The following is a 70,828-nucleotide window of genomic DNA, read 5'->3' on the forward strand; positions in this document are numbered from 1 at the left end:
TGTTTTCACACCATTAAGACCAATCCACATCCTCTTCACTGGGAGAGGGGGGCTCCGCTGGATATCAGTGACGCCTCACTGACCACATCAATCAATCATTCTCCCTCTGACTACCTCTATCCCACTCCCCTTTGTCTCTCTCTGTATGTCTCTGTCTCCATATTTCTGTGTCTCGCCTACACGACTTTAATATCTGTCTCATCCCCCTTTCCCACACAGAACATGGGAACTACTTTTAAAAACAAATAACGTTTGTGGGGTAATTAATCCAATGGGCCTGTTTTTTGACTGATGAATTGTACTCACCAGTAAACAGATGTTGCATTCCTAATCATCCTAAACAGCTGATTGATATTTTTATTCTATTTGTTATCTCCCACACAAAATGAATGTCTGTAGATGTTACTGCATCCATCTCAATATGACTCTTAACTTGCCACGTGTCAACTTTAAGTATCCATATATCCTACAGTCTTCGACAAAACTCTAGACTTGGTTTCATAATGGGGTCAACGACAAAAAGTCTGAGAGAGAACTGAGGGTACAATAGAGATCAGTTGAACTTGTGCTCTCTCTATGGGGTTTTTGTTTCTGTATTGCCCTCATGGGAGGTCATGTTCTGTGACACAAAAAATGCAGTTCCACGTATATCTGTCAATGTACTGTGTTAATAATATCAGCTTTTTCTGTACTTCTGTGTAATCGTATACTTGGTTTCAAGCTAAATTACAGTGGATGCTCACGTAAGTCAAGGATTACAGACAATAGTCTCTTTTTCTGCTGCTCTTAAATACAATGAAGAGATTAAAAGCAAAAATGATATGATGCCATTATGGACTTTATTATAGACAAATTCTGCTGACTAATTTCTCAGTGCTTGAGTCGTCAATTATCTAAAAGGTATTAAATGCACATAAATGAGTCACACATTTGAATTGGCTGATATCTTCCTCCATTTTGATGAACATAGGCAGTGTATTTCATTTTGAATCAGTACCACTATGCTTTCGAAAGTTCTTTATCAGCATTAATAAATAGTCCCAAAGTTTCTTCTATTATAGATAACACTTGATTCATTAATTCATTTGGGACTGGCCAATTAACCTGAAGTGCATATTTTTGTAGATGGGAGGAAGCCGGAGAACCAGAGAGAATCCACGCAGACACACGGAGAACATGCACACTCTGCACAGAGTGGGACGCGAACCGGGAACTGCCTTGCTGTGTGAAAATGAATGATATGATTTTTAATCAGAAAAAATGTTTAGGGGCAGGTATGTGTTGGTATTTTGATAATACCAATGCATACATAAGAAAAGTTGTCTGATGCCCATCTCTTGTTTTGAACCTACCAGTCAATCAATCTGCAGATCAATATTGAGCTGCCAGCTATGGCTCAGCACGAAATTGGTTGAGCGTAAATGATGCCCTGGCTGCCCAGGTTCCCTGCCAAGGGATATTTAGTGTTCCACAGTGCACATTCTAACACCGCTTGTCACGATGTTTGGCCAACCTGTCTTTTCATCTTTTCTTTATCTTCCTCATCTCTGCACTTGCTGCATCCGTGTCCTTTTTTTGGCGCCTTCTTCAACAGTTCTTGTCAATCTTTCTGTTCTGGTTGTGGGACATTTCTTTTATCTACCACTTTACTTTCTTTCTCCATTCTCCATGTCGGTGCTTGTCCTTGTCTTCCTTCCTCTCCTCCCCTTTGCTCCCCATCAGTCCCCATCAGGAGGAACCTAATAGGAAATCAAAGTTTCTGCTGGTAGAATGGAGTGAGGCTTTGCATTACCATCCCCTGGGTCCTCCCTGCTGAAAGAGGAGTGCAGAAAAGACTTTACTGGCACGGCAGAGGGGAAGGTTAATGCAGCAGATAGTCTTTCCCCCTTGCTCTCTCAGTGTCTCTGTGTCCATTATTTTCCTTAAAGACGCATGCGTTATCTATGTTTTTAGATTTTTTTCCCATCTTGCACCTATGCACACTTACCGCTCATGCACTGTTCTTGCTTTTCTAAGAACAACCAGGTGAACTCAGCAGCCCCGGTCGAATGATGTTTAAAAGGTCATATTTATAGTTTATCACACTGTCCTCTGGGATTTTATGTGTAGGGTTGTGGAATGAGGCTCAATACTCAAAGCTCTGTGGAATCAGTTAGGTGTGTGTGTGTGTGTGTGTGTGTGTGTGTGTGTGTGTGTGTGTGTGTGTGTGTGTGTGTGTGTGTGTGTGTGCGTGCGTGCGTGCGTGCGTGCGTGCATGTCACCTTTAGCATGCAACCTTTCAAAGCACTGCCCATGTGTAGCAATTGACTTCATGGCCCCCAGAAGCTCAGGTACTTCTACCTCTTCAGCCAAGTCAAGATGCAATTACAATGGTTGTCTCTGTGTGTTATAGCATATAAAATGATTTTTTTAATTTAAATGATATGATAATTTAATATAAGCTATTGCATGTTAAAATAAGCAGGTTATTCGGAATGGTCAGATGCAATAACGGTACAATACTCCTGCTTTTCCTCCTTGTCTCCCTGGTTTATTTTCATATTTATCCTGTAACTATTTCATGGCATAATTCTACAGCAAAAACCCCGTGCTTGGAATTGATATCCTTTCAAATCAACTGACCGCTACCTGCACTTATGCAGGTAGGTACCAATAACCATGTTTCAATGAACCTGCAGAAAATGAATGCTCTGTAAGAACAGAATTAGTAGTGTTTAAGCTGTCAAGCCTATCCAAGCCTGAGCAGAACAGCTCCTGCCATGTTAAGTTGCTTAAACACATAGGTGGAAACAATTCAACAGTGGGAACACTTTTGGGTGCCATGGAACTCTAGAAAAGAGGACCGGGGAGACAGCAGTCTGGAACAAGGTGATGCACCAGTGTCAGTGACAGAAAAGCATATGAAAAGAGGAAGGCTGTGTGTGTACCAAGACAGATGATGAAGGATGTCATCCAATGTTCTCCAAAAACAAATTCCTACCACCAAAAGTTTCTTTCTGTTACCTCTTCACCCCTGCATTCCCCTCACACCTACACACCACCCACCTGCCCTCTGTACTCCCCACAGAAGAGTTCAGATTCTTGGAAGGTGTTGGGTGTCTACAGTGTCACAACTAAACAAAACCATTTGAAAACAAAGTGGGCCGGTGAATGTGCCTGCGCAATCCGACCCCTCTCCCTTTGTGGACATGGAGAAAAATGGCCTCTCAGAATCAAGGGGATGGAGGGCGGGCAGGGGGAGGCAAACCATTTCAATCCACAGGTTATCCCCCTATTCACCCACCCAGACCTGCTTTTACCACCACCTCCTCTCCACCCCACACACACCCACACTTTTAAGTGCACCCTTCAAAGGTGAACATGCTATCTGAGACAGAGCTGTCTGTGTTTCAGCCTCCAAGAACAAGATACTCCTTAGTTCATTTTAGCTCAAGGAAGTACTGCATCCCTGGGATGCGCTTCAACAAAAATGTGTGCATCCCAACATGATGTTTTTGCATCCCAAACATAGTATCAGAATAGACGGCAGAAAACCTATACGCAAGAATTGAATTTTGCCAATAGTACAATATAAAAACTAAAGAAAACTGTTCATTTTAACAATTTTATTAATCACGGCATCATAACTGTTTCAGTAAAAAGGAAAAAACAAGAAAATTACATATTATTTTTATCAAAATGTGACAGTCTAGTGGTCATTCTTTAAAAAAACGTTTAAGAAATAAAGAAAGACGCAGTACAGTTTTTTTTTTCTCTTTTGCTTTTCACTCAATAGTTTTCTTTGCCTTTAATTCAATTTAATTTAATTCTCCTGTGGACACTGCACCAGGCTGACAGAGCCTTCTCCACACACATTTTTTGTAAGCTGCATTTTGTCTTGGGTGCTGACATTTAGCCATGCCTCACCCATGGAAAAAATTGCATCCACTATGGTAGAAATGTTTTGATTTTTGCTGGTTTTTGCTTGGCTTCTTCTGCATCTTCTTCCGTACTGTCCCCAGTAATATCTGTCTCTTTCTTTTCATTAAGTTTTGTTTTTTATTCAGGAAACAACTCATTGTCGCTTGGGTTTTCTCCAACTTTTGCATCATTTTCAGAAGCATGGTGATAATGTGAGACTAACTTGTCGCTCTCTCACTGTAGCCTGTAAAATGAGCAGACGTCAAGTTGCCGTTTGGTCAGTTTTATTCATTCATTCATTGTCATAATTGCTTCATCCGCTTACCCCTGCTTGTCTTAGGGGGTGAGGCGGCGGAAACTCCGGGCACGACACCAATGCACTGTGGAGCCACACAGACACAGACAAACATGCACTCACACAATCACTCCTACTGGTAATTTGGGACCGGTCAATCAACCGATGCGCATTTTTCTGGAGCGTTGGGGTCGTAACAGGAGGTTGGAGGAAGCCGGAGAACCCGGAGAGAACCTATGCAGACACAGGGAGAACATGCAAACTCCGCGGAGAGTGGCAAGCAAACCGCCTTGCTGTGCAACGACAGCGCTACCCACTGTGCCACCGTGCTGCCCCTGGTCGATTTTAATAAGGCTGAATCAAGCAGATGATGAAAACACAATGGCAATTTCCGGGTTTGAAATTTAAGTGGAGAAATTGATAAACACCATACCATACAATACCGCACCATACCATACAATACCATGCAATGGGACACAATGCAATGTGATATCAAACAATATCATATGATATCAAATGATAAGATACAATATGATACAAAACAATATCAAACAGTATGACAAGATTTTTTTATCAAATGATAACATTACAGTACAACCCAATAGTAAACAATACAATACAATACGATATGATGACATACGGTGAACATAAATCTCTGTGATGTCCCATCCTAGAGCTAGATTTCCTGACTACTGCATGATGTATTTGTTTGTCAATAAACTGTTTTAGCAGAGAACACACACTGTGTGGATTTGATTTGACAGGACAAGGTTATCAGGCATCAGATTTAATATCATTTTATATTGAAGATTCTATTTTTAAATGAGTAGTTAATTTTTTTTTCTTTATTTTGAATGAAACACAAAGAAGGACACAGGTCATTAGCCTTGCCTACACTGCTGTTTATGGGAAAGTAATGCCCTCTGATTTTTGTGTGTGCGTGCGTGTGTGTGTGTGTGTGTGTGTGTGTGTGTGTGTGTGTGTGTGTGTGTGTGTGTGTGTGTGTGTGTGTGTGTGTCAGTGTGAGGGACTGTCTGTCAATCACAGTTAAAGTTAATTATTTCGTCGCCCCGCTGAGTGTGAGTGTGTGTCAGGAACTCTGACCTAGGGTTGGGTCACAAACACACACACACATTCTTCCCCCCAGAGAGTGGAGACGTCCACCCATGTCCATCTAATGATGGTCCATTGGCCACCTGACTAACCAGTGATCAAGACGAGGTAAGTGTACACTATTTGTGTGCTCTATTGGCAGTATGTGCATATACAATATTTCCATAGAGCAAAATAATGGTGAAAAAACTGACAATATCTGATTATGTTTTATTTCTAGATATATCTGCGATATCATCAAAGTAAATATTTACACTTTTCAATGTATTTTTTCAGCACCAGTTATGATAAAAATAATTTAGATATCCTCAGTAACGTATTTACTAACTGACAAACAGTGTGTGTGTGTGTGTGTGTGTGTGTGTGTGTGTGTGTGTGTGTGTGTGTGTGTGTGTGTGTGTGTGTGTGTGTGTGTGTGTGTGTGTGTGTGTGTGTGTGTGTGTGTGTGTGTTTCATGACATTGTGTGACGAGCGGAGATGAAGAGCGGCAAGACCCCTGGGAGTCCAAGTAATCCTGCAGGCAGTACAATGGACATCTCTAGCTTTGGATCATTCTGACCATTGGAAGTAATGCAGCGTAACACACTGCCATGTTATAGTGACTGGTTATGTCAGTGTGTGTTTAACTCATCTCAGTCTGTTTTTCTGTCTAACTTATAGAATCAACAGCCATAAGAAGCTTTGATAAAACATTCCTTATTTTTCCAGCAACAGTCTTCTGTAGCTTGTACATTGATCTATATTGATGTATCACTCTCATAATAGAATCATAAACTAAACAATGCCTTTGTCCAAGTAAACACTTGGAAATATCTTCTGGGTTTAAGTGCCATATCTATGTATCAGGTATGTTTTGTTTATTGTAAATAACAGTACAGCAGATATGCTTTATTCAATGTCCTGCTAGGCTGTGAATTAAGCACATTATGATTTATTTATTTATTTTTTGATTTAGGTTTTTTTTGTAATTCAGAACTGGTCCTGAAAGATGTTTTGCTTGTCCCAAACCAAACAATGGCATGTGCCAGTATATGCTTTGGACATTCATCGGCATGTGGTAATACCACCAGAGGTCTCGCCTCAAACAGTGAAATGTGCCATCAAGCACCATGGCACCTCATCATTTGCCAGCTGAAGCTGGAGGCCCTTGGGTGTCTGGCTGTCTTGGGGTTTGTTGCCATGTCTGACTCTCCCAGGGGCTTTGGCCCGAGTTGCTCTCCCCGAGGTGCTCTAGCTCAGTCGGGGTCGGTTTGTCTGGCTCTCTCAGGGAACATGGATTTCGCTGCACTGGGACTGCGACTCTGGTTTTGGCTATTTCAAGGGCTTTGACTCACCATTGCCAGTCTTGGCTACGGTTGCCCTGGGTCTCTGACTCTGTATCTCTTGGGGGCTCCATCACATGCTCCAGCAATGACTACAGCATGACATCCGCTTTGGCAGTGGTGTGAGCACTGGCTCCAGCACAGGCTCCAGAAACAAGTCCTTCATGAGCAAGAGGACGAACACCAGCACTGGCCATATTATAGAGAACATAGGTTCAAATTAAGACAATTTTCTAAAAGACTTTTATGCTATGGAAATGCTTCATTTCTTCTTCTTTTTTCCCCAAAGGGGTCTTGTCTTAATGCTACTTAAAAATGTTGTGCCCTATATCTTTTCTCAGAGTACAAAAGTCAATTGTCTTGACCCCTATAATGCAGTGGCACGGTCTCTGCCTTCTGAAAACCATATATTCTACACTGACCTCCTGAATTAATTTTCAGTCAGCACCAAACCAGCAGGAATGAACAAACCTTACCAATATGATCCAATAGACCTTGCTTCTGTGAATAAACAATAATAGAAAGCTCATATTTTAATCGCATTCGAACCAAAACTCCTGCACTTTATTTTTCCCACGGGAGAGACGTAAAACCTTGTACAATAACCAGCACCTACATGTGTCTAGCTCTATACACTCCACCACACACTGTGAGCTAAATTGATGGAGAGTAACCCAAGAATGAAAATTAAAACACTGCCACCTTGTTTCTGAAGATGAAAGACGCAGATTAAAAGAAAACTGAGCGGGGCATTATTAGATGAGTGGCCGACATAATCACATCTGCGCAGATTTGCCTCTGTGCTGTAAATGTGATTGTGGGCAATAACATGTCGATTAAGGTACCAGGACTGAACTATTGGAGGCTTTGTGTGAGTCTGCAGAGGAGGTGATTAGATTAGTGAGGGCCGGAGTGGGAAGCTTGAGGGACAGAGAGTGAATACTGATCGGAAGGTCGAGTGTAACTACTGAAAAACCTCATGGAACATCTGGTTTGGAGTATCTCTCATATCTTTTTGAAGACATCAGATGGCATGAAGTAAACAATGTGAACTTATACTTTTGTTTTGTTATGTTTAATGAACTGTTGACAGGCTCACTAATGTTATACTTAGTTTTTATCCCATTGTTTTTAGTACCTGTAGAGAAGAAAGAAGGAAAAATCGTACAAAATATACAGTATAATCATCTTTTTCTTCTCCTTTTATCTTTTCCCTTCAGGGGTCGCCACAGCGAATCAATTTCCTCCATCTAACCCTGTCTTCTGCATCCTCTTCTCTCACACCAACTACCTTCATGTCCTCTTTCACTACATCCATAAACCTCCTCTTTGGTCTTCCTCTAGGCCTCCTGCCTGGCAGTTCAAAACTCAGCAGCCTTCTACCAATATATTCACTATCTTTCCTCTGGACATTTCCAAACCATGTCAGTCTGGTCTGCAAAATATAATAATAATAATAATAATAATAAAATAAAATTAAAATTAAAATTAAAATTAAAATTAAAATTAAAATTAAAATTAAAATTAAAATTAAAATTAAAATTAAAATTAAAATTAAAATTAATAATAATAATAATAATAATAATCTAATAAAATATTGTAATAACTTACTTTATATATGTAGTACTTTCTGATATTGTAGATAGTGAAAATGACATTTCTTAATATGATTTCTTGACTACAACTTTTTTGTGGTTGAAAACAAAAGCCCTTCACTGTCAACATCATTATTGCTTGAGAGTTGATATTTGTGTCGCTTTTCAAGTCTCGACTTCTCAGTTTCCCATCTCCGTCTGTCTACCTGAAATATCCAAGAAAAGGCCTTTGATTTAGGCCAGACAAACTATCTTATCAGTCAGCAGGCCGATTGGTGCAAATGAAAACATGACCCTTCTCATGTGGGGTCTCTAACAAGGAATTCTGGGTACACTGATTGGGGTTGATAAAAGCTGAAGGAAGAGGATACAGCACAGTCACACAGAGACTGACTTCCAAGTACACTGATCAGCAATGATAAAGCCATGGGAAGATAAGTGGGAGCAGTGGAGTGGCAAACAAGCACCATTAGGGTTATTGTATTCATAGAGATGAAGAAATAGAGACAGAGAAAGCAGGGTAGGCAGGTAAGTGCCTAACAAGACCCATTAGTACTATTGAGATTTTAGTGATGGTTGGCAGACAGGCTGACTGACTGACTAACTTGTTGACTGAAGCAGAGGGAGCCAAAAGGAAGTGGAAGAAAATAAAGAAAGACTTGATCAACTGATTTAATTAAGCTTTGGATCACTTAAGGAGGAAACTCAACTTTTTTTTTTGTATAGATACAAAAGTGGAAAGCAGAACATTTGAGGGAACAATCATTTTTTTCAGTCCATCATATATACCAGTCCAAGGCCGGTATTTATATATGACAAGATCTAAGATATAGCACAATTATGAAGAATTAAGAAGCTGGGAAGAGGAATTAGACAGATAGATGTAGGTGTTGATGAAGAGAAAGAGAGAGGTCAGTAGAGGAAAGCATTTGGGGATACAGTGCAGCTGGTTGTCTAACCTTTTATATCTGTAAATATATCTATATCTATATATCTATATTTGAAGCATTATAATCTCTTATTAGAGCTTGGTAGTCAGGTCTCCCTGTGAGAGGAGGTCAGAAGTTGGATGAAGAAAGTTTCGGAAAGAGAATATGATTACTGCATGTCCAGTGGAAAAAAATATGAAGGGGAGAAAGAAGAAAGAAGAGGGGGGTGAAGGTAAAACATGTCGGGGTGGGTGCACACTATAAATGGCCCCTCCTCTTTACCTCACGCTTGGCTGCTCCAGGATGGAGAGAGAAGGAGAGTGAGAAAAATAGGAGATGGGGGAAGAATAAAGGGTCACACAAGACACTGGGGGCTTTGTAGGCAATTATCAGGGAACTGAAGGTAAAGTAGTAGATGCAGGAAGGAATGGTAGTGAATAGAGAGAGATGTAGATGTGTGTTTCTTTGTGTGCATTTTCAAGAGAGATGTGTAGGATGAGAAATTAAATAATAAAGGTATAAAGCAGGTAGTAATAAGACAAGAGACAGGACTGGGAAAAGCAACAAGGGGCAAAAGAGAATGGCATGCACAATAAGCAAGGGCACAGTACCCTGTAGATCACTTTACCAATCTGAATGCAGCTCTAGGGCAGACTGGAGAACAGAGAAATAGAGGGAAGGAAGGAGCAAAGGGACACCAACAAAGAGCGAGAAGGTCAAGGAATGGTATATGATATGGAAAGGAGCAAAAGCGGAAGGTTAAGGCTGGAAAGACCTTGAGAAGATTGTGTTACACAGAAGGAAAAGTCCAGTGTCATGTCCATCTCAGGGAATGTTTCATAGAGAGAGGGATGTTGCTGTGAGGGATCAGAATTAGTGGAGAAAATAAAATGTCTCTTTTTTTTGTTTTCATCCACTTTCTATCTCCGTCTCTCTGCCTTCATTCCCCGCTTTGTCACACACAGACACACAAACACACTCAGTCAGCGGCAGCTCGCAGATGCCCCGTGGTGCGCCCACTGAGAGGGGTCATGTCAGACATCAACTCCCGTCGTGTCAGCTCTTTTTCTCCCACAATTCAACACAGCTGAGGCTGTCACCATGCTACCATCCCTTCCCCCTCACGAAGGCCCAGACACTGGCCCCCAACATTCACAGAGACATGCACATATTTATGATTTACACAAATTTTGCATGGACCCATTGGCTTGACTTACAAAATACACATAATTACATATATGAGTATCCGAGAGGAGCCAGATTCCTACCTGGTGTCGACCAACAGGATTGGTGATCCTGTGCCGACATTTTCATCTCAGTCATCTCAACCATCATATCACTTTGCAGAACAAAGAAATAAATACACACAGTCTAACAAAGAGACATTCATAGTTGGGTCTCAGCTAATTCACCAGAGGAAATCTTGTATAGTTTTTATGATCTGTTCCTGTCTAGACTCTTGCCTCTTTGCTTTTGAAATCATGCCTTTGTAGATGGGTTTCCCCAAGTCATAGACCAATAGTGTACAGAACATATAATGCAATTATTAGATTGGAAGTGAATTCCTAAAAATGATTCCCTTCCATGAGGAGTAAGTTCCTTAAACTGTGTGTGGTAATCTCATTGTGAAAGTAAGTGTCAGTAGATTAGGGACAGATTAGTGGTTGAAGTAAATATGTTGCTTATTGCATCAAATACGTGATAATTGTGTCAGAACGTTTTTGGCATCAGACAGTCTTTAATCCTTGGACTCTAAATTCTTTCAAATTGAAGGAAATCTGTCCTGAACAGCAAAATACTCCTTGGTTTTCAAACAGGGGCGGTGGTGGTGGTGGCTGATGACTGGTGAAGCTGATGAATCAAGAAGATGGTGAATCTTGAATTATATGTGATGATTTAATGCTTCAATGTAGGATGTATCACAACCTATTGTTGCTAATGTTAATCAAGAAATTGTTAGTTTGGGATTGTTTCAGAGTTCGGAGAGTTCAACGTAATAAACATCAATTTATAGATTAATTTTTAAATAATCAAATGAGGTGGATTCCAGTTACATATCTATTTCAAACACCTGCAATTTTGCTTAGAATATCTGAAAGCCAGAGCTGTTCCAATACCCAGTACCGATACTCACAGGCATTTTAAGCTTTCAACTGAAATCTGTTTTAATTAAGGCTTTGTTAATTCATGAATGAGGTAGGTGTAAAATTAAGGTTTTGATTCATTCTAGGTTTTTCTATGCAGAGCTACCATATACTTTAACATTTCATGTTAGGAATTTAATCTAGATAGGGTAAAGTAAAATAATGAATGTTATGGGTCACGATATTGCAATGACAAAGATATAATTGACATTATGTCATTCAACAATTGTGGACAGGAGGACAAAACAAAGGCAAGCAGTGCCGACAGCGTCTGTAAGGCAGCCTGGAGATCAGTTATTGTCCCCCTGTCTTCTGGCATGTCTCCTAATGTTTAATTAAAATGCTATTATAATGTGACAGACACAACGAGATCAGCTATAGCCACTGATTCCCACTACCATAGAAAACAATTTTAAAAAACAAATGAAGAGAAAATGCACACTTTTAATTTTTAGCATGACCACAAATTAATTTAGGTCTGTATAACATATGTGGCCCATAGTCATTCCTTTCACAAAATGTTGTGAATATTGGTTGAATGTTTTGTTAATTATTATTATGGAAAATACTGAAAAACACCCCAAATCGCTGAGACAAATAAAGGGGGAAAATCCTGCTTCCACTATTTTATTAGATGGGTTCTTTCCTACTCATGTTCTGACCCAACACCACATTTCATGTAAAAATGCCATGTTGCTTCTCCATAATCCATGACTTTGTAAAATTTGGTGACTTCAAGAATTAAGGAGGCATGAACAAAATTTAAGATGTCATTTTCATGATATAGATAAAATAAACTTTCTTTGCTAAAGGCTTTATGAACAGGAGGACAATGTAGAGGAATGCAGCATTAACACTGACAAAGGTCCGTTTGACTGATGTGCTGTAAGGCAGCCAGGATTATAAGTCATTGTCTCGCTGTGATTGGTGGGTTGTCTCGGCTGCTCCCCCAGCATCACCTCCAGCAACATGGGAATTCTCCCCTGCTGCTGAGAGAGAGAGAGAGAGAGAGAGAGAGAGAGAGAGAGAGAGAGAGAGAGAGAGAGAGAGGAGGAGAGAGAGAGAGAGAGAGAGAGAGAGAGAGAGAGAGAGAGAGAGAGAGAGAGAGAGGAGGAGAGAGAGAGAGAGAGAGAGAGAGAGAGAGAGAGAGAGAGGAGGAGAGGTGGGGGGGGAGTGAGGTTACATGAGTGATGACTAAACAAAACAAATACGAAATAAGTCAAATGAGTTTGTTGTGTGACAGCAGATATTAAGGAGTTTCAGTGATATCGGCATGGAAATTGCAAATTATGGATGAATCCAGAAGTGGTAGCATATCACTGTATATCCCACAAAGACTTTCTGTTCATATTATAAGAGGAAAATTTTGTTTTAGTTGAGCTTCGAGATTGATAGATTTTCCCTATAAAGCTTATAAAGAATTGACGTTGTAAAGGTTGTAGAACAGATGGAAATGTTGGTTAAATCTTGATATTGTTGTTGAATAATGTGATCTTAATATTGTTGTGCAGAAACTGCAAGAACACTAGCTAGGTCAACTTCTTGTTTTGACCATTGACAAAACTTGCTGTTCCTTCGAAGAATGTCAATGTGGCCAATGTGGGTCACACTGGAGCTCCTAAAGGTCACTAAAAACATACTCTCACCAGCTCATTCCATTTAATCAGACATCAGTTTTACACAGTTTAGTTGGGTTTTGACTTTTGTAACAGGTTCATCACACAGCATCTCCACGAATCATCCCCTCTCAAGTCCAACATGCACACGCTACAAAGATAGAAAAATAAAAGGGCATGGAAAGATTTTATGAAGATTCTTGCACCTTGAGAAGATATGAATGTAATACATTACATAGATTGAAACACAGCTGTGAAATGTAAACAAATTGATTGATGACGTTGCCATAGTGATGAACATTCTTTGTAGTGAGTAAAGAAAGCCCGAGAAATGACTATGGATGAAGAAATGGTTGCGAAGACCATCATGAGCCTTCTATTCTTCATCAACAACTTTTTCACAAAAAATGTTACCCTCCAGAATCTCTCTCACATAGTGATCTTGGTGGTCAGTAGTGAAAGTGTTAATGTATTTGTCCAGATTTGAAATGAAGTGAAATCAAGCATGACTGAAAATTATGAGGAAAAGCTGATTATCCCCAATCAGACTGGGAGATGTGAGACTGACAGCTGTATCAAGTAGTGTTCCAGAATAGAATCCATCCTTTGATCCATCCATCCATCCATCCATCCATCCATCCATCCATCCATCCATCCATCCATCCATCCATCCATCCATTCATCCATCCATCCATCAATCCATCCATCCAGCCAGCCAGCCAGCCATCCAGCCAGTCAATCCTGTCAAGTCAGACTTGATCGCAAAAAAAAAAAAAAATCTTATCAAACACACTAAAAGTCTTTCTTGTGATGCAAATTTCATATAACATGAATGAAGACAAGTGCAGTTAGATTTGTCAAGCAGTGTGTTTAGTGCTCCACCACTATATAGCAATCTACCGGCTAATACCTTCCAATTTTCCTACATGTAGCTTGAGATGACGAGTGTGCATCTCTGTGTATTCTTGGGAGTGGGTTGGGGGGGGGGTGGTAACATCCCAGACGTGTTACCACGGTGACAAGGTGCTCCCTGCCGCCGTCGGGTCTCGGCCAAGTTGGGCGCCATGGTGACTGGGTGGTGACAGACTTTGTGAGGAGTCTGCTGGAACACAGTGGTTGAGTCAACCTTAAAATCAAGCAGGAACACACAATTATACATGCATATTTGCATATGATTTTACACATTTGATACTCACTGAAAGTACAATATTTGTACATATTGATGTCTGCACATGTACATCGTGTCAATTAAAGTGAATGTTTGTTTTTGAAAGCAGCGGAATGTCATGCCACCCACGTCCACTTTGCAGTATGAATGGTTTTATTGTGTGTTCACCTTGAACTAAAACATCAGTTAAAGCAATCTGCAAAGCTGTGTGTGTGTGTGTGTGTGTGTGTGTCTGTGCACGCGTGCGTGCGTGTGTGCACGTGTGTGTTTGTGTGTGTGTGTGTGTGCATGTGTGTGTGTGTGTGTGTGTGTCTGTGTGTGTGTGTTAATGACTTGCCCAGTGATTTCTATTTCTGTGTTGCTGGTTTGTACGCACAAAGCAGACAACAGAAAAATACTGCCTTCACAAAAATGAGTGATAAACAAATCCAAATCATATAGAAGCACATGCCAAATGCACACGTGCAAACACACACTTACACACACACATACACAAACCTTAACCAGGAGAACAGGAGAAGGCAAGGAGCCACAGTTGCAGCATCCCACAGTGAGGGGTCACGACCCCTATCAGACTCTGTGTCAGTCTGACTATTGTGCCCTGCATAGAGCACAAACACACACACACAAATACACACATGCATGAACTTATATGGTCTCCATAACGATGGTGAAGGCGGCAGTAAGGCGGCAGAATGACGCTGTGGCTTTTCGATGAGAGGGCCCTGTCTGATCATCATAATGTACGGGCTGTGTGTAAACCAGAGCTACTGGTCTGAGTGTATTCATGGTTTACATGTCTGTGACAAGTGGGGCTAGGACGACATAGGGAGCTAATGCACGTGGTGGGATATAGATGACTCATTACATTTGCTTTTGTTGAATCAAGTAAGTAGAGATCGTTTTTGCCTATTAAACATAGATCACATGTAAAACAATCACTGTCTTTTTGGTAGATCGACAGACAGACAGACAGACAGACAGACAGACAGACAGACAGACAGACAGACAGACAGACAGACAGACAGACAGACAGACAGACAGACAGACAGACAGACAGACAGACAGACAGACAGACAGACCAACCGAGGCGACCGACCGACCGACCGACCAACCGAAGCAACCGACCGACATTTATTGGTCCCACAGTGGGGTAATTCGCTATAACTTGAATGAAAGAATGAATGAATGAATGAATGAATGAATGAATGAATGAATGAACCTTATTTTGACGAGTAAATTCACTTCAGATATGACATGTAAAATAGTTGAGTGGTGTATGTTGTCACAAAAGCATCATCCCAGAAACCATTACTGTAATACCTACAGATAAAAATTTCACTAAAGCACAGTTCCATCAAATCTATGAGTATCTGCTGCCCCCTTGTGTTAAAGTCAAAGTTGTAGTATTATGCAACCCTTACTTGGGAATCCCTGGTGCAACATAAAATAAATGAGATTCGTCTTCCTATCTCCAATAACCAGCAGGGACAAGTAATTCTGTGGCCATTTTAAAGCATTTCTCCCAAGACCTGGGAGAAACTGACATTTAAATCTGTAGCTTGGCAGGACACCCCAAACTGAGAAAATTGGATGTAACAGCAGCGTCTGAAAACGAAGCACACAGAAGATTACACACACAGTGCCCCGGAAGGGAAAAATATGTATATGGATATAAAGTGAAGGTGTTGAATAAAGTGCAGTTATTTTCTTTGTCTTTTTTAATTTATTAGTAGAGTGGAAAGTCCTTATATAAAAACCATCTATGTATAGCTAAGACTCAGGTGTAGCTCTGGGTTTATCAGGATAAGTTCTGCTAGCTTCTGTTTATAGCACATTCAAAAGGTCACACTTCTTAAAGCTGCGTGACCTTTTGAATGTTGTGTAACAGCATAAAATGTTAATTGACTTTAAAACTGAGCCTTTCCACATGATGGGAAAATTCAAATAATCAAGTTCAGTGCCTCAAGTGAAAAGATGTAGCTCCTGTCTTGAGTGGTGATGCAGTAATTGTTTCTGCTTCCGGGGGATCAATACAGATAATTACTTCATCGACACTATCTGTGTCCCATCTGCTATTAATCCCAATGACAATTTTAATGACCTTGTCCACACGTGGCAGAAGTAGGGAAAGGCAGCTCCCCTTCTTGTCTGCCTCGATAGCATTGCATTTGGTCATATGTAGTAAAATGGAGCAGATAATTGGGCAGAGGATTTGATAGATGGAGTGTCAGAGGGTCCACAGCTAACAAAAGTGTCACTGCTGATGTAGTAATAAACCAGATGCAGCTGAATTGGTCGGTTCTAAATTGCGTGTAGGTGTGAGTGTGTGCGTGACTGGTTGTTTGTCTTTCGTGTGGTTCTACAGTGCACAGGTGTCACGCCCGGAGGGTCCCTCACCTCTCGCCCATAAATCAGCTGGGATTGGCTCCAGCAACCCCTGTGAACCGGAACAAGTGAATAAAGCAAATAAGAAGATGAAATATTGCACTACAAGTATGGAAAAAAAATGCTTGTAAGTGATTGGTTGAACGTGTAAGACGTGCAAAAGCCTCAAATGTAAACCCCATAACTACAAAACCACTCACACTGACACTTATCGGTTTTTGGTATCAAACTGTGAAGGACAGTGACATCCATATGTAATACAGGTATTTCTAAAATAAGGGAAGGTCTTCTTTTCCTTTCGGCTTTTCCCTTCAGGGGTTGCCACAGCGAATAAGTTGCCTCCATCTAACCCTGTCCTTTGCATCCTCTTCTCTCACACCAACTACCATCGTATCCTCTTTCACTACATCCATAAACCTCCTCTTTGGTCTTCCTCTAGGTCTCCTGCCTGGCAGTTCAAAACTCAGCATCCTTCTACCAGTATATTCACTATCTCCCTGGACATGTCCAAACCATCTCAGTTTGGCCTCTCTGATATACTCATTCCTGATCCTATCCTTCCTGGTCACTCCCAAAGAGAACTTCAGCATCTTCATCTCTGCTACCTCCAGCTCTGTCTCCTGTCTTTTCCTCAGTGACACTGTCTCTAGACCAAACAACATCTCTGGTCTCACCACAGTTTTGTACACCTTTCATTTCATTTTAGCTGAAACTCTTCTATCACACATCACACCTGACACTTTCCTCCACCCATTCCATCCTGCCTGTACACGCTTCTTCACCTCTTTTCCAGACTCTCCATTGCTCTGGACTGTTGACCCTAAGTACTTAAAATCCTCCACCTTCTTGATCTCTTCTCCCTGTAACCTCACTCTTCCACTTGGGTCCCTCTCATTCACACACATGTACTCTGTCTTACTGCGGCTAACCTTCATTCCTCTCCTTTCCCAGACTTACTACCACCTCTCTCACTTCTCCTCCACCTGTTCCCTGCTCTCACTGCAGATCACAATGTTATCTGCACACATCATAGCCCATGGAGATTCCTGTCTAACCTCGTCTGTCAGCCTGTCCATCACCATAGCGAACAAGAAGGGGCTCAGAGCTGATCCCTGATACAGTTCCACCTTCACCTTGAACTCCTCTGTCACACCTACAGCACACCTCACCACTGTCTTACAGTCCTCATACATGTCCTGCACCATTCTAACATACTTCTCTGTCACTCCAGACTTCCTCATACAATACCACAGTTCCTCTCTGGGCACCCTGTCATAAGCTTTGTCCAGATCTACAAAAACACAATGCAGCTCCCTCTGGCCTTCTCTGTACTTCTCTATCAACATCCTCAAAGCAAATACTGCATCTTTAGTACACTTTTTTGGCATGAAACCATACTGCTGCTCACAAATGTTCACTTCTGCCCTTAGTCTAGCTTTCACTACTCTCTCCCATAACTTCATTGTGTGGCTCATCAGCTTTATTCCTTTGTAGTTACCACAACTCTGCATATCTCCCTTGTTCTTAAAAATGGGCACCAGCACACTTCTCCCCCATTCCTCAGGCATCTTCTCACTATCTAAGATCCTGTTGAACAACCCAGTCAGAAACTCTACCGCCACCTCTCCTAGACACTTCCAAACCTCTACAGGTATATCATCAGGACCGACTGCCTTTCCACTCTTCATCCTCTTCAATGCCCTCCTCACTTCATCATGACTAAACTTTGCTACTTCCTGGTCCACAACAGTCACCTCTTCTAGTCTTTGTTTGCTCTCATTTTCCACGTTCATCAACTCTTCAAAGTACTCTTTCCATCGTCCCATCAAACTACTGGAAACTACTGGTTTGAGGAGTGCACCTTTCCTTTCAGAAAAACAAAGATCTGTAGTAAGTGGTGGATTCCATACTTCCATGTCTTAACAATAATGGGTTCCATGAGCTAATGACTCTTGGAAACCTTCCTTACACATAAGCTTGCCTTACATCACCAGACTGTGTTATGCCTTTTGGTGCAGTCAAGATAATTCTCCGCAGTACTTCCGCTATTGGAATTGACAATTTCCCACCTCGCCACATCAAACACCAGCATGAAAAACCATTTTAAGAAAATTGAAGTCAGGTATCGAAGGAGAAATACCAGTGATTACTGTAACCAATATAGCATTTTTAAAGGTTGAAAATAAAATAAAATCTGAAACGGAACAAAGATACAGGGAACCATCTTGACTCATGTCTGGCTTTACTTCCGCCCATTCCTCAAATCAATGAACGTCACCGACGTAGCATCCTCTAATCCTCCAGGGCCGAGGGGAGTTCGCGGGAAACCGGCGGCAGCCACGGTACATTATGCAGACTGGACTCTAGACCGTTGTCGTTAACACGAAACCAGTGTTTTATTAATCGACTAGCTTTGAACAAATTACTGTTGAAATGAAGTAGTGACCCGGATTCAAATTACCGACATTCTTGGACTTCTACACAGGCTGCTACGCTAACACCCGGCGTTTGTTAGCTTGCTGCGTCCTTTACATTGCTGAACAGGAAGACCGAGCTTCATGTGACAGGATAGAGAGAAAGCTGCTGGTTTATAAGAGACAAAGAGGTGCCGCCATCAGCATCGAAACACACTGCTAAAATGAGTATGTTCAACCTGGATCGCTTTCGTTTTGAGAAGAAGACAGCTGCGACTGCAGAGAAAGATTGGGGTTGCGGTTCGAAGAGTCCTGAGTCTGAGAAGGAGAACAAGCCAGGTAAGAAGTAAATGGTGAAGCTACTTTACAGTAACAACATGTCATTCTTCTTTATTATTGGAAATGTAACATGAACGACTGCACGAAACTACATTCCACAGCAGCAGACCAGAACCACCTCCTCTGATGTTTGGGTGAAGTCCTTTCAACCCAAACCTTTCATCCTCCTACAGACAGTGCAGAATGACCCTAGCTTTAACAGTGATCGAGCCTTTAAAGCAGTTATAATGCATATAAAATAATTACATGATTGCGTATATCTGAGCAAACATCACAATTAGGTTGAATATATCTTTGCCATGAACATAGATTAATTATATGACTGAGTAAATATATTTTCAGTGTCTTACTCTGAAGTAGGAGTTAAAGATGAGCAAGTGAATTGTGGTAGAGACATCCCACGTTTTATATTCTTACTTCTTGGGTATAACCTACAGTATATGTGTCTTTATTCTGATAGGTACTTGACTTAACCTCCATCATCACCTTATCGCTCAAATTTATTTGTTTTTGAAATAGATCCACCAGAAAAGTCAATCTGTTTAGTCTCCAGCAGAGAGAAGCACATCTTCGACCTTTGTTTACTTGGAAACAAACAAACCATTTTTGGCAAAGCTGCGCCAACCAACCAGAAAGTTGTTTTGCCTTCCATCCAAGACGGAAAATGGTTTTTCAGTGAGCCATAAAAAAAAAAAAAATAGCTGCAGACTTTACAAATGGACATAGTGAGATGGAGGGACAGATGTGTTACCACTATAACAACTGTTGACTTGTCTTAACGCTTCTGCTTTGCAGGTAAGACGAAGCCTGTTCCACCAAAGTCCAAAGCCCGAGGAGTGGTTTTTGAGGATGTCATTACTATTGACTTGGAAGAAGAAGAGCATCTTTCTGAACCAAAGACCCCAATATCTTTAATAAGTAAATCAAAGTAAGTGTAAATTAAAAAGATTTCCACATTTATACATCAATTGCTTCCCTTCAATCTCCATTGACTTCAGAGTTACTTAAAATGACATGCTCAAATTCAAATGGCTCTGTCTGACCTGACTATATTCATGAACAAGAAATGACCAGCATGAAATTGCCCTGATGGATGGAACACCAATTCATTTTTTATACTTATCTATTGTACAGTAACGGTTTTCTAGTGGTTTTACGATTCCAATATTTCTGGTGGACAGACCTACAGGCGAGTAAACGTATTGGTTTTTCCATGTTTGTTTTTTTTTGTTTGGGTTTTTTTTTTTTAAACCAACATAATCAAGAACAGAAATGACTTAAGCCAAGGTATACCTGTATTTTATTTTGTTTATATGTTGTTTTTGTGTCCCGTAATTGTTTCTGGTAAGTGTTAGGAAATAGTACTGTCATATTTAGAGTAGTAAAAGAATTAAATATCCTCTAATGGGTATTATAGATTGAAATTTAATACTTATGAACAATTCAGCTTACAAACAACCTCTCTGTCTGTGTTATCATTCCTGTGTTATCTTTCAAGGTATGGACAGCGTGATGTTTTGGGAACCCATCAGTGAACTTACATTTTAAAACCTAATGAAAAACAATGACCATCTCACTGTTTTTGTTTCACAGGACTCAGGTGAAGAAACCGTCCACGAAAGTGGATTCATGCTACAGCGATGACGAGGATAAGGAATTGGAAGAGAGAGGAAGCAGATTATTGGAGATATTTCCTCAGTTGTCAAAGACAGAACTACTTGAGGTGAGTCAAGCTGGACTAGAGGATTTGCATCTTTCCGTCACAAAGAACATCAACCAGCTGCTACATAAGATCACAGGATCCTATCCCAGACGACTGGTGGTGTGAGGCAGGGTACACACTAGGTGCGACGCCAGTGCCCTGCGGAGCCACATGTAGACAAACACGTACACACTCATACCTGCAGGCAATTTGTTATCATCCATTAACCTGAAGTGTTTGGAGGTGGGAGGAAGCCGGAGAACCCAGAGAGAACCCACGCAGACATGGAGAGAACAAGCAAACTCCTCACAGAGCGGGATTCGAACCCGGAACCGCCTTGCTGTGCGGCGACAGCGATACCCACCACGCCACCATGCCGCCCTGGATTAGATCATTTCATTGCTTATTCAAAGCACCTTGTTCTGTTACATCTGCAGGTCACTGGGAAAACAAGCACATTTGATGGGGCCGTGGCTGCATGTCTACTAATGTTTGGTGATAATAAAAGTAAGTGGTTACTGAAGCACTTCATGATTTTCCATGTTCAATCCCACTTGGGCAGGAGGAGTCCAACTACCTCACAGTCATTGTTACATCAAGGAGGATTTTTTAAATATATATTCAAGTCATTGAACATTGATCTGTTCTCTTTGAGGGCCACTAAATAAACTCAGTACCTGATGCAAAACGTCAAAGCAGAAACTGTTGTTCAGGTGGAGATATGCAGCAACCAATTCCAAATTTGGGAAAATACTGCAGTAAAGCCACATCATAGTGATTTACCCATAAACAATTAGGTATATATGCACAGTTTGTGTCTTTCCTCAATTGTAGACTTTTGAGAATTATTGGCTGATTTATCTCCTCAGGCCCAGATGAAAACAGGAAGAGAAAGCAGGATGGATCCGGCAGTTCTCAAAACAGTGAAGGGATTCAGCCCAGAAAGAAGAGAAAGTCTTCAGCGGTAAGGTTACAGGAGCTGCCTTTCTGTTTTAAAGGAGATGCATGTAACCATTGAACAAAACTGTAAACCTTCCTAGAGCACCACACTCTTTAAGGAGTAGAAAGAAATGCTTGATTGTATACATTGTTTAAGTTCTAACTTTACTACAAATCGTGTGGTGATGAATCAAACCATGTAAAACAGCAGATTAAAAAAAAAAAACTCAGAACAAAAAAAAAGGTGAGGTTTATATCACCTTGGTCCTGTAGGGTGAGGAGACAATCTGATTTCTAATGGACGACCAAGTTTCCACAATAGACATTTCGGTCACCAAACAATTTAAAACGTAAAAATTCCTGACCATCAAAATACTGTACATTCAAAACAGTTTAATGTTAACATGTAATATAAAGAACTAATGCTAAAAATACTGGATATCATTGTTAAAGTCATAACCCATCATTTTTAATTTTAGATTCATACAGTTAACAGATAATATTGTCTAGTATACAACCATTTACAACAATATAAGATCAGTTTTGGAATAAAATCCTGAACAGTTAAGCCCTTATTGTTTTATAATGCAAGTCATGTTTTTTGAAATGGGTCCAAACATCAATGAATCTGTACATCGTAGGCTACCATTAATTTTAAAGGCAGTGTGTGTGATTAAGTCGTGAAAAGAGTGACATCCTTCCTAATGAGGGAACCTTTGAATGCATTTTTGTGCTATTTTTTTCCTGACTCCAGTTGTGAGTTGTGTTGTGCTGTCTTCAGAAATGAGCGGTTTGGAAACTGTTCTTGTTATCTAAGACAGAAATGAGTTTGAAATTCAGTTATACATGAGAAAAACACTACTGATCATTTGTAGAATAGACAAACAGCACGTTCTATCTCCTTTTGATATTCTACGATAAAGGTACCAATTAGTGTTTTCATTTGGACACTTGGAAAATGTAAACATGTAAAAATAATGGTTTTCACAAAATCTTTGAAGCTGTTTGCGTGAAGATCACATGTCACATGTCAATAATACTAAGAATCAAATGGATTTTTGCATTCCTTTCACTGCCACAGGTCATTCTCTCTTACTTTTTAACTTACCTTGTGTCATTGGTTCCTAAAGGTTTCTGATGAAGATGATGACGATGAATGCAACGCACCAAGCTGGGAGAAACAGGAAACTATGGTCCAAAGACTACAGAAAAAGTTTCCTGACCAGGACAAGGAGGTTCAAATCTAAATTTTAAGGATGAAATGCTGAACTGACTTTCAGTGAATGTGGCGTATTTATATAACAGTATATATAGAATGTCTGCCTCATCTTTTCAGATAAAGATTGTCAGCTATGCTCTTGTGTGTATCGTTAGGAGCTGCGGATGGTGCTGCAGGAACACAACTGGAATGTGCAGGATGCTCTGCAGGTTCTGCAGATGTTCTCAGATGCTGGTATGAACACTGCAGGCACCTTTTCACTGGCTTTCTGCACGATTCCTTTTCATTTAAACACGTTCTTCCAGTTATGATTTGGACTCGACTGGCTTTCCTTCTGTTTTCAGATAATGCCAGCCTCAGTTCAGATGAGACGGAAGAAAAGAAATCCAGTAAATTGAAAGATAAAAGTTCAAGCAGGAGCCACGACCAAACAAACCACGACGATAATGTCAGACATGTTAGTGAAACAGAGGACAGCATGGATGATACAGATGTCACAAAGGACAGTGAAGACAGCGACTCAGAAGACAGTCAAGGTTCCATGAAGAAAAATGGCTCTTCCACTCTGTCAAAATGGCTCACAAAAACTTCTTATCCCGAATCCGCATTCTATGTTGGGAAAACAACTACCTCTTCCTCCTTGAACCCATCCTCTTCTGCCTCTGTGGCTCAGAAGCTGTCCAAGTTCGTCAGCGGGACCAGTATCGCCAAGAGGCAGGTGGCAGAGAGCAAGAGAAAGGTGCATGCCTCCAATAAACCTGTCAGTTCTGATGAAGAAGACGGTGAAGATGCGGTCAGCAGTGAGTTTGAGGACTCTGATGACGAACTGGGCAGCACAAGTGGCTTGACCGAAATGGAAAAGGAGATCTTGTTATTCTTCCAGAATGCGTCATTAGATGAGTTGTCGCTGATCGCTGGGTGCTCCATTAAAAAGGCCAAAAGGATTGTGGAGCTGAGGCCCTATCATGACTGGCAGAGCTTGGTGAGTAGGCTTAAAGTAGGATTCACCATTCAGAGCCAGCTTGGTCATAGATAGGTTGTACAGCCATCTGTTCTTTTCTCTACAGGTTGAAGTGTGCCATAAGAACAACGGTCTGTCATATGACTTGCTGCTGGGCTGCAAAGTTTTCCTCAAAGAGCGGAAGGTTGTCGAAGGGCTCATGTCTAAATGTGAGAAGATTTCCTTCAAGATGGTCAAACAGGTCACTGAGGTGATGGAGAAAGGCACGGGGGCTGTGGAGCAGCCTCGCATCCTCAACAGCCAGTGAGTGAAAGTGTGCATGAACACAATTAAAAGGTTGAGTGTGTAGATCGTAAAGAAATGAGATGTGACCTTAGAAGAAGCTGCGGATTCTGCAAAAGGCATTGCTTCTGAAAAACCACATTTTTGCTGGAGGTAAAACGTTAACTTTTTAGTATTTGGATCATTGAATCATCGGACGTCTTAACAAATCAAGCAAAGTTCATCAAAAACACGAGGCTTGTCATGGAGCACTCGATGTCCTCTGCGTTGTTGTCACTCATCTGTTTGTTCTTTGTTCAACTTAATCTCAAGTCACACAACCTGTTTAGTGACCTACAGAATGTTTTTACACACTCATGTGGTTCAAATCTTGCTCACATCTGTTCCTTTTTTTTTTTTTTCAGGCTCAAACTGAAACCCTATCAGCTGATTGGTCTGAATTGGCTGCTGCTTCTGCATGAGCACAAGCTGAGCGGTATTCTCGCAGATGAAATGGTAAGAAAACTTGTTGAGTGCATCGTGGGCATCTCAATCAAAGTGTGTGTTTTGTGTGTAGTAGTCAGATCTTCCAGGGAAGAATCAAACTTCAAAATATGAAGTTTGCAGATTTTATGTCAAGAAAGAAATGCAAGTGTAGTAAAGCAGAAGTGATGTCATGAGGTTGTATTTTATGTACAGTAGGTAGTTTGACATCTGAATTTTGATGATGTTGATGTATTTGTGTTTCATATCTGACTGAATTTTAATTCTTTCTCTCACACACTCTCAGGGTTTGGGGAAAACTATTCAGGCTATTGCATTTCTGGCCCAGCTGTATCAGAACGGAATAGAAGGTCCTCACCTCATCACCGTACCGGCTTCCACACTGGGTAACCTTCTCCACAAGCTCACTCTGCCTCCCCCATTAAACGTAAAGATCCCATCAGTAAGGGAAGCGTTCCTAAGTTAATGACCAAAAACTGAGGAGCACACTCCAAATAGAGATACTTCATAGGAGCCACTGAATGCTACATGTATTAAAAATAAAGCTAAAGACTCATTTCTGAAGCATTAAACTTTTGAAGTGTTTTGTGCCTTGCCTCATTCTGCTGTTCTGTCTTTGAAAGACTATATTTTCTTTGTTTTAATATTGAATATTAAATACATTGTACTTTAATGATTTTCTTTCAGTATTTTTCACTATCCTTCTATCTACTTTCTTTTGCTTGTAGTTTTTGTAATCCCTCCTGTCTGTCCTGTTTTATTCTATCTTCATAAATATTAATTTTCTATCCCCATTCTGTGTTCATTACATCTCTCTGTGTGAAGCTCTTGGTTCATTTTCTTCATTAATCAAAAGTGTTGTGGTGATTTATGCTGCTGTCATTCACTGTCTTGCAGATAACTGGGTCAGAGAGCTCACGCTGTGGTGTCCACGCCTTAAAGTTGTTGTCTACTATGGTAAGAGTCTGCATTCATCGGTTCACGTTGATACACTGTTTTCTGTATACTTTTGCTGCCATCCTGTCGTCTTCGTGTACGTCCTTTTCTTTCTTGTGACTTTGTGCTTATGCTCTGACAGGATCTATGGAGGACCGCCGCTACCTCAGACACGACATCCTAAGTGAAGCTGTTGAATTCAATGTCATTGTGACCACGTGAGCAAATACACACAGTCTGCACACATCACTACAAATACAGTTTTTGTTGGGGGGGGGGGGGGCATCTGTGATTTCTGAAATGTTTCCACTCTCAATGTGAAGCTCATTTCTGTGATGATCATCTAAAAGAATATATTTCCAATCAGTGCGCACTGTGCCTCAACTTAACTCAAACAACCTGTCATCTAAACACAAATCTAAATTGAGCGATTAACTTTATTTAAATTTTTTAATGTATTTATTATTTTATCACCTTTTCCACAGGTATAATTTAGCAATAGGGAATGATAGTGACCGCAGCCTTTTCCGCAAACTGAATCTGAAATACGCCATCTTTGACGAAGGTCACATGCTGAAGAACATGAACACTCTCCGCTACCGCCACCTTATGGCCATCAACGTGAGTTCAATGACGTTTTGCAAAGTATTAATACCATTATCCTCCCGTTTTGTTTTGGTTTTTCATAGTATCTCCATGTCTGTCATTAGTTTCTTTTGCCAACCTAACGCTTACCCCCCCACACCCCTGCAGGCAGAGCATCGCTTGCTGCTGACAGGAACTCCCTTACAGAACAACCTCTTAGAGCTGATGTCTCTGCTCAACTTTATCATGCCTTCTATGTTCTCTGCGTCCACTAGTCAGCTTTCCAAAATGTTTTCTATGGTAAGTATGAGCGCATTATTACATTTTTAGTTCTATATTCATGGAAACTATTGCAAATTCCTATAATTTCCTCATTATAGGTCTAAAATCATTTATTTTTTAAATTATAAAGCAGACAGTTCTCAGGAGTAAACACATCCTCAAATTATTGCAGCATTACTGCATCACTGTGGTCTCCTGGCCCACTGTTAGAACTTTAGATCAATTATTTTTTTTAGAATTGTAATAAGACCACACAAATGTTTTACAAGCCCAATAAATTGTTATTTACTTTTTTCCCACCTGACTGTTTAACATTAGATTATTGTATTTTGCATCAGAAATCGCATGAGGAGCAGAGCCCCTTTGAGCGGGATCGTATTTCTCAGGCAAAACTCATCATGAAACCTTTTATCCTCAGACGAGTAAAGAGTGAGGTGAGGTGATCTGACAAATCCAATAGTGTGACGCCAGAAGATGACGTAGGTGTCACCAGTTTCAAGATAATAGTTCTTAGTGATCTGTGCTTTTTCCAGGTCCTCAAACAGCTGCCAGCCAAGCTGGAGCGAGTTGATTTCTGTGCAATGAGTGACAAACAGCAAGCTCTCTATCAGACCCTTTTTAAAAAACTGAAAGCTTCCACCAACGGCGAAAGTAAGCTCACTGTGCACCAAAGCTTTTTATTTTGTACCAGTAACAGAGATCATGTCCTTAATAGTTATCTCGTGCCTTTTCTTTGCAGAGCGTGAACTGTGTAATGTTATAATGCAGTTGAGGAAGATGGCCAACCACCCTCTTCTTCACAGACAGTACTACACCACAGAAAAGCTCAAAGCCATGAGCAAACTCATGCTAAAGGTCTGTGCTACTTCCTGGTAAGCCTAATTGCTAAGTCTAATTGTTCTGTCCATTGATCTTTCCTCCCCGTCAACAGGAGCCAACTCACTTTGATGCAGACGCCGCTCTGATCCAGGAGGACATGGAAGTGATGTCAGACTTTGAGCTCCACCGTCTGTGCCAGCAGTATTCCTCCATTAGTTCCTACCAGCTTGAAACCAATCTCCTTCTCGACTCAGGAAAATTCCACCGCCTCACAGAGCTGCTAGCCTCGTTTAAAAAGAAGGTAAATTCAGCTACGTTGTTTCAGATGTGCTGCATTTAATCTGCTGCCCCTACCTATGTCACAGATTATACATTTTATTCATTTAATCCTGCAGGGAGACAGAGTAGTATTATTCAGCCAGTTCACAATGATGCTTGACATCGTAGAAGTGCTGCTGAAACATCTGAAGCATCGTTACATCAGACTGGATGGAACCACAGCCATAGCCGACAGGTCAGAGAAGCACAGTCCATATGTGTAGCTGACCGCAGATTGATGCCTCTTCTTAAATGTTAATATGTGCTCTCATTAAGAAGTTTGTCTTGAGCCTGTTTGGTTGTCATGTTTTTTGTTGAACCGATTTATATTTTGAATAATCCAATATGGCAGTGAGTCAGTAAATGATGTCTCAAAATTACTCTCATGGTTGGCAGTAAATCATTTGTGACAACAGACAATAAAACCAGACACATAATTGAATTCTTTTATCCTGCAGGATTGTGTTGATCGATGAGTTCAACACCGATCCCGACATATTTGTGTTCCTGCTGTCAACACGCGCCGGTGGTCTGGGCATAAACCTGACCTCAGCTAACGTCGTCATCCTGCATGACATCGACTGCAATCCCTACAACGACAAACAGGCAGAGGACAGGTGTCACCGTGTAGGCCAGACCCGGTGAGCTGTTATTACATTGTTATTATGAGCCATAAGAATAAAGTTGTCCCGTTTTGAATCTCATGGAATGACTTCTACGTAATGAGGTGGATTTCCCTGCTGTTATGTTTGGAATTGGACTTAAAATATTTCGACTTGATCAGAGATTAAAAGATCTTCCCTCCATGCCGTTCTCCATGTGATGATTTATTCCAGTGACTAACTGAACTTTGCTGTGGTGTCAGAACGGTGCAGGTGATCAAGATGATCAGTTCAGGCAGCGTGGAGGACTGCATACTGCGGCTGGGCCAAAAGAAACTCAAGCTGGAGCAAGACATGACCGCTGCCGATCAAGGTAAGTGAACACACACACACACAAGCAGGAAAGCATACACAACAGGAAGAGCATCGATGATATCTACAGGTAGTTTGTCCCAATCCCTTCTATGTGGTTTATCTTAAAGTAAGACATAGAACTGATGCTTATGGTCACTAATCTGTTGGTTTTGTCACCCACTGTCTGGATCAGTCGTGTTTGCACGAACCTTTTTTGATTTTTTGTGTGTGTAAAAACTACAATGGTGTTTGTTCTTCAGGTGATGAAGGAACCCTAACTGAAGATATGGCATCTTTGATCAGAGCCTCGCTGGGACTTTGATGCTTGGAACTTTAGACTTTACAAGGACGTTTTTTGATGTTTCTGTGATTTTGGGCAGACATGAATGATCTCACTGAACACACACTTTCTCTTGTCTTTACTGGGAAACTACTGCAAACCGTATGCTGCCATTTAAAAACAAAAAACAACAACCTGAGCGAGTGAGCAGGTTTTAGGCATATCTATAACTAAATTCATAGATATGCCTATAAAGTTAATATATGTCTGTGAATTAATTCCTGAAATAAATAAGGCAAATATATCAAAATAATTAATAGAGATGCATGTTAATATAAAGTTGAGATGATCACTAGATAGATCTTTAAAATAGATAAGGAGGCAGTGTCAGATCTGGTTGCATTCTGAATGCAGCACACTGCTTCTATCTGTTAAACCCTCCTCCTCCGTCAGTGATCTGATCCAGGAACGCTGCGACACCAACAAACATTCCACAGCTTGTCAGAATTTGAGCAATAATTCTCATTACATGTCTGACAGCTCAGTCTGTTTTTCACTGTAAATAAAGCTAGTATAGGAAAGTGGTTTCCTGGTACCTGGTTTGTCCTCATTGACAGTTTTGGCAGCTCTTAATGCTCTTATCTCTTTCTGACTCTGCAAGATCATTTGTATACATTAATGGAAGGAAAAGGTTGTGAATGCATAAATGCATAAAACAAGTATCAAATTTAAACATCCTTTAAAAAGTCAAATTATGTATTAAGCTGGACTTGCTCGTTGATATAGGTGCATTTATTTATATATTGCCTTGTGTATTTCAGAAATTGTTTCCTTGTCTTTTTTTTCTGTGTAGAATAATTATAATGTTATATTGGCCTTTTAAAATATGTTGAAAGTGATTTGTAGGACAGTGAAAGTGTTTAGAAGGTTAGTGTGAACCTCAAGGAATGTTGATGAACACCACGGACTGTGTTGGTTCATCCTCAGCCTTCTAAATGTTTTGTGGTAGCTGGTCTAAAGAAGCCTTTCACTGCGTGTCTTTAATGGATGAAACACTCCAGATTCTAAAGGTGAATTCCTGCTTGCATGAAGAAGTTTTGTTGTTTTTTTCCCAGCTTTTTGACAAATATTACGACAATATGGTCAATAATATTGCTTTATGGTCAACAATAATGGTTTTTCTTGTTACCAAACCCGATCAATGAATTCTGGCCAAGGAGGGTGCATCAAGATGTTTGAAAAAGGTTTATGTGAGTTTCATCCTGAGGAAAGCTAACTGTTTAACCTTTCTTTACAGAGTTGTGCAGCTGTAATTGATGCATTAAGCAATTATTCCACATTAGAACAAAACTATGTAAGAGAATGCCTTTAATAAGTGTGAAATGTGAGTTGGTTTCTTCTTTTTGATTGTCTTAATCTAAGATTTCAGGAAGTAGCTTCTGCATCTATGTACTGTATCAGTGGTCGGCCTGTTGACACGTGTTACTGTTAAAACTTTTATAAACTTATTTGTATGTTTATAAGATTCCTGTTTCAATTAAATAATAAAAATTGGAATAAATGTCTGTGTGGTCATGCTTACTGCCGATTCAACGATCAGAGGAACCCTTCAAAAAGAAATTCATCTCAGTTCTTTGGTAGTTGGAATTATTCATCTTCTCCCAAAATACACTTCCTTAGACTTGACATCAAGGATGAAAACTTGGTAAATGGTAATATGTAAGGTTTTACAGTACTGTAATTGTCAATAGTTTATCGTATTCATGTTTGAAATCAGTTCCGGGTTCGAGTCCCACTCTGCCGAGTTTGCATGCTCTCTCCGTGTTCGCGTGGGTTCTCTCCAGGTTCTCCGGGTTCCTCCCACCACCAAAAACATGTGCTTCAGGTTGATTGGCCGGTCACAAATTGCCTGTAGGACTGAGTGTGAGCGTGAGTGGTTGTCTTGGTGTGTGGCTCCGCAGTGCACTGGCATCATGCCCAGAGTGTCCCACGCCTCACGCCCTATGCCAGCTGGGATAGGTTCCAGCTCCCCGTGACCTGCTACAGCGGATACAGCGCAGAAAATGGATGGATGGATATTTAAAATCTTAAACACTCCAATTAAAGAGCTCTAGATGAAATAAAATAGTTCAAATTAGGAAAACCTAAATGTAAAAGTGTTTCTAAATCGTCTTAATTTTCCACCTGCTGAGCTTTTGTAGGGACAGCCTTCAAATTTTAACAGGTTATCAGGTTATCACCTAGTAGGTGGCTTCAGAACTCTTGTAATGGGAAGGTCACTGCTGTTTTTGACCTACTTCTCCAAATGCTGAGATGGTTGATGTTGCTGTTGCATCTGACCTGTCTTCATGGTGAAAGGGAACATCTATCAGTTTAGCACACTGAGGGGCTCTCTAGCTCTGTCAGCAATCTAGTTTATATCTTTTGATGGATGACATTTCATTCTAGAGATGAGGCGAAATGAAATAAGTCTCAATTGTTCTTGAAGGAGCTGTATATTTATGAATTTGGGTATGATTGTTGTAGTCTTAGCTCATTAAAAAGGGTCAACTCAAGGTGGAATTCAACAAGAAATGTTTACTTGAAATCACCTTATTTGGATATGTGAAATGGGTTACAAAAGCTTTACTGATCTACAACATTGATCATTAATACCTTTACATCAACTGAAAACAGTCAGGATACGTCAGTGATTGTTTCCACTTCAACTTGAAGGGAAATGACATAAAAATCTGATGCTATAAAATGAAAATTTACAAATGACGTTAATGTTCAAATCAATGAGACTTGATTCAGTAACCTACTCTGCGGTGGGAGAGTACCGTCCACACCTGAAGCCTGTCAGGTGAGCATCACATTTGATGCTGTAGGTGAAGTAGAGGACACCTTTGTTCAGCTGACAGCTTAGAGATCGAGTTCCACGCTCAGGGAAGACGATGCACTTTCCCGCTACATCATTGTAAAGCACATCTCTGTCCCATATTTCCATCCTCAGCTCCTGACCCAGTTCCACTGAACCAAAATCGTAAGTCGCATTCCACACCGGGTTATTGTCATCCATCACCGTCTCCGTCTCCTCATACATGCCGTTGTAGAAGATCTTCACGTAGGCGTCTGTTTTGGTGAAGGTGTCTGCCTTCAGACCTGTAGCTCTATGGATCGCCAGTCTGAGCGTTCCCCTCCCGGCCCTTAGGGGACAGCAGTTATGATCCAGGTTTGGAGTCGGGGAGCAGTTCTTCATTCCAAACTGGTCCTCCTTCAGCTGGCTGTCTTGAATGTACTCTGTGACGGTGCTTCTCAGATTAGCACTGATCTGCGGGTCTTCTACCAGATGATGCAGAGGGAAGATGGCATAAGAGACCACGTCGGGGTTGTCGTGGAGACTGTTCATCCAACTGTTGTAAGCTTCAGATGGGTCCTGCTGGTAGAGGATGTCAGGGAAGTACCTCTCTCCTCCGATAACCTCAATCTTATGGGACATGAAGCCTTGGTAGAAGCCCATGCTCATGTTACCCTTCAGGAGGTTGTCACACTTGTTGGAGAAGGATGCATTTCCAGGGAGGATACCAAGAGCCATTCGGAGTTCAAGGTTTAGGCAGTTTTTGACCTCTGACTCAGAGAATCCCTTCAGCGTGGCGAGGCAGGTCCTGAAGGCAGTGATTCGCCTCACCTTACCACCAAGGCGGACCTACAGGAGATAGAAAGACACTGAGACTGAAGCACCGTTGGCTCTGTCATCAGGTTCATAATGAGGTTCCTAAACTGTACTGAGTATGAAAGGTATAGAAACACAATTCCTCAGCCCCTGACCTGGTGTATGTAGTGAGTCCCATAGGTTTCTATCAGTCGTCTGTAACGAGCTCTGTCATGGCTTGTGTTGAAAGTCTGTGGGAGTCTCTTCAGATGTTTCATGAACTCTGTGCTCAGCTGAGGATGATCAGCCAGCCTGTAGCTAAAAACACAAACAACAGCATAGAGAGTTCATCCATTATACAAGTATAACACAATGTTTATTGTTATAAATGTTCCAGTTCAAGATGTTGCAACTCAATTTGACAAAAAAAGAAAATGCATTTATTCAAAAATAAATCATTTCCAATGCCAATCAAAGACTCTTTCTCCAAAATATCTGCAAGACGACTTTAAAAGTTTAACCAATTTTAATTTTTATGCTAAAAATGAATTTGTTTTCTGCTTATACTACAGATAGCAATGCCTTAATTCTTTTTAAGCCTAATTTGACTTTTATAATGCATTTTAATTGAAAGACGGTGAAGTTTTCTTCTGATACATTCCCAATAACATCCACACTTATTTACATTTAATATAAAAATGTTCCTGAATGTTGCAATATGTCCTAAGTCCTCTTTACCTGTAGCAGGTGCAGCTGATTTCATGGAGGGCAAAAGTAGCTTTGTCTAAACTGTGCTGTGAACGAGCAAATTTAGCCAAGTCTGAACGGCTTCCTCCCAGCACTCCATTACCAATATTCTCTAAACTCAAACCCAGACCCCAGTTGTTGTTGACCAGGGACGTGGAGCTGCGCAGCAGTGATTCCACAGAGTGGTGGAGGGCGCTAGACAGCTGCTTGCTGCAGTGGCTATTGGACCGCCAATCCAGCACTGCTGCTGGAAGCCTCTGAATCTAAGGGGGGATAAAGTGTTGGGATTTAGTTCGGGATAAAGGTGGAGGGAGAAAAATGGTCAAGGAGAAGTAGATTGGATAGAAGTAACATGACATTTGTCAAACAAAAGTTTAACATATTTTACCTGTCCTCTTTGGAAACGGTTTGGACACAGTGTGCAGGTGTGATTGTCAACTAAATGACCTTTGACATTGATAACATATGCTCCTGTCCGACGCATTCGCACCACATCAAAACCTTCCCCTGCCAGGTTATGGCCCGGGACAAAAGGAGCCTTCTCACACTCTGACTGTGAGCCAATCCGACAGCCCCGGACATTGCAGACCTCCAACATGCCCAGTAAAGCCAATGTAAACAGGATATAGCGGCTGCACTGGTATCCCGAGGCTGGCATGGTAACCTGAATGAACAACAGGCAAATGGAGAAAAGGGTCAAGTCTAGATGGTTTATGTTGCCTTTAACATGCAGTGACTGTCAAGTATGAATTCATTATCAGTCACTTATATTATTGGCTTTCTAGTTTACCAATGAGTTGAGTGCACGGATGGAAAAATGGAAAATAAATAGACACTAATGATACCAGATGAATTCTGATAAAATAAATTAACACACTCTTGTCAGTATAATGGAGTAATCCTGCCATGAATATGTTAAAAACATGCACAACAGACATGAACACCGTAAGTTGACATGGACTTACTTACCTTTGACTGTTTTCTGTGGGTTTTCGGTTCGTGTCTTTGTCTTCTTTTAGGAGTTGTCAGGACGTAGCCTTCACCAGATTTCGACGGCTGAGGAAAATACAATTGCCGTGCCTCCCTCTCTTTGCTGACCTCATCGATCATAAAAGATGAATCACCGAGTGCTTAAAACTTGATCCTGCTGGAAATGAATTCCCAGATGAGAGGGCTTTGACTTTGCTGTAAAGCTGCATTGAAAGCCTGCTGCGTGCACACTTTTGTCCGTTCTCTCTGCCTTATGAAAAAGAACAAGGAGGGAGTTATTCTGCTTCAGGGCCGTTTCCACCCCTCTTCCTCTCTCTCTTTCTCTCCCTCAAGGCCTTAACAATTTCCTCAGCATGAGTGGGTTTGTTTTGATGTTCATGCCCCAGCCGTATGAATCCCTGACAGCTGTGTATTATTGTTTGTATGTGCACATGTGGGGGAGGGAGATTGTTGTACAGTCACGAGGCAGAAGATACACATTAGTGCGAGCACTCTTTACGGGAAATGGCTATATGTGTGTACGTATGCATGTGTTTATGAGTTTACAGCGCACAGTGTACAGTGTGTGTGTGTGTGTGTGTGTGTGTGTGTGTGTAGGGTGAATATGTGCGGTGTTACTGTGTGTGCAATGTCTGAGCCAGTCTGTCTGTGTAGTGACAACCTTACCAACACTGTGGGGTCAGCACTGACATTGTCTATTTATGGGTGTGGGTGGACTGATGAGGCGCTTATCAGCAACCTCTTTGCAGTCTGTGCAAAAGATTACACTCATGTAGAGGATGATATGTGTCAACCCAGATTGTCTCTTTTATTTATGGGATTATTGTGTGTCCTTATACTATGTTTACAGACACAAGGATGTTTTCCTGGGACAAGTTCACTTTACTTCTTTTTCTATGTAGACCTGTTATCTTTCATTGTGGAGATATGAAATATGTGATATGAGTATAAGCAATGACATGATTTTTACGCATTTTCTTACGAAAGAAGAAAATGTCATTCATAATAAATTAAAATATTAGAAACAAAGTCTTCTCAGTGTTAGCAGATCATCAAGTGTGGAATAACTGCATATAAATGCATAACGTGAACAGCAGTGATGATGTCACATCATGCCAAATATAATCATACCACCTAATTTTTTTTGGAAACTTATTCCTAGCGTTTGCAAATCTTATCTTCAGTTGTTTATAACAAATCAACAAAACAGATTTATATTTTTGATGATTTTCCATAAAGTTATATTTATCAATCTATTGATCCATTTCATTTAAAATTATCGCTATTACAGTATTTCCTCCTAGGCGGAGGAGCCAGTCAGTGAAAGGCACACAGACAGACAGACGCACACGCACACACACACACACGCACGCACACACACACACACGCACGCGCACACACACACGCACACACACACACACACACACAAACACACACACTTACTGGTCAAATTTTGAAATGTCTCTCAAGGTCCATTTAATTGCACAATGTAGAGGATGTCTGACTGGCTACTAGTCACATGGTTTTGACACATAATGTTATGCAGTGGATGTTTACTTTATTGTTTTTCTATATCTTATGTTATTCTCTATCATATTTATTCTGTATTCTTGTTGATTTTTTGTTTTACCTCAGTTACTTTATTTCATTTCATTTCATTTACACAAACTTCTGCTGCATACCCTGATTTTTTTTTGAGGGATTGATAAAGTATACATGATTTGATTTGACTGATTTGAAGTCAACAACAAGGAGAGTTATCACCAATAGTTATTTTTACGGACATTTAATCTCTATGATATTATCACCATTAATTATTTAGTCTATAAATTGTCCAAAAAAGAACTAACAAAAGCTAATCATGATTAATTATTTCCCATGATTTCAGCTACTTGTTTGTCAGATCAACAGTCTCAACTCAGTCTTTAATTATCATCATATAGCAGCCAGTCCTTATATTTAAGAATCTGGATTAGGTTTGATGTTGTTGCTTGAAAAAGGACTGCAACTATTAATACTTCATCAAAATTATTGGCTGCCGTATATAATCATACTCACGTTCATATCATGGGCAACAAGGCACTACCCACTGGGCAACAGTGCCGTCCCAGTTTTAGATTGATCCATAAATAACTGGTAACAATTTATTATAACTGATTTAAAGTAGAGAATAATCAGCACACATATACAATAAATTCTTTCGCTTTTAATGTTCATGGTTAAAAAAGTGTTTCCATACTTCCTGCCATTCCAGATATATTCCTCATGAGGGCAGCACTTGTTTACCGCAGCTCTTTTTGCTCTCTATCCATTTGTAATTTTGAAGCCGGTTTCAAAAGCAGTTTCTAAGTTGTGCAGCAAACCAATACTTAATATAACATGACTTAAAGTACACATGTTATCAGAATGAAAGTCTTCTATCTAGTTTTTATTTTGATTGCCCATAGCAGATGTAAAAGAATGGTAGTAAAAGCAAAACTAACCCAAGGTAAGCAAACATAAGCAACAAAACTCTTTATAGATCACATTCCTCTTCCTCTCTGGTAGCCAAGCTTCTCAGCTATGTTTTTCTTACACTTGTTGTCTTTCTTCCCGACTGACATCATGTTCATCATTTCCGTATATTTCTTCATAGCCTGCGATTCTCGTAAATCTAGGCAGCCTCCTCCTTTTCTTAACTACAAGCACTGCCACAATGATCAGCAGCACCATCACACCCATCACTCCAAATGCCAGTCCTGTCTTTTGTCCTGCTGTCATCTCACTATCTTCTGACTGAAAATCGATTTCCACTTCTTTGGGATCCTCTAGATTGACAAGTTTCCATGTGTTGTTTGACCCTGATCTGAGCCATTTCTTTCCTCCTTCACTCATCACCATTATTGTGCTCATGTTTTGCGTGCTGACAATTGGAGGAATTGTGAAGGGAGGCAGATGAATCGGGAGTAGCTGCCCATTTGTGAACACTCCTGACTGGACACAGAGAAGAATTTCACAGCCATCACTCACTGATGCAAGGTGCTGACTGAACTCGGGAGGGCAGCGCCTTTGGGACCCAGCCATGGGGTTGGTTGACTCACAACTGAAGAGGCCTCCAAATTTTACAGCGTACCTGGTGCCGGTTTCATAGTCTTTGCTCAAACTTGGCCATCCGACAGAAATTCTGATGAAATATAATTTGGGGGGCAACTTTTGTCATTGGTGATGGGGTTCAAAAGAGAGGGGCTGTATATGCCTCCAAATAGATACCCTGAGTTTTGTGACTCCTCTTTGATTACATAGCACCAGTAGGTGTTGACACGGGCAGATCGAACATGGACCTGTTCTTGACACACACGACGATGGCAATGAAAAAGGCCACAATGGTATTTTTGGTCAAAGCAGTTGTATGAACTGTAGCCCTGCTGTCTGATTTCTGATCTCAGTAAAGTTGAAGAAAACGGCGAAGGACAAGAGAAATTACCTGTTGCGGGGTTTTTGTGGCTCAGGGCATCACATAGTGGATCTGCATCTGCAGTGAGCTTAATACACTCTTGGTAGATACCACCAAAACTAAGGTTTTCAGATGGGCCATAACAGGTATCATCATTGACATTAGCTTGGAAGTTGAAGTTCCTGGAGTTAAGATCAACACATCCAGGCCTCGTGTTGATGGTATAGTATCGCTCTATGGCCTTACTCACCTCAACAGCCACTTTTCCAACTATAGACTGTGGCAAATCAGGAAAGGTATAAGTGTTTATAAAGTAGTGTAGAGGAGAACCTGACCGATCAACAGCGACCAGGTTGTTTTTGATACTTTCCTGCCAGTTCTTCAAAGTGATGCCAGGATAGAATGGTGTGCTGCCATGGCTTTGGATAAGAGAGTACTGAATATTGGACTCATAGGTTTCAAGATATGAGGTTTCATGAGCCATTTCGCCATTTAGGTCAAATGCAAGTTTCTTAAAAAAGCTGAGGCCTGCATGTGCTTTGATTGAGGAAGAGAGGTTGGTTGACACGTATGAGGAAGTGAGATAGTCTTCTTTCACCAAAGTAGCCCCAGCATCGACACTGGTGATAACATGGGTTCCATAGTCCACAACCATCCTCTCTGAGAGATATTCTGCATTCTTTGTTTGGTTGTTTACGATTGCAGTTGCTATCGCGATTGCTTGTTGAACAAAGCGTGAATCCAGAGAGAAATCTGGATTGACTTTCACTGTGTAGATTAAGTTACGGACCTTTGACAAAAGAAAAAAAAAAAAGACATGTCTTTTATTGGCATCTGCAATTCTTAATTCAATTCATTTATGTTTTATCTTTATTTATTTCCTTCAGGAACTTCTGATAGGATGGTAAGCCTGTTAAAATGCTTGTAACCACAACACATTTTTAAGTCAACCAAAATTAAAGAGAAAAATATTTCAAACAATGCTTTAGCTTTTGATTTACGTACAATCATCAAAGCAGCTGTATGAGCTTTCTATCTTACTGATCCAAATTCTTTAAAAGTTAAAGAAAAAAACTTACCTGCACTCTGGTTGTAACCGAAAGGTCTTTGACCTGATGGATCTTCATTCTCTGATTCTCTACAGAAAATTTTCCATTCACTTGCGATTTGTAGGATAAATCAGCATTAATGGACATCGCTGTATAGCTTGTGTCTTCTAGCCAGGAATGGATTATTTCTGAATTTGTCTCCACTCCTGTCTCCTTGTGCGGAATAACAAATACCTCATCTGGGATTAGGTACATGCCATCCTCGGTAACCTGGCACTGGAAGTAGCTGAAATTCATGACTCGCCCCAAATCCAGGTTCCTGAGGTTGTCCCAGCCTCCGCCAGGCAACACTTCCAGTGCTAAATTAGAGTTGGTGGCGTTTTGGCAGTCTGAGCCAGTTGGTGGAGTGACTGACAGGAACAGAGTGAAGGGCAAAGAGAACCAGGAGACTTACTGCTGCCTTCATGATTGTTGTGCCCGTGAAATGAAGACAAACGCTATTTATAAGGATCAAGCCGGGTTGTACTTCCTCTACTGCGCTCACTTGACAGTTTTTGTTTAACTGGTGGGGCAGGCAGGTTGTCATCTTGCTTTCATTTTAAGATTTGCGTTTTTGGTCTCCATAAAGTGTTTGTACTTTACCTACTTTTGAACACAAAACAATAAATAATACCTTAATCTTTGAGTAATCTTACATTATTTTCTATAAATGAAAACGTCTGTGTTTAGAGTTATAAACTGGAGCAGCAATATTATGTCTAAATATAATAAAAGGGAACAAACAGCAGATGAGAAAACAATAGAAAGTACCGTAACGGTGTTCCTGCAAATTTGTGCTTACTGGGAATTTCCTCAAAATACTTGAATGAGTCATCATCCAGTAGTCTGCAAAACATCATTTACTGTTTGAATACTATAAACACTTTAATTTTTATACTAATGACTAATCTAATATCATGAATGGAGGTTGTTTTAGCATTAGATATTTAAATCATTGTATAAATCAATAATGTTCAGTGGGCAGCAATGCAAGAAGGAACTCGGTTCGATTCCTTGGGGCTTTGCTGTGTGGAGTTTTGATATTCTCCCTGTGTTTTTGTGGGTTCTCTCTGGGTTCTTTCGCTTTCTCCCACCACTAAAAAACAAAATGCAACCTAGGTGAATTAGTGAGGCATGTGTGTGGGCGTCTGTCTTGTTTGTAATTCATTTGGAGGAGGTAAGAAGAGATAAAATCTCAGACAGACAAAATGCCGTCACAAATTCTTTTGGAATATCAAGTCATGGGTTTTGATTTAGGTCCCTTTTCCTTTGGACAAGTTAAAATCCCAACCCTTTATTGACTTTTTTTTGCTCTTTTGCCAAACTGCCTCGGTGTGTTACTTCATGTCCGATTAGTGCAGAACTGCCCCTTCACCCGGACTGTAGCTGTCATGTGTTTCTGCTGTTGATAAGGTGGAAGCCCTCGGAGGAAACGCCCGTTCAGCCTCACTGTTGTGACGATTAGAGTTTGCGTTTTTTTGCATGATGTCACCAGCTGCTTGAGAAAAACATATCATACTGCAACATAACTTTAAAAATGTTGAATAAAATCTGTACTTTGTATTACTTTCCACAAGCAATTTCCACACAACACTGTGTGGAAATTGCTGCTATACCTGAATTTTATATACAACTTATTAGTAATCTATTTTAAATTTTATCCTGTCATTTGTTTATTCCCTGCGTTTGCTTATTTCTGGCACTTTGCCATTGTTATCAGGTGAGCTGTCCCTTTTCTAATGTAATTTTTTATCTTTGTGTATAAAATTTGGTGCATGTATTTTTTTTTTGTAACGCAATTATTACAATAAAAATAATGATTATAGTATTATTTGCGTTAAACTGGCAAAAGATACAGTACTGCGTTATGTGTAGTAATGGACTCACTTGGGAATTTTCTGCTGTTTCCTATGAAAACTTCGATGATTTTTAGATAAAATCATTCACGAAGACCACAAAGTGTGTTTTTATTCATCCTAATGTATTCCAATATAACGCCAATATCACATTACAACATTCAGTTGCGGAAGTCCTTCATTATGTGCCAAGATTAGAAAAATAACACCAAATTCTCTTTGATTTAATATTAGTTATTTATTTCTTTATTTACAACAACTGCATTAACAGTTTTCACAAACACAACACAAAGTGGTGATGGGGTGAAAACAGCAGGTTCATTATTTTCTCATTCTTTTTTTTTTCAAAAAGTGCTCTATTTATTATTTGGGGGGGAAGAAATGGTAAAGCTGCCAAAGGAAATTCAAGTTGTAGTGGTGAATGCAAAGCCTGAGTCCACACATGGGTTAGATGCCACCATAGATGCTTTGGTCGACATTCAGCGTTCCTGAGAGTTTTCACTTCTTGACAGCAGATCTGGTCCTGATGGACCTGACGGCTCGTCGGACCGTCTTCAGACTCTTTGGCTTCTTGGTCACAGAGGACCTTTTGGCTTTCATAGGAGTCTTGGCCGTCTTCTTCTTCTTCTTCTCCTTGGGTGACTTCTGGGGCGCAGGAGCCGCAGCGTCGGGTGTTTTCTGGACACTGACAGTCCTCCTCTTCTTTTTCGGCGTCTTTTTCGCCACCCTCTTTTCGCGAGGTGTCGGGGGGTTCTTATTGAGCTTGAATGAGCCTGATGCCCCACTTCCCTTAGTCTGGATGAGAGTTTTGTTGGCAACCAAGCGCTTGATGGCGATGAGGATCCTGGCTCTGTTCTTCGCCACGTCGTACCCTTGGCGCTCCAGAGCCCTCTTGAGGGCGGCCAGAGAGACGCCGCCGCGCTGCGATGACGCGGCGGCAGCCTTCAGCAGCAGGTCCGACACCGAAGGACTCCTCTTCTGCTGAGACTTTGCGGATGACATGGTACAGGTTCTTAGTCCGGGATGACACAGCTCTAAGTAACGCACAGGTTTCTGTGATGGGGTGCGTCAGGCGTCCTGAGCTTATGAACCCTCGGTGAGAACCGTGTAGAGTGAGCCTCACGACCCCAGCCCCTCATGTCCGTGTCAAACTTCACGAACTTTGTGTTTCTATCTGTTGATTTTTCCGTCAATTCCCCCATATCAAGTGTGTAATTTCAACCTAAAAACACACCACAGAAAGAACTACAATCTTAACTGTCCATGTCTAGATGTTTATTCACAGATTTCCTCAAATACATTTAAGGTTCCTGAATGTTATTGTGCGCCTGTCACGTGTGAAGTGCAATTTGTGAGGCGCGTTTTGGAGACTTTTAGAAAATTAAGCTGTCTAAACATTGAACTACAGACTTTTCTAATTAAATAACTTCAAACAGCACAGTGTCTGATATGCTGGGTCCATTAAGTACTTGTATTTGATCTGTTTTTGTTAATTTTGTTAATTAAAAGATGACCAAAGAAACACATTTAGTGTTTATACCCATTTCAAAACCAATCTCATATATATATATATATATATATATATATATATATATATATAGTATCATGTGCTTTATGCCTTCTCTCACTTGACACAAAATAGGACTGAACAGCAATATTGCAGGAAGTCCCCTGCTTTTTCATGTCACCTGTGCATTAAAATCTCCCAGATTGGATAACCCACTGGGCTTTAGGGCCACATTGTAAAATTTGATAATGGTGTTTCTCACGAGTAACACTGACATTTAGAAGGAAATGGCAGTCATACGTCTTCCACTGTGTGTTGAAGGAGGGCCCCCAGGGCTCCTGCTCAGTCTCTTCGTGTTCACAGTTCATGACTATAGTGTCAGATAGGATTGAGAGAACCCTGTGTAAGTCTACAGTTGCTATCACCATCATCAAATGGATTACAAAAATGACATGAGTCAATCTCAGGAGAGATCAGGCCAAATGGTAGCCTTCTGGTCAATGTCAATAGTACCAGTAAGTTGATTGTTAATCACAGTAATAACTGTGTATCTCAAGGAAACTGAAGAAGACCAGATGCTTGTGCCAGATTTCCTCTTAACTCTCATAGTGGTGCAAGAGTAATCATTGTAATTGAAAAAAAAAAATCATCAGTGATAGGTGTGGTCAGCGTCAGAACCCAAAGTAGACTAAAAGATGACACCCACCCCAGCTACTGCCATCCGGTTTAATACTGCACAAAAATATATCTACTGTACTGTGATCCCACCAGACTCTGGAGTGATCTTTTTTTCTTCAGGCTGTGAGACTCCTGACATCTCCTTTCACGCTCCTTATTTGACGTTTGTAGTATCTCTAACAAGAAGGTATTGTGATTTCTTAAGTTTGTGATGTAATATGTGGTGATCGCCTGACCATGAAGTAAAATCTATTGCTCATATTTCCATCACAACACAGGATTGATCCGGTAAAGCTTGGAGCCAGTGTAGGTTCTGACGGTCATGATGTTTGGTCTCCGTTGAACTAATGATTCTTTCTGAATGTCAGTCCTTTACGCAGTAAAACAAAAAGCATACGAAACAATGGCTCAAAAAATGGCACCCAGCCTCTCAAACGGGACATCAGCACTTTCTATTTGGCATGACTTGCAACTTTGATTTTTTTTTTTTTGTTTATGGACATTATAAGTGAAACAACCTTCACCCTTAATAAGTTAAAAGATGTTCTCACGACTTTACACGAAACATTTTGAACACTTTTAACTGAATTCCGAAGCGTTTTTTGTAGATTTCCGGGTGTGTGACGTCACGCGGCCTCCACCTGAGGTCTTGGGGGTAGTGGGCGGGGTCAGACGTCAGTCCGGACCTTCTCTCGACCTCCCTCCTCCGCCCCCTCAAAGCATGTGACCACGTGATCCCCGTCAGCGCTGCGAGACGCACATTGAGGAAACTTGTGACTGCAGCGGCCTCGGAGGGGAAGAGAACGACAAACGTCGACATAAAAGCCGAAGTGCTGCCATTCCACTCACTCCTCCAGCCAACATGGACTGCGGAATCATAACGTCAAAGACCATCCTCCTCTTCATCAGTTTGGTGTTTTGGGTGAGTGGCGTTTGTGTCCGTCCACCTGCAGGTGATTGGGTCCATCCTGACGGCCCCCCGGGGATTAGACGCACCACTTTTATCCCATTCTTCTCGAAATTGTCGTTTTGTCATCAGATAAAACTTGTTTTCCAACCAGAACAATCCGCCATCGACACAATCCACTTCCTCATTTCTAGTGCGCGTTCAATCTGCGTAGTTGGATCTTTTTCCAAGTCTGACTAATGTTTTTTTTGGGGAAACGTCGGTCGTGTCTCCCGGTAACTTCCCGTCAAATGGAGTTCCGACTACACCCCACCAGAACCGGATTCACTCTGTCCTGCCGAGTGGGTGTGTGTTCACTCCAGATCGTGATTCATATTTCCTGCGAACAGTCTTCAAACATTCCTTCAGATGAGGAGTAAACATTAATTCTGTCTGAATAATAACACTTTATGGTCCACCTTCCATCCAGTCTTTGTGTTCTATCCTCCAGTTCGGGTCACGTAAGGTGACCCAGAATAAGGTGGACTTATTCTGGGGCATGATAAAAGTCAGTATTAAATATGAAAGCTGTGCAGGAATGGTGTCCTTTTCAGATTTTGAACATTTTATTTTTATTATGTTGAGTGCATGTTGGTCCGAACTTCGCAGTAACTTATATTCTTCTGAGAAAAGAATGAGGTTCCTTTTCTTTTGGATCACAGGGGTGGGGTGGGGTGACATGGGTTATGATCCGATTCGTCAGTCTGTATGCTTTATAATTTAGGTTTCCCTCATCAGCTGCATACAACATATTCATGCTGTTTCACGATTTCCATATTTCCACTGGTATAGAAAAAAAAATCACATCAAAACATAATTTCTTACAGCTGAACTAAACAAAGCATTTATTAGTGGCCATTAGACGATTGTCGATTAATTAGATAAGACTACAGTAATCCTTTTTTGTCTGTCTGGCATTCCTACAGTCATAAATAATCCCTCATGTATTTATTTCAAACCTTTTGAGTTTCAATTTAGCAAACGTGGATAAATTTAACCTTTTAAATTAGAGGAATCTTATTTTAGGGGATAAAATTGTGAAAGAAAATGAAATTTATGTGGTGAAAATGTGTTTAGTCTTGCATATCTGAACGTGAAAAACAAATTTGATGGTGATTTAAGTGGAAAATCAAAGGCCTGGAAGGATATTGTCTTTCAGTCTGGAGGGACAAGAACCGAAGCATTCTAGCTGCTCTTTGTCCCAGTATTGATGGAGCCTTAGAACTCGGGGACTGTCTCCTACTGGGGCCCACTAAACTCACCCTTCCAGATCAAGAAGCATGGCGTCAGTGGTTTCTTGCATTCCAGAGAGGTGGTACCATATGTGGGTCTACATGTTGTGTAAGCCTCTTTGTGCTGCTTTTTAGGCACAAGATCAGAGTTTGTGGAAAGATTAAACAGTGGGCGGGAGTGGATCCCGTGACTATGCGATGATTAACGATAGTGAGTCATGAGGCTGAAGTGGAAGATGAACGATTGCTAACTCTCAAACAACACACACGGTCTCATAAGAATACAGTCAATTAAAAAGGATCGAACTAAACTCATTACAAAGGAAGTAAAACTCAAAATGACACAAATATTCAGACACAGGTGAAACATTTTTTTGAGTGGTTGGTGCTTCCTCTTTCTTGTCATGCAAAAGAAAAAAAGAGTCAATCAGGGCTTTTTATATTCTTGGTATTCCACCCATTATATAAAATGCAGAGTTTATGCAAAAAACCTAACTTCGCTAAAGTAATTTGATGTTTAGATTTTGGGATGTCATCATGTTTTTGTCATTTGTTGTTTCAGTTTAATCATCTGCTTGATTTGAAAGGAAGTCTGATAATGTGAGTTTCAAAGGTCAAAGAGAAGTCAGGACAGCAGATAATTTAATCAATACTTTACAGTCATTGTTGTTTTTGGGTTCGAGCCTTGGGACTGCGGTTCTTTTAGACCCGATCAAAGAACGGTCACTGTGACTCCACTGCAGATTCCCCCCACTGCCCCCCTCCACCCCCAAGGTCTTGTGATTGGTGGGCTTGCTATTGAAGCGTGACTCTTAAAGACCTGATGATGGTGTGACTTAATACATCTGACATACAGTACTATCAGTGGCTTTCACAGTTTGTGTTCATTACACGAGGCCACAACGGGAATAAAATGAGAACCCATTTCTTTACTCTCTATCAGGCATGACACGTTTCTCTTTCTGTGTTATGACTTGTGTTTATAATGCTGGATTAAAATGGCTTGTTGCAGGAAAGGAACAAACGGCCTGACAGATCGTATAACAGTATACATGAAATGAAGAACTATACACAACTCTTTCCTGGTAGCATGTTTGGACTGAATACAGAACATGATGCTTTTAACTACAGTAGAAAAACACTGATTTGACAGATGCCCTTTCATTGTTTTTGTTTGTTCTTTATTTCATTCTAAGTCTGATCTGTGGTCATGAATCAAAATGAGGAGGTTTTAAAAAATATGAACAACTTCCTCATTTTTGATTCTTGGCCACCGATCTGAATAACTAGAGCAGAAATGTTGTAAAACAGGAGAGAGTGCCCTAATTTAGCTCTTAGCTCTGCACCCAGCCCATTGTTGCAAAGGAGACTTGAGCAAGAGTCTCATTTTTGTATGTATTCTTGTTTATTCTAGACTGTTTTCATTGCATGGGGTTTCTTACTAAGCACAAATGTAAAACACTGAATATTTCTTGGCAAAATCGTACAGCAAACTTGTCAGTTGTTAGCCAGCATGTTGCTGTGTGACTCAGATGTTTTCTCCTCCCTGCCTCCAGGCTGCAGGAGCTGCGCTGGCCTATGTCGGGTCCTATGTGATCAGGAGCTACAAAGACTTTGACAGCTTTGTGCAGGACAGGTACACCCTGGTCCCGGCGGCGATCATCATCGGCATCAGCGTGGTGATGTTCATCATCGGTCTGGTGGGATGCTGTGCCACAATCAGGGAGTCCAAAATCGGCCTTGGATTTGTGAGTTTCTTTAAGTGTTTTTGTGTGTGTGCTTGTATGGCAGGAGTGAGGAAGTGAATTTGTGGGACATTTGTTTTATTGTTATAAATTATGTGTATTGTTTAATATAATTGAATATGTCTTTGCTCTTGAATCTTTCACGACATTTCCTGACAATCTTCATCCTCATCCAGTTCTTCATGATCATCATGGGTATCTTTGCAGCCGAGGTGACAGCTTTGGTGTTTAGCTTCATCTACCGAGGCAGGGTGAGTTACTGGATCATTCCTATAATGCTTGGTGGTTGTCTGTAAACAAATGACATCATGACTGCCTCTTTGCATATGTTTCCGTCCAGATAAATGAAGACCTGGGGAAGTCCATGAATGAAACCTTTGCAAAGTATGATGGACAGAACTCTGAGTCCAAAGCTGTGGACTACCTTCAGACTGAGGTTGGTGTTGCTGTGCATAAATACTTTCATGCTTCTCGCGCTGACTTTTATCTCCTTCTCATCTGCATACCATTTGCTCTTCAGTCAGTTTTTTTCCTCAGATTTAAGCAATAGATATGATTTTGAGTAGATGATAAGTCCTTTAGTATTTTTAAAATTTTCTGATGTTGATATACTCGTAAAATATTCTGGGAGAGAGAAATCTTCAATCAAACAGTCTGCATTAACAATCATTGCCTTCTTCACCCCAAATCACACTTTGCCATCTGTTCAAACTCGTTCAAGTAGCTGCTCATTGAAGTAGAAATAAAAAATTAAAAAGATGAAGCAAACTTAATTTCACACCTGAATAAATATCATCACAGACCGATGATACTGTTTTTCTGTTTGGGTGTTGTTGTTTTTACAGCCAGATGCATATTTTTGAGTCGTTTACATACTTGTATTTATTTTTCTCTTCATCTCCATACAGTTGCAGTGCTGCGGTGTTGGGAATTACAGCAGCTGGTTGGGCACTAGCTGGTTTACCAGCCACAACAACACAGTTCCTCTGTCTTGCTGTAAGAACAGCACCACCCTGCAGTGCACCGGGAATCTGAGCCAACCGGATCTACTAAACCTAGATGTAGGTCAAACAAAACATGTGACACATTTATTTATTACATAGTCATGTTAACAAGAACTTTTGATTTCTTATGATAAATGTTTTTCCACTGCTTCTCAAAGAGATCTACAAAAGACCGTAAAACATGAATTATCTCTCATGATTTGTTTTGGGTTGTTGTTGTTTTTTTTCTTTTTCTTGTAACTCAAAATAAATGATCTTCTACATTTTAAAGCGTTTAAGGATTAGCTGACATTGAGTAATGCACATGCACAGTACAGGCACTCACATTGTTTGTGTGCTTACATTGCAGGGTTGTGAGCCCAAGCTGGGCAGCTTGTTTGACCGGGTGTTGGTTTACTCCATGCTGGTCATTCTGGGTTTTGCCATCATCAAGGTAAAGATGATCACACATGTTTTTCCACAGCTTTGGATATTTACTGTAATCACATGTCATTCGGTCAGAATCTTTATACTCGAATGCAAGGAACTCTTACTTGGCATTTTTCTTCCATTTGGGGTTCCATTTGGGGTTGCATTATGCAATAATGACCTTGGGATTTGTGTTCTTAAGTTTGTCCTGTAGGCAAAGTTCATCAATTGATTTTACAAAGTTGTGTCTTAATCTTTCCTGTTTCAGTTATTTGGGATGCTGAGCGTATGCGTGATCACCTGTAGAGCTGGCAACCGGAGGAGCGGCTACCAGGAGCTTTACGCCTGAGCCTCGCACGCCCTCCTCGTTTTTTCTGACATGCAGCCGGTCACTTACTCATCCGAGCACAGCGGCGTCCAGCTTCATCTAACTGACGGGACAAAAAGCACAAACACAGAATGAAGAGGATCATACCAGAGCATTCATTTTTTGGTTACTGACTGTTTCCCTCTTTGTGGACATTGATGATAGATTATATGTATGAGTTGTTTAGCTCAAATGTTGTCTTTTATAGCTATTCTTTGGGGTTTGAAAGTAATTAAAAGAAAATCTTAATTTCTGTTACAATTTGGTTCCTGATAGCCTTTTTTTTTTTTTTAATAAAGCATCTTTTAGCTTATGCTAAAAAACAAACACAACTGCCGTCACCCTGAAGGACACAAGTAGTGATGTAATAGAATACTCTTCTAACTATAAGAATTGTTGGGCTTTCTCACTGTGCTGCACCATGTAGATATTCTTTTAAAGTCAATTATTTTCAAAACATGCCATAATGATCAAAGACTTCAGACTATATTTTAAGCTTTTTGTGATTTGTGAACATGAGGATAGTAGTTTGATGTCTAATTTAGTTTTGCACATAGAGGTAAATATGTTTTGATCTGTGAACTGTATCAAACATTTCTACATAGTTTGACTTTGGTTGTTTTTGTTGTTTCTAAATTAAACAAGTGAATATATCTGAGTAGTTTGGCGTATTTATCATATAATTGTATGGTCTGTTTCTGCTTTTTTGTAATTTTTTTCGCGCACCAAATGGGATATTTTTCAGCTGAACGATGTTGCAAGATTTACATTCAGAACATCACATGAAATGTGACACAAACGTCTTATCTCTCACCTCCTGACTGCTGATAAAGAGCCCCTCAGCGCCATACATGCAAGATGATAGGAGCGCTCTTCATACTTAAGCCTTACACATCCATGCACAGAGTCCTTACAGGTAACAGAATAGGTCTTCTGTGGATGTGGCTGTAGATACACCCAATTTCCAGCCATTGATTTTATTGAAAAAACAACTGAAAAATTAATTTTCCGTTAACATTGATAATACATTCAAACTTTAACTCTTAACCTTTTGTATGTCATAAAGAATCCATCATTGTATGCAGCAATATTTTGTCTTGCTTTCTCACATTGGCCGCCGTCACGTCTTTTGGGTGCAGTACCCAAAGCATCCTGCGAGTGGCGCCGTCGAACGCACTCGTGGTTTAGATGTCAAACTGCAGCAGTTTTGGTGGAGAGCACTTCTCCACCAGCGGTGTACGTGTTGATTTGGACTGCCTAAAGTGCACCCTGCTATCCTCAATCGGCACTCATCCACTTCATGGTGATGAAACTTTGTCGTCATTTCTTTTTCTAGTCGTGACTAACATCTCCAGGCGCGCCGCTGGATTTCCGTCACCCACCGGTGTAAATGACGGTCCTGCTGCGCGTCTGTCTGCGTCCCTCCCCGTGTCTTATGACCACACATCTGATTCAGGTGATTTCTTATTCAGGTTCTATCCCTGCTGCTTCCAGCCGTGTTGACAGTTTGACAGGCCGGTCCTATTCAGAGAGGGCACACCACAGATAACCTTCGGCTTTGAGCCCTGCCATCCTCCCACTGGCTGTCAGTTTGTGGGGGTGTTTGTGTCTGTAGTCTCTCTCGTATTTTTGTGTCATTTCAGCGATCATTATCTCCAAATGAATCCACTTGTCTGGTTTTTTTTCTAGCGCACTCGTTTTTTCCTGTTGGTATCAGGTTTGTGGCGCCGGGAAGAGAGTGCGCATGGTGAACAGGACGAGTCATTGTGCACACAGCAGCGCACTTTTGAACTACATTATCACCAAATGATTTAATATCACAAACCAAGACGATATTGATTGATTAGAAGTTTAAATTGCTTGTGACAGTAAATTTTGGCATCCTCCAAAAAAACAACAACAATAAATAAAAAAAACATAGGCGCATGCACTTTTTAGGTTTTACTTTTATTGTCTGCTTAATTTCCTATGCAATGTTCTCTTTTCCTTTTAAAGTGTTGGTAATGACTCCATACTTTTATACTTTATGGCTCATGTGATGCCCATTGGAAACGTATATACTGTATGTATATATACACATACATACATACACATAAGTATATATATATGTGTGTGTGTGTGTGTGTATGTATATATATATATATATATATATATATATATATATATATGTATATATATATATATATATATATATATATATGTATGTATATCAAATTGTAGGAGAAACCTCGTCTCCCATGGCAACCCCGTTCTATTTTGAATAAAGGAACAATCCAGTGGTCTTTGCAGGATCCCATAAATGTGAGGTACTCAAGGAGCTCCACAAACACTGGATTCAATATTTCCCATAAGGCCACTGGATAGCCTTAAATTAGGTCCTGCTTACCTCCCAGGAGCTTGAATGCTCTACTGGGACACTGGCACCGTTACTCAAGTCACAATATTTTCATTAAATGCCTGGTGTGTGTGTGTGTGTGTGTCCTCTTCTTTCAAATCTCAGTCCTCCAGTTTTTAATGCTGGTATTTGATCATAAACTCGAATTCTTATGACACATTTCACACTTAAACCTACTTACAAACTTAGTTGTGGCCTACTCCTGAGAGTACATTTGCAAAATTATTAAACTGCGTCTTCATTTTTGTGCTCATATGCTATACTTCCAAGGTCAATATTGAGAAGTTAATTCACTCCAATGAGCCGCTCATGCACACGATTTGTTACAGCATTTGCTATTCCCTTTTGTCACTTTTGCACACCTACACATGAGCCCTCATCTGTCTCCTTAGGCGTTTGTCTCATTCAGCACAAATGAAAACAAAGCAAACTGATTAGACCAGATGTTAACTCATGGAAATTACAGCCAGACCTCTAATTTATTTATTTATTTTCCTACTTAGACGAGGATCTTGGGTTGGAAGGTAACCTGAGGCCAACACACACAACACGGCTGCTCCCTCTGTGCTTGGGATAGACTGACAAAAGTCCTGTCAGTTTTTGTGTGCCTGAGATAAGTTCCCAGAACTCTTGCCCAGTTAATTCCTTCAAGTCTTGGATACATTTTCCAATAATAAATGCATTTTCTGGATTTGTTTTGTTGTTCATCCATCCATCCATCTGTTAGGTAGGATGAGTGACTTCTCTCCCATTTATGAAACCATAACACAAACCAAAAAAGAACCGGTTCACTGCCAATATTTATTGGAATTCCTCCCATTTACCTTTCTTCTCAGGTCAGACCCATAAATGATAATACACGTTGTCAAGACCAGGAGCGGGTGGTGCTGACAGCGTGTGTGTGTGTGTGTGTGTGTGTGTGTGTGTGTGTGTGTGTGTGTGTGTGTGTGTGTGTGTGTGTGTGTGTGTGTGTGTGTGTGTGTGTGTGTGTAAGCATTTGTCAGATTCTATCATTGCTAATTAAAGGAGGCAGAAATACGTAATGGTAACAGAAAAAAACCAGAACAAAGAATAAAAAGAATAAAATGAGCAGCTCTGTCACAGTGTCACCCATTCTCTATATAGTACAGTTAAAAAGTTTTATCTTCACAGCTTTGAACCTTTGAAAATATTTACCACAGTAACCTGACTGCTTCCCCTTCTCTTTCTGATTCCTATTGCTTTATTTGTCTGTTTGTATTTTCTCTGTTTCTGTTTTTAGCAGTGTTATTTAAAAGTGATTACCAGTGATTTCATGCAAGCCCCCGATGGCCAATGACTTCCTTTTTACCTCCCGCTATGGATTTGAAGTACTGATGAAATAACCTGTTCTTCAACATCAAGAGCGCATTCTGGTCGGTAGAGCCTGCTTTTACTTTCTGCCATGTCTTTCTTCTTTCAGAGTACATCAAGCTAGGATGTTATCTCAGAAGTTGTGTCAGTATATTAATATAAAAACACCCAAAGGAGACAACATGAGAATTGTTTGTGATTGCAGATGCACTTTTGAACTGCACCCCTGTTATTCTCAGTCTGGGATCACAATGAGACCGTCGGGCAACACGACATCTAGCTACTTATGTTTAGCAAATTATTCATAGACTTCTGAATCACAGCCATAAATTCTCATTATAGGACAAGAAAACAGCAAAGTAAAAGAGAGATGAGAAAGAGTCTTGCCTAGCACGTCTCTCTGGGGGTCACAGGGTTCTATGATTCCAATTTTCACCTGTGTGTGGAGCAGAAATAGCACACAAAGTCCTCCCACTCTTCCCTGTGGACTGGGTTTATTACATTAGATGACTTCTTCGGTCTCTGTTCTCTCTACAGCCCCTCCACTCTAACTACTAGCACCTCTGCCTATAACCAGGATCACATTCACCTTGACCTGCCTTTTCTTTCTCTCTCTGAAAGACTCCCATTTGGACCTCAAACAGACGTCTAAGCTCTGGGGTTTAGTATGTCGACAGACTGTTACGCAACACATTCCCTCCATCTTCACACGGTCCATCACTTCACTCAGATTTCTGGAGTCATCAGGAATGATTTGGGCAAAAGCAAAACATCAGACATGAATTAAATATTCAGAACGAAGGCAACCTCGTTGTTGTTACAAAAATATGAATTGACTCTGAACAAAGGATCCTGTATGACAGCCTCTGCAGGGTGATCTCAAACACACCCGTCTGCAGATGTCAGGATTCTCCATGACTGCTGGTGATGAACTAAAAGCGTTCATCGAGCTGCAGTGTAAGTTTATAGGCTGGTTTAGTTTGGACAGGTTTAACCGAGGTCAGAGTCAGAGAGAGAGAGGGGGGGGGGGGGGGGATGGTGCAGTGTGTGTGTGTGTGTGTGTGTGTGTGTGTGTGTGTGTGTGTGTGTGTGTGTGTGTGTGTGTGTGATTGTGTGTGTGTGTGTGTGTGTGTGTGTGAAGCCTCCCAGGACCGGTAGATGTTTCAGGATCGGGGTTATCTCCTCACTCCCTCACACTCTCCCATCACTCCCCGGACAGGGAGCTCTAACAGCGGACTCTCCACCTCTGTCGTATCTCGTGGCGGCGGATCGACACCCCCTCGACCCACCCACCCACCCCTCTGGCATCTGAAGCACCCACAGGAGAGGGATGCGGTCGTGCTTTACTTTCTTTGCCTCCGAGGATATCTCCCACCTTTGTCCATCCCCGGTCCCTGTTGGCGGACAGCGGGCTGTGAGTACGGATGCTGATGCTGTTGTCTCTGCGCGTTTTCTTTCTTCCCCTCTCTTGTTACCGCGCTGATGCTGACATAGATAAGATAACGCAAAGATCTCTGAATGGAAAAAAAGAACAAGCGCAGATCTTCTTACTGAGGTATACTTTTCTTCTTTTCTGGAGATGTTTTATTAATTTTTTTCTAAAAAAAAATGTTTGGTTAGATCCCTCTCACGATGTTCCGCTGTTTCTGGGGCGTTTCTGGAGTGAGCGCAGACACACAAAGGCAGCTGCATGAAGGCAGTGCGCAGAGATGATCGATGCAGTTTCTCCCATCTGAACTCGAACTGTCTCAACGCCCGCTGCGAAGTAAATAGAATAAAACCACAAGTTGTGACGCAGAGGCAGATGTACCACAGGTTGAGTTTCACTGCACTGCACCCAGAAACTTATAAACAAAATATTCCTATCCAATTTATTTCCCTAGGATTAGATGATGAAATATGAAGAAGAAACGCGCACAGAGGACACCATCCACCATCTCCAGTGGTTATGAATTATATATAAGTTCTCTGAGCGCGGCACCCCCCCACCCAGCACCACTGTCACACACTCCACCACCCTTACCCCACCTCACCCTCTCAAGTCTCTGTTGTCACCTTACACTCACAGTCAGCCCTGGCTGGGGATAACATGAACCTGAGGAGGTGAAGTCCTGCTGAGTCCGGTTATTGAGTGCACATCCCCCCTTCTAAGGAGGACGAGGAGGCTCCAGTCTGCCCGAGCTTTTACCAGCAGAGAGATTTGCTTTTTTGGACTGATGGATTGAGTTCTTACAGCCCTGGGATCTAGTGTTGCAAGACAGTTAATCTTTTTGGGGGATTTTTTTTTTATAACTGTGAGACCTTTGAGGTAAAAATATAAGTGAAATGTCACATTTTCTTTGTTAAACTTCAGATTTGACAAATCAACATGATGCAGTGTGATAAAGTCCGCTTCCATGCTGGAATGTTAGCAGGGTCATGCTGAAGATATTGAAGCATTATTGAACTCTATAATTCCTTCTCTGCTGCCGTGTAACCTTGATCTTTATCTCCCAGCAGCAGATGTGTGTCAGTAACTGGTGACGCGGCCACGTCCTGATGCTGAGACGCCTGCATGAGAAGAGGAAACAGATTAGTGACAGATTAAACACATTCACACATATGCATGCACAAACAGAGAAGACAACATTTCCCATCTTTGTCTGCCGTGGATCTAACAGTGAATGAACGTATCTTCATAACTGACTCACTTTCTGGTATTATGGAAGAAGAGGAGGACTTCACAGAGTCTCAATAAATATAACTCACACAACCCCACCTTTTTTTTTCTCTCCTGCCTTGCTATCGGAGGCTTTGGATGATCGATGTGGATTACAGCAAACACCACGGACCACAACTGTCTGCCCGCTGCTGTCCCATGATGCATCTACTCATGTAAGAGCAGGATCAGCCTCACAGAGGGCTGTTTCTATGGATACCCCTGCCCTCGGTTGTATTAACAAGACTCACTGATATTCTGTGTGTGCATGAATAAAGAACATTGGGAAATTAGGCACTCATCACTGCAGCGGGCTGCAGCATTTATTGGAGGTGTAAAAAGTCATCAGGAGGAGAACATTGATATTTTTTTGATATATTAAGGATTCTTTATCAGTGGATTTTTTTCACCAATTTAACATTATGTTAAATTGCTTCCACTTGGCGTTGTTTACTTTGATCCATTCTTAAATAACCTTTCTAACTCAGACAGTCCTGGTCCCAGATACTCCAAGTTTGTCCTGAGGAGTACTTGAACAATAACTGGTATGGTATAGGAAGGAAACTTTTGGCCCAAAGGATATATTTTATAATCTGCTCAACACCCCTTATCATCTCTGACAAACATAAACTTACTGATGCTTTTTTCGGCTCCTACGTTTTCCTACACTGTGATGTGGAATTTGGGTCTTGTCCTCAAGAAAAAAGACATCTATCATGTACTACCTACCAAAGAAAAATCTTCCACCTGCTTAATGATCTGCAATCACCAGCGAGGTGTGACATTATGTGCATAAGACAGCAACAAAGTACATTTAATCAAGCTTGAGGCCCCAAGAATCCTTCCGTCGTCTGTCCTGAACATCTCCACATAGGTTTATCATGGCCGGACAAGACACTCCACTCTTCCTGCGTGGCTTTGACCTGGGTGTTCACTTCGTCGACCATCGACCTCTTGGAACGGGAGTTACAGGCTTGGTCCTCTCGGCTGTGGACCAGCGCACTGGACAGCGTGTGGCAATTAAAAAGCTGGTGATGCGTGATGCAGTGACGGTCAAACATGCTCTACGGGAGGTCAAAATCACCCGGTGGCTGCAGCATGAAAACGTGGTGAAGGTGCATGAGGTTTTGGCACCATGTGGTCACCCATTGCCCAGAGACCCCACTCAGCTGAGTGCCCTCTACATCATCCAGGAGTGCATGGAGACGGATCTGGCTCGGCTGCTGGAACACGGACCATTGCAGACAGGTACAGGAGGCCAAAATCATTTACAAAAACTCAAGCCTTGAACAGAAGCATTTTTTTCTTAAATTTCATTTGAAAAAACATGTTGTGTTTGCTGCAGTACAGTGCTTCATGTTGACTACTCTTTTATTGCTGTGCTGCTGGATTTGTTTATTCCATAATTTATTGGATTTAGTCACAAACCTTACATAACCAAGCAAGTTAGAGTAAAATGACAAAAAGAGGTACATTTAGCTTTTCCTTGAATGTATTCATTGTGTTAGGAACTTGTACAGCGATTGAATTACAAGAGTGAGAACTGAAGCGGTCCGGTGTATCCTGATATCTGCCTTTTGCCCTCGAACAGGACATGCAACTCTGTTGTTCTACCAGCTGCTGAGGGGACTGAAGTTCATCCACTCTGCTAACGTCCTGCACAGAGACCTGAAGCCTGCCAACATATTCATCAACACAGACCAACTGCTGCTTAAGATCGGAGACTTTGGACTGGCCAGGATAGTTGACCCTCACTATTCTCATAAGGTGAGAGAGAGACAAATGTGTGTGTGTGTTCACACAAGCATCGTGGAGCCTCTTCATTCTCCATTTTAAATAGCAATCTGACTTCAAATACACAAACAAGTACAGTACTCTCTTTGCTTATATATATTATAGTGACTTAGATATTGTTGGTATTTTAGTACTCAAAACAGTTTCCAGTAATCACCAACAAACTCAAAATGATTTTTGGGGGCACGTAAATGTAGAGGAGGTGCCAAGTGTCCCTTTGACTAGATGCCAATAAATGCCTGTGATCCACATTCTATATCTCATATTCTAAACAGGTTTTATATTTGCGTAACAAGTCCATAGTCTTGAAAGGAAAATCAATCGTAATAGTTTTGATCTCTCTTGCATGAATTAATCATACGAGTACTACAGTATAAAACAGAGTCAGAAAAATTTAGATGCTATTTTTACTGTTGTTATTGCTCTGATACAGTTTGAGCCATCCTGCTGCTGACGTATGTATCTATAGAAATTACCTTGATAATATACATCGTCTCTTGTTCATTTTATTGAGATAAATCATTTATTTCACAATAATCATATCCCTCTTATAAAGCAATCTGTTTGGCCAAGTGTGTAACTTTTCTGGTATCGGCATGTCTGATTATTTTCAGACTAACCATATGTGAATTTGTAGATCTGCATATTTAATGTTTGGCCGAAACAATGTTGTTAACATGGTATCCCCAAACCTGCTATCAGGTTTTATATTTGTCAAACCATGTGATTAGCCTGTCCAGTGGAGATGAAGACTTCTGAGAGATTAATGTGTCAATTTACTGCTCTTTTGTTCTGGTCTATTCAGCAGGAAGAACCCACAGCAGTGCTGTAACACTAGCAGAGCAGGATATGTGTGTTTGTGTGTTTGTGTGCGGTTATGGAGAAGAGGTCTTGTGAAAGGCAATCTTTGTCAGCCCAGGACACGGGACCCGGGATCAGCTGGGTGCAGACACAGGGGTGCATTTTGAGAAGGGGGTTGAGAGGGAGGAGGAATGAGAAATATCTAGTCATGGAGGACTGAGGGAAGGAGAGGTGCAAAGTGCAAAAGAAGAAAAATAAAGGCTCGAAAATGTAAAATGAGCAAAGAAAGGAGAAGCAAAATAAAAAGTGAAAAATGAAAGCAGTTCTGTGCAGGATGGAGACAAACAAGATTTATTTCTGTCTTAGTCTGTCCTCTGTTCTCTGTGTGTTTGGATATCTTTGCTCTCACACTTTGTGTCTACAGAAGGTGTTTGTGTTGGACCCGAGTGTTAACGTTTGATCTGTGTTGTGAGACAGATGGTTGGACAGGTACATAAATAGATTGATGATAGAAAGATTATCTGCCCTTTTTGACATTTCAGTATCAGCCTTCTCTTTTCAAGACTTGAGCACTTTGATTACACTGATGCATTAATAGTCAACAAGAATACGTACTGGATGCACATTACACTCCAGTGACTGTTGACATGGCTTGTGGTAACTAGAGTATGGCACTCCTCTGGGAAGGATTCTGGGTCCGGTTTTGTTTTTATTATAAAGGCTTGAATATTATATATTCAAACTTTAGGAAAACTATTAACCTGTTCCATGTCAGCAACCATGAATATGTTGATGTAAAGAACTGTACATCTCTTTTTTACCAAATAACCTAAGTGCACTACATTCTGTCATGACCTATGTCACTGACATAAAGTGTAAATGTTGAAATTAAAGCAGAAAACTGAGATTTTAATAATAGCATTAGCAAGAAAAATAATACACTCAAAGTTTGGTGGCCTTATCTGACAGATTCAAACAGGAGTCATTAACTCTGATTTATTTCCCATTTTAACAAAATCATTACAGCGTCTTATTTTTCATCTTACATATTTTGCCATCATCAGATCTCCTTCACTCAACAAGATTATGAAATACATAGTCCTGCTTTTTATTACTAGTTGTTCTAATTATTTAAGTGGTTTGCCCGAAACATTATAAGGTTTTGATTGGTGGCCAAAACCTTTAATCAAAATAGAGAATTGAATTGAATTTAAATTGGATCAAAATGGAAATGATTTTGATTTATTATTTTTGTTTATTATTTTCTTTCATTTTCAACATGAAAATACTTCTATAGGAGCATGATATTACCTTGCATGTAGGACCATGAAACAAGGGTAGTGGTTTTGTTATCTTATGCTCATTCACATCAATTCTGTATGGGTCTTTTTCAGGTCTTTTTTTTATGTCATGTACAAAACATAATATATAGATATGTATGTATTATATACTCTAAAAATACCCCTACTCCTATTCTACACTTTCTATGAGATGCTGGGTTTTTTGGTGTTAAAAAAATGGTTTTATCAAAACACTGCAATTGCAGTGCGTCAAAATGAGGCTGTTTGACAAGCTGTTGAGGTGTGTGCCTCTGAATACAAAGGCAAACATTTGGTCTGGAGGAGAATCAGACTAAAAATTAAGAAGAGAAAGAAAGAAATGTGAGGCTGGGGGAACATTTTTTGTGACCCGGTTTGCAGTCGGCACCAGTAGAAACTTGATGTGTTTGTAAATGCATATGTGTGAGTTTCACCTGCTGAGGCAGTCTAGATGTGACCAGAAATAATCCATGACCTGGATGAAGAAAAGAGAGAAAAAAGATGAAAGGTGAATAAGCAGCAAATGTTGAAAAAGAAAATGGAGGAAGTAGAGAGAATATAGGGGGGGGGGGGTAAATATAAGCCGAGTACAACTGTAGCTGTCAAAGAAAGAAATGGAGGGATGAAACAGGTGACAAAAGAGGTGAAGTAAGCTGGATAGTGACAGACACAGATGGGGTGAAGTGTGAAGAAATGAGGAAAGGCGATGGGAGACATAAGCTGCTAATGGTGACAGACAGAACACTGAGGTGAACTGATATAAATGGAACAGATGCAGAGCAACAAATTTATTTATTTATTTATTTATTTGTTTATTCAGTTTATTTTCTTCTTTCCAGATATGTTATTACAACAGATTTTACTTTCACAAGTGTTGAGACATCAGCAACATCATCCGAAAAGAAAAAAAAAGGGTTGACGGGTAGAAGCCATTGGCTTGTAAGGTTCCCGCCCCCTAGATCAACAACATCTCTCTCTTTGCAGCTCATTGTCAACCAATACATACTTTGCATGTCACAAATCAATTTCAATTATTTTATTCTGGTAGATTGTTGTTTTGATCCGTCATTTAGTCCAATAGTCGTGCGTCTTTGCACACCTCTTTATCAGTTCTTGAGAAGAGTCCAAATTTTGTTAATGTTCATTTTGTTATTCCTTTCAAGGGTTGTTTCTGGTCAAATTTATTACTGATCGCCGTTGGAAAGACTTGCCTTGTGTGGCTGAGTTGATGTTGCTTTCTGTGCCTTCCACACTCCTAATCACTGGCTTCAGCATCACGGTTTCTGGCCTTCACATCCCAACGTTTTCCCCATTTCTCCAGCTTTTGGATGATATCCTCCTTGAGCCGAGCATTGGACTCCTCTTGCCGGTCACTCATGCTGGCTATGGCTTTATTCAGCATGATGGCCACAGCCTCCTTATACACCCTGGCCGTTGCCTCTGTTGCTCGGTCGGTATCCTCTTGTGCTTTGGTCTGTCGTAATCCCATTTTTCTCAGCTTGCGGTGCAGCACGAAAGCACCAAATCCCAGTGCTGTAATCCCGATGGTTATGGTGGTGAAGATGTTCACATCCTCGATGTCCTCCACATCCAGTGGGGCCAGACACATAGTTTTGAAAGTATCCCAGCTGTCCAGCATGTAGCCAGCCAAAAAAGTCCCATCTGGACAATGGTGCTCACCAGTTCCGACAGGTCTGGTGGAAAAAATTCTGTCAATCGCGTTAAGTGACCAGCTCAGCAGATTCATCTTGGTTAGCAGACTTCGTATGATGATATAGAATAGAGTTCTTGACAGCCTGGAAAGCAAAAAATTAGAATAAAGGATAAGAGGGAGTGAGAAAACACTCTTTCAACAACAAATAATTGTGATTTTGAGGTGAAGTTGAATGTCAGATAGGCATTTTTTTTCTGCAGTGTTCAAATCTGTGTAATTAATTTATAGAATAATTCCATCCTGCACTTTTGACATCAGACATCCCCCCTCCCCCTTGAAAGTCACTGAACTGCACAGACAGGGACAGGCATTAAGAAGACAAGGTGACATTATGTATGTCACATCATCATTTGCACTCAGCATCAGTTTCTGCTTTGTCATCTACATTACTGGAACAAGGAGAGGACAATGTAGTGTGACAAGGGAGGGCAGCAAATAGGGTGCAACGAGGGCACAGAAGGCATGGAGACAAAGTGGGCGGACAGTAAAACGGAGAAGACATGGTGATGCATGATGTTGGGAGGGGAGGGGTAGAGTTATGGGAAAGGAACATGAGGGGAGGACGGGTGTCATCCTCGAGTTTGGTTCCCCCAGAGGCCTGGGAGTTTGAGAGTTCTGTGCAGTATGTTAGCTGTTCCAAGAACTGGGATCATCCGGACTGAGGCCTCAGGTGTTGTTCCTGATATCTGTTGGAGTCACTCTCCACATCTGGTTAGTCCAGACTTGGTCCATAGCATTAAAGGTCATGCACAAACCTTTTATTGACAATCTGTTTCCAACTCCATGTTTTCTATATGGAATAAAACCAAGCTAGAACATAAAGACTTATACCAGTTTAAAATGTGAACTTTATTTCTCATGAAATGCCATTGATGACAAAGAAATACAGAGTGTGTGTAATTCTTATCGCAAACACAATTTGTCGTGCAGTGTCTTAATAATATCCTGACGGTCAGTATGTTTTGGCCAGTGAAGAAGCTGCGGTACACAAATAATAGTAAGAACAAACATTTCAAGAGCTAGTAAGTCTGTAAAGGAGTCGTTACAGAGATGGTTTGACACATAGAGGCAACAACAGCAACAGGCAAAATCCTCTTTCTCATTTATCTTAACACACCGGGCTTCTTTTATCTACGCCTGTTTGTACCTCGTGTTCATGGCCTTGTGTTATTCCTGAAGAGCATTCACAGTGAATGTGTCAGTAAAAAGAAGAAGGGACCCTTCCTAATGAGAGATCATACCCTATATTCCACAGTAGAGCATCAAAGGCATGATGTAACTCGGTAACATTTCAGGTAATAGATTCACCAGCCAGGTCCAATCCTCATTCAGATGAATAAAATGATGAAATTGTTTGTGGCTGCTTCCCCTCAAAAATTTGTACACCTCATACACATGCACACATTCTCACAAGTAGGCTACTGAATGACCATAATAAACTAATGTGTTTCATGCTCATCGCTAATATACTTACAGTATGTTATACAGATGCTCTTTAAACTGACCTATTTCTCTGTCTTTTTCCCATTTCTCCCTTACTCCCCCCCTCGCTCACCTCTCCAGGGCTATCTGTCTGAGGGTCTAGTAACTAAATGGTATTGTTCCCCCCGTCTGCTCCTGTTTCCCAATAATTATACCAAGGCCATAGATATGTGGGCCGCCGGCTGCATTCTGGCTGAGATGCTCACTGGACGCATGCTGTTTGCAGGTACCTCCACTGTTTTTCATACTGTTACCCCCAAAACACTGTCATTATAACCACCACTTCCTGAAGAAATTATCAGCATTTTTGACCAAAAATTTTAATATAAAATTTAGTGCCATTGGTATGAAGTGCAAACATGACTCAAAGTGCTACTACCACGGGGACCACATTAACCTTGATCTTTCACATATGTTCCAGCTGTTCTTTCAACCCTTGATACTTCTCAATCTTTTCGTGTTCCTTCTTCCTGATGTTGGCGTCAGCTGGAATCACCACATCTATCACCACTGCTCTCTTCTGCTCTTTGTCCACCACCACTATGTCCGGTTTGTTAGCCAGTAGCTGTTTGTCGGTCTGGAAGCTGAAGTCCCACAGGATCTTAGCCTTGTCGTTCTCAACCACCTTCGGTGGTATGTCCCATTGGGATTTGGGTACTTCTAGTCCATAATGGGTACAGATGTTCCTGTACACTATCACAGCTACTTGGTTGTGCCTCTCCATGTATGCTGAGCCAGCGAGCATCTTACAACCTGCTACCACATGCTGGACTGACTCTGGGGCTTCTTTACGTAGCCTGCACCTGTCAAATCTACTGTTGTAGATAATGGCTTTAATGCACTTTCAAAACACATAATAACTCATTAACTCTGAGATGTTTAAGATCACTGTAATTCATTTTACAGAAAAAATAGCATTTAATTGGGATGAGTCTTGGAAAATAAACTTTGATTTCAAGTGATTTAACTATAAAACCCTTCATAATAAATTTCTAAAAATATACTTTAGAGGCTGTATGGACATACAGTTTTAACAAATTGATATAATAGTTTTTATTGCAGTGTGTTGCTGTGTTACGGTAGTGACACATTTCATGTGTGGGAAAACATTTCAAAAACAGGCAATGCATTAATATTTGAAATTTGACCGCGCCTTTTCTAGATTTGTACTGTAGAAACATGGCAAAATCTATCTACAGTATAGACAAGGTTTTTGGTAAAAAAACCAACTTTTAAAAATGTGTCTCCAACTTTGAATTATGCACGAATTCAGTAGAATGGCCAATTTATGAAATGTTATAAAAAAGAAGGGCCAAAGACTTCATCACAAGGTGATATTATGTGAGAGATTAAGACATTAAGGAGTTTTTCTTTCCACAATGTCCTTCGCCAAATATACTTTATTCTCTTGCTGCAGGCTACTTCTTTGCCTGACCAGAATAACAATGATGATAGAAAAATTCTGGCTGTCTGAAGCAGATGTAGCTCCTCCTGACAGGCTGATTTGACCTCCATCAGCCCTCTACACCACAGAAGAGATGGCGCCATAAACACGATGATGTCTTCCGTTCCAATGGCGTTATTTCATCATTAAAATATACATTGGAATTGACCAATTCACTTTAAGTGTATGTTTTTGGAGGTGGGAGGAAACCAAAGAACCTGGACAAAACCCACGACCCTCTGCGCCACCCTGGCGTTATTTCTAGCTAGACTTTCACACATGAACTGATGGAGACTCTTGCCTTGAATTATTTGAATTAACTATAGTTTACATAGCACAGCACATTATATTAACCAAAGAGGAGGCAAATGATGCTGGTAGTCACAGCCACTGCTTGCTTATTTCAGAGGGCTGTTATGTGCTGATATAACACCACCTACTGGCAGTCCAGCAGCTTGACCATGACTTTTAAACCACAAGTCTGAACTATCCCATTCATGGAAAAATGCTGCCACACTGCTCTGAATTGAGCGGACAGGTTCAAGCTCCACACACCCATTGGCTTTACAGCAGTTTTTTCTCTGTCAGCTGTCAAAAACAAAAGGTGGAGTCGAGCTCAATGGCATTTAAAATTTTTTTATTTAAATGTACTGTATTACTTTACTTTTTTAAATCACTTGACCGCTCAAATCTCCAGGTACTTCTTGCTAGACTCTCACTGGACTCCTTCTTACATTTACGTATATAACTTCCTCTTTCTCCTGTCTGCTTGTTCATGATTGCTCGGTATTCTCCCCCAGGGGTTCATGAGCTGGAGCAGATGCAGCTGATTCTTGATACTGTGCCAGTGCTGAGAGAGGAGGACAGACAGGATCTAAAACAGGTGATCCCTCAGTGAATGTCACATGTCTACAAAGTGACTGTTGAAATAACAAACAAGGTGCTGTCATTCTTTGTAGCTTTATAATAGACCAAGCTTGTTCCACTGCAGACAAGGTTAAATATCCACAGAATTCTTTCCAACAAGCATCCCTTTTGAATTTTGTTTTCAAGTAGAAACTGTTTTATGGTTGCAATTAGATAAGGGATGCACCTTGAATTAAAAAATTATGATATATTTCAATGGTATATATACAGCATTCCACTGTCCAATGCCATCTTTTCCCAGGTGATGCCTTCATACGTCAGTCCTGAATGGGGAGTAAAGAAGCCCTTTTCAGAATTGCTGCCTGAAGTGGAAGCTCAGGGTGAGTGGCCGAAAGAAGAATTGGCACAAATATAAGTAAAATGTGAGCAGGTAGAATGACACGGGGTGATGAGATACCAAGAGAAAGGAGATGAATGAGACATTGGTACCCTTTATGGCTCACACTTTATTTCTCTTCTTCGCCCCTCTCCAATTCCTTCACCTCCTCCCCAGCTGTGGACTTCCTTGAGCGCATCTTGACCTTTAACCCCATGGACCGGTTGACAGCTGAAGCAGCACTGTCTCATCCTTTCCTCCAGCAGTACTCATGTCCAGAGGATGAGCCCATCTCGTGCCATCCCTTCCGCATTGAGGATGAACTGGAGGACAGCCTGATCACTGAGCACAGCCTCAATACCAGTCAGGCCTCCAGCATCCACTGGGAGAGGTGTGCTGATTCTTTTTAACACACGGTTGTGGTAGTTAAGGTCTTTTGTCTCATTTATTTGTTGTATTGATTTTGTCACATGTTTTAGACTTGTGTCAATTTGCCATTATTCCTGTAGTTTACCTCTATCTACCTGTTCATCTGTCTGTCTTCCATACAGTATCAGTAGAGTATATACAGTATTTATCTACATTGGAGTTATATTTGATGCTGTGAATAATGTGTTTTATAGAATAAGTTTAAGAACCCAAAATAATTTAACCTCTAGACTAATTTAAATTATTTTGAAAATAGCTTCACCCGGTTTTTGTTTTGGCAAATAATCAGTCCCATGAGTACTAGCTTGGGACTTTAATTTGTATGTGATATATTTTATTTATTCATCTATTTGCTTGTTTGTTTAATTTTTGTGGTTTAACCTAACAAATAATAATGTCATTTTGCGCAGTAATTTAGACATGAAACCCAAATGAAAATATATGTTGACACAGCTTAATTACATGCAGATATGTACAATTCCAACTTTTAACAAGCATACACGATTTAGTAGAGTAATAATAATACCAATGGTTATTTTCCACCTTCCTGTAGGTACAGGAACAGCTTATCGAGAGACATATCCTGCCACCAGTCAGAAGGCAGTTGTCAATGCATGCCTCCTGGCCACAATACATCTTACCTGGGAGACACAGAGGATGAGGAGGTGCAGAGAGACCCTCGGGCCACCTCCACCTCATTGCTAGAAGAGGCTCAGGTTATTGTTACTGTTATTATACAGAATAGCATTCTTACAACAAATTAAAATGGTATACCTTCCTCTATCTTCATTTGCTTTCACTGTCTTTAGTATTTATTGTTATTTGTGGTTTCAACATAAAATTGCTGTCACAATTTAACAGGATAATTATTGACAAATTTGAATGTGTCAAAGCAGTTCAATGCATAGAATCCATGTATCACCCCATCCCTACCTAAATAGTATTTCGCATCTGTCTATAGGTCGACCCACGGAAATACTCCCACAGCAGCTCAGCTGAACGCTTCTTGGAAAACTCCCACTCCTCTCTGGAGCGGGCCTGTGGTTTGGGGCATGGGGAGCTGGACTGCGGTCGCTCCTGTGACTACAAAGTGGGCTCCCCTTCCTACCTTGATAAGATTGCCTGGAGGGAGGGCAAGCCTCAACACTACTCAGAACCCAAGCTCATCCTGGATCTTTCTCATTGGAAGCGTAACACTAACCTCCTCCCTGTGCCTGATGAGCCCATTGGTTGCACTGTAGAGGACCTGCAGGAGATGAAGGAGGAGAAAGCCGACAAAGAGGAGACTGGGGATTTATTTCAGGAGATCTCCCGTTGGGTTGAGAGCACTCATTCTCGTCTACACTCTCCCAGTCTCAGTCAGTCATTAGAACCTCGCTCACCTTCGTGCTTCATCTTCTCTCCTCATCTCCCCCTTTCGCCAACTGACCTCCCAACTCCAGACTTCCACTACACGGAGGTCGTACAGCAACCATCAGTTGAATATGATGAAGACAGACTGAGCCCACTTCCACCCGTAACATCTTCCTCCAGTTCACTTCCTTCACTTTTCCCATCCTCTCCCCTGTCTCCACTTCCTTCTCAGTCGCCTCAAACAGTGTCCCCACCCACATCGCCACTTTTTTGTCCAAGAGAATCTCAACCCCTGTCATCCAGTTCTTCCATTTCTCAACCAATAAATGAAAACTCAATAGAGTCACTTCCGGTCAAACAAAAAGAGAAACTCTTCGACCTGGATGTGTTCATAACCAGAGCACTGAAACTGTGCAGGCAAAACAAAGAGAAATGTGATGGGAAAAAAGGCAAAGAGGGAGGATGGAAGGAAGAAAGCAAAGAGACGAATATTAACTTGAAGCTCCCCAGGCTTCCAGAGCACAGGACTCCACCACCACAGGCTCCCAATTCATAATGATGAATTTCCCATTCGGGTCCACCACACAGCATCAGAAACAGCAACCCTTTCAAATGATCAGAGTACATCCCATTAGGATTGGTGTCCTTGGTTGAATTATGCTGCCTGAGTATTACATTTATAAATCAGACCTTGGAGTCATTTTGTTTTGGTTAATATTGCAATGACACATTCCACGCGATGACTGAAATATCTGACTGATGATATCAAGTATTTGCTCAATGCTAATTTATTCAAAACTAATCTGCTGCTTAATGAACAGTACTTGTCTTAACTTTGACTTAATAGCAATTTTTTTTTCCTTGACGCAAACCTGCTGACGATAGTTACCCAGTCCACTGTGTGCCGACACCATTAAGCAGCTGGGAGGGATCATTTCTACTTGTTTGGTTTAAGTTTTTTAAGCCTTAACTTTGAATTTCTTTACAAGATCCTTCATCAGTCAGTTGGTCTGATTATTTTTCAGAAATGTCAAACAGTCTTCCAAAGGTGACTTTCATCCAAATTTTACAAAATAAAATTTGTAGACAAATGAATTATGTTACATCTGGAACATAAGGATTTTAAGTGTTGCTGTTCTAATACTGTAACTGCTATGTGCCTCGTTAGCGTATATAAAAATTTACATCTACATCTACTTTACTTTGATTATATGTTTAATACTACTGTTAGTCATACTCTCGTGTCTGAACAATTCTTCTATTTTGTTAAATGTTAGAGTAAAATTGTGTGTTTCTTTTGATTGGTTTAGAATTTAGAGCCTGGATAGCTCAGTCGGCAGAGCATCAGACTTTTAATCTGAGGGTCCAGGGTTCAAGTCCCTGTTCAGGTGGTAAAATTTTGAATAATTTCCCTTTTAGATTATTAAAGTATTCTTCATTCATTCATTCATTCATTCATTTTACTTTGTGGCAATAATTTAGGACTATGTATTCAGAAAACTTGTCTGTAGGTCAATCATAAATATTTTCTTTTTCTGTTTGCCTGAAGAACCTACGGTCATTGTCCACCTCACACTTACCAACACAAGATATCACCCACTTTGTAACAAACAAATGATATCTGTCACCATTTGTCTAATTTAATGATTCAAAATAACGGTCACCTACAGGTCAGAGAATGTACTGTAGCTCTTCAAAAACTTGATACAAAATAATTTGCTATCAGGGGTCCTCAATGCTGCCCAGTATCTATTTATTACCATATTAGACAGAAGGCCATCAGAACTTTATCTGAGGTTATCAATAAAAAATAAATAAAAAAGATCTGATTAAAGTTAGCAGATAAAGACTGCTGGCTTGTCTCATACACTTTCAATCAAGTGACATTCACTTCGCTTGTCAAACTAAAACAGTGAACACTTACAGTGAAATGACAGTATAATGATTCTGTTGAGTGCCAAAAATAGGTATTCTGTCACCAAAAAAAAAAAGACTTCCACTATTCCATGCTTCATATTTTGTCACCACACAGCAAGGCGGTTCAGGTTCGAGTCCTGCTCTGCCTGTAGGTGTGATTATGTGTGTGCGTGTTTGTCCGTGACTACTTGTGGCCCCCGCAGTGCACTGGCGTTGTGCCCAAAGTGTCCCCCAGCTCACGCCCCATGGCTGGGATAGGCTCCAAAGCCCCGCAATCTGAGACAGTGAATGAAGCGGGTATAGAAAATGAATGAATGAATGAATGAATGAATGAATGAATGAATGAATGTTCTTCTCAGCTATTGTACCTGGTAAAGACGCAAAAGTGGCCTGCATGAAAACACTGCCAGCGCAGCTGCAAATCCTCAGAAAAAGACATATTTTCATCATTTCTGTGACCTTTCAGTCCAAAGTCTGAGCATTGTGACTAACGTCTAGTTAGTTAGAAACAATTTCTTACCCTCCTACACAAAAACGGTAAAGCATTCTGCTTCCTTAATGCTGTCAGCATTGCCATGGCATAACAAGTTGTGAGGAATGACTTCCTAACTATGGATTGAGCCATACACAAAGCTTACTATAAATACAACCTTTAATAGCAAAGCTAGCTTCATTCATTATTCACGCTAAACACACAGTAGAAGCACATTTAGAGTCATTAGCACATTAAGAAATACAGGTTTTTGAGCAACAATAACATCTCAACCACTCATTCTTAATGTACCTGAAGTTAATCACCGTACCTGAACTGAGCTGCTGAAGTGATGGACAGTAAAGCTCAAACTGCTTTCTGGAGCCATTTATCCGTTCCTGGAACCAGAAGTTGTGGTGCAGTCAACCTTTATCAAAAGAAGCCTAGTTTTAACCTATTTAAAGGTTTGATGGTTACATTTAGCAGGAAATATATGCCAGCAATAACATCACTGTCTAATACTGTATTATAAACATACCATAACAAGTGGTTACTGAGCCAACATTCATTTTCTTGTGTGAAACAGTGTATGAAATGTGCCTCGACATCTCAATGCTTCCAGCTTACTGAATGTAACAAATCTTTCCTTAGTGCATGGCTTTCACAGCTTCAAATAACTTCACCGTTGTTGTTGGTTTTTTTATTGGTGTCACTTTGTTGAACGGTAATATTTTTATGGCCCCTTGTTCCTTTTGTACTCAAGCCTCAAGGAAGCTTCAGCTTTCAATTTGAGAGCAGCTGCAAGATTTATAACTGCTTAATATTGACTGATTGTACTCTTTTTGCAGTCTATGTTTTTGCTGAAATTGTAAAACAATTAAATATACAGTATATTTATACAGTGTGTATATATATATATATATAAGTGTATAGACTGTTGGACTTCATGTTTTCTGTTTTTTTGGCGTGATATCAAAGGAAGAACTTCTGGAATTAGGTATGGTCAGCTTTTTGTTAATGCAGGCAGGTTTGTTTTAGACCCAACTTAGATTACATCATTCTGTTGTTGGGCATGTATACATTTACATTCAGTGGAAAGGCAAACACTCAAAACAACAGAAGACACACACACCAAGCAAAAAAATCAGATGAAAACAGATAATCACTCTTTCAGCACTGACCTAAAAAAGTGAGGAAAACAACCCTGAAAGAGAAAATTTTAACATTAATAGAACTAAAAGCACTAATAGAACGAAAACCTTCATCAACAGCATTCACACTAAAATTGACCAATCAGAGTACTGTTCACAGAAACAAAGATTTGTAACAATTGCTCATGTACAAGTCATGAAGACAGATTAAGTAATACAGTTTAATTCATTGACCCTGCAGAAACCTATTCTTTGCATTGGTTTTATTAATTATCAGGAAAAATATGATTTTCCATAATGATTGAATCTATTGTCTGTCTTCTTGCTTTTGACATACATAGCATTCAATGACTTTCATTGAATTTGCAGTGACCCAGTACACGGTACACAGTTTAGGATCTGCATTTTGACCCAGTTTCTTATACATTTCTTATAGTGTGGAACATTATCCTTGTCCTTGCCTGGGCCTTTTTTTTAAATTTGCCAATCGTTTTTTTCTTGATAGTGGTAAAATATTTTTATTACCCTATCTCACTGCTGAGGAAAGTTGAAAATGTAATATACAGTGTGCCCCTTGCGCATTCGCACATCAAAGCGCGCGACTTCACCTTATCGTGGATTTTTGGTTGACAGTCATGTGATACTGTACGCGCATTCTATTGGT

General features: G+C 40.6%; 6 protein-coding genes and 1 non-coding gene across 7 annotated transcripts; 4 read left to right on the forward strand and 3 right to left on the reverse strand.

The window, feature by feature from the left end:
• Positions 1 to 18,786: 18,786 nt before the first annotated feature.
• smarcad1a (SWI/SNF-related, matrix-associated actin-dependent regulator of chromatin, subfamily a, containing DEAD/H box 1 a) lies at positions 18,787 to 30,508 on the forward strand. Its single transcript, XM_068310552.1, has 23 exons — positions 18,787 to 19,223; positions 20,019 to 20,151; positions 20,817 to 20,946; positions 21,363 to 21,432; positions 21,795 to 21,889; positions 22,995 to 23,099; positions 23,239 to 23,317; positions 23,428 to 24,065; positions 24,151 to 24,347; positions 24,731 to 24,821; positions 25,096 to 25,195; positions 25,707 to 25,766; positions 25,888 to 25,963; positions 26,231 to 26,366; positions 26,499 to 26,630; positions 26,951 to 27,046; positions 27,146 to 27,263; positions 27,352 to 27,467; positions 27,544 to 27,732; positions 27,827 to 27,945; positions 28,208 to 28,390; positions 28,615 to 28,724; positions 28,966 to 30,508. The coding sequence occupies exons 1-23, from the start codon at positions 19,109 to 19,111 to the stop codon at positions 29,025 to 29,027; spliced, it is 3,150 nt and encodes a 1,049-aa protein (XP_068166653.1). The 5' UTR covers positions 18,787 to 19,108; the 3' UTR covers positions 29,028 to 30,508.
• Positions 30,509 to 31,542: 1,034 nt separating this feature from the next.
• prf1.5 (perforin 1.5) lies at positions 31,543 to 34,613 on the reverse strand. The gene is made up of 5 exons (XM_068311029.1): positions 34,336 to 34,613; positions 33,755 to 34,030; positions 33,358 to 33,629; positions 32,796 to 32,937; positions 31,543 to 32,673 (listed from the first exon to the last, which is right to left on the reverse strand). Exons 1-5 carry the CDS (start codon positions 34,474 to 34,476, stop codon positions 31,786 to 31,788), a joined length of 1,719 nt encoding a protein of 572 aa, XP_068167130.1. The 5' UTR covers positions 34,477 to 34,613; the 3' UTR covers positions 31,543 to 31,785.
• A 1,947-nt stretch (positions 34,614 to 36,560) lies between these two features.
• mpeg1.1 (macrophage expressed 1, tandem duplicate 1) lies at positions 36,561 to 39,304 on the reverse strand. Its single transcript, XM_068311353.1, is given in 4 exon segments — positions 36,561 to 37,499; positions 37,502 to 38,579; positions 38,869 to 39,226; positions 39,228 to 39,304. Coding segments are annotated over 4 exon segments (2,085 nt in total). The 3' UTR covers positions 36,561 to 36,927.
• Positions 39,305 to 41,065: 1,761 nt separating this feature from the next.
• si:ch211-103n10.5 (histone H1/H5 family protein) lies at positions 41,066 to 41,816 on the reverse strand. Its single transcript, XM_068311192.1, has one exon. It carries the CDS (start codon positions 41,733 to 41,735, stop codon positions 41,232 to 41,234), a length of 504 nt encoding a protein of 167 aa, XP_068167293.1. The 5' UTR covers positions 41,736 to 41,816; the 3' UTR covers positions 41,066 to 41,231.
• A 1,733-nt stretch (positions 41,817 to 43,549) lies between these two features.
• tspan36 (tetraspanin 36) lies at positions 43,550 to 49,273 on the forward strand. Its single transcript, XM_068311191.1, has 7 exons — positions 43,550 to 43,840; positions 46,653 to 46,844; positions 47,018 to 47,092; positions 47,182 to 47,277; positions 47,750 to 47,902; positions 48,195 to 48,278; positions 48,522 to 49,273. Exons 1-7 carry the CDS (start codon positions 43,781 to 43,783, stop codon positions 48,600 to 48,602), a joined length of 741 nt encoding a protein of 246 aa, XP_068167292.1. The 5' UTR covers positions 43,550 to 43,780; the 3' UTR covers positions 48,603 to 49,273.
• A 6,261-nt stretch (positions 49,274 to 55,534) lies between these two features.
• On the forward strand, positions 55,535 to 68,031 carry mapk4 (mitogen-activated protein kinase 4). The gene is made up of 8 exons (XM_068311277.1): positions 55,535 to 56,293; positions 56,637 to 56,812; positions 62,237 to 62,381; positions 64,400 to 64,482; positions 64,768 to 64,846; positions 65,020 to 65,233; positions 65,825 to 65,987; positions 66,233 to 68,031. The coding sequence occupies exons 1-8, from the start codon at positions 55,927 to 55,929 to the stop codon at positions 67,178 to 67,180; spliced, it is 2,175 nt and encodes a 724-aa protein (XP_068167378.1). The 5' UTR covers positions 55,535 to 55,926; the 3' UTR covers positions 67,181 to 68,031.
• Positions 67,943 to 68,015, forward strand: trnak-uuu (transfer RNA lysine (anticodon UUU)). The gene has a single exon. It is a non-coding gene; the product is annotated as a tRNA-Lys (tRNA).
• Positions 68,032 to 70,828: the final 2,797 nt, after the last annotated feature.

The sequence above is a fragment of the Antennarius striatus genome, chromosome 3, assembly GCF_040054535.1.
Source record: "Antennarius striatus isolate MH-2024 chromosome 3, ASM4005453v1, whole genome shotgun sequence".
Lineage (NCBI taxonomy): Eukaryota > Metazoa > Chordata > Actinopteri > Lophiiformes > Antennariidae > Antennarius > Antennarius striatus.

Bases quoted from the DNA above. Each gene is read 5' to 3' on its own strand.
- smarcad1a (XM_068310552.1), top strand. From the start codon at position 19,109: ATGAGTATGTTCAACCTGGATCGCTTTCGTTTTGAGAAGAAGACAGCT. The intron at 25,196-25,706 runs GTAACCTTCTCC...ACTGTCTTGCAG, and splicing joins CGTACCGGCTTCCACACTGG to ATAACTGGGTCAGAGAGCTC. The intron at 28,391-28,614 runs GTGAGCTGTTAT...CTGTGGTGTCAG, and splicing joins CACCGTGTAGGCCAGACCCG to AACGGTGCAGGTGATCAAGA.
- tspan36 (XM_068311191.1), top strand. From the start codon at position 43,781: ATGGACTGCGGAATCATAACGTCAAAGACCATCCTCCTCTTCATCAGT. The intron at 47,278-47,749 runs GTTGGTGTTGCT...ATCTCCATACAG, and splicing joins TGGACTACCTTCAGACTGAG to TTGCAGTGCTGCGGTGTTGG. The intron at 48,279-48,521 runs GTAAAGATGATC...TTCCTGTTTCAG, and splicing joins TGGGTTTTGCCATCATCAAG to TTATTTGGGATGCTGAGCGT.
- si:ch211-103n10.5 (XM_068311192.1), bottom strand. From the start codon at position 41,735: ATGTCATCCGCAAAGTCTCAGCAGAAGAGGAGTCCTTCGGTGTCGGAC.
- prf1.5 (XM_068311029.1), bottom strand. From the start codon at position 34,476: ATGATCGATGAGGTCAGCAAAGAGAGGGAGGCACGGCAATTGTATTTT. The intron at 33,630-33,754 runs GTAAAATATGTT...ATCCCCCCTTAG, and splicing joins ACCGTTTCCAAAGAGGACAG to ATTCAGAGGCTTCCAGCAGC. The intron at 32,938-33,357 runs GTAAAGAGGACT...TTGTGTTTTTAG, and splicing joins ATCAGCTGCACCTGCTACAG to CTACAGGCTGGCTGATCATC.
- mapk4 (XM_068311277.1), top strand. From the start codon at position 55,927: ATGGCCGGACAAGACACTCCACTCTTCCTGCGTGGCTTTGACCTGGGT. The intron at 56,813-62,236 runs GTGAGAGAGAGA...TCACCTCTCCAG, and splicing joins ACCCTCACTATTCTCATAAG to GGCTATCTGTCTGAGGGTCT. The intron at 64,847-65,019 runs GTGAGTGGCCGA...CCTCCTCCCCAG, and splicing joins GCCTGAAGTGGAAGCTCAGG to CTGTGGACTTCCTTGAGCGC.